The following is a 71,877-nucleotide window of genomic DNA, read 5'->3' as shown; positions in this document are numbered from 1 at the left end:
AGGGCTGTGCGACGTCACGTGACCACGTGACATGTCCGACTTAGATTTCGAGTCATACATGCTTCATACGGCAGGCAGGCATGTTTATGCGGTTTGGTTAAGCAGGGCTTTATACCTATGTCGGGTAATCCTTCACATAATGTGGTAGTTTACAATTTCATGCTAACGGATATATGTAAGATGATAGAAATGCAGATTAATGGATTCGTTACTAAGCTGGTTGCTAAGTGCATGTACGCCTACAAGGCTACGTAAATGGAGCCGCGGATGGAAGCCTTTAAAGCTTTCCCGTCATACCGTTGAAGGTCAAGCTTAAGTGTCCCATGTGTTCATTTTTCACATCAAATTTCAACACAAAAAATATGCCCTTTGCTTTCTTTGGTGTCATTGGCGGTTAGTGTATTCATATATGATGTTTTATTCACTTTTAACATGACCGTTGTTTTTATTGGTGGGGGGGGGGGGGGGGGGTAAATTTCTGCGGGAAGTCAAGTGGCTGGACGTATCATGACCCTGTCGACCAATTAGGAGTTTCTCGTGACGGCGCCGAGTGACGGCGGAAGAGCACCGGGGTTTCTGTAGAATGGAGTCTATCGAACAACGCCCCAGGTAATTGTGTTAAGCGCCGCGCCACTCCACAGCAATGGACCAAAATGGATAAAAAGGGCGACACAGAACCTAATCAAAACTTTTCCTGATTTTAGCATTCAGTCAGTTTCGCACCAGGCACACCGGCTTTCAGTGTACCAAACACTCAATTGAACATGTTTTCTTTGCTGTCATCATACTTCCCCCGCATATCAACCAGGGACTGGTTTACGCAGACAGGATGTCTTATCACTGCCCGGGCGTTTTTTATATTTTACATTCTAACATTTTTGTCCGTGAACGTCCATCCGTCCTTCGTGTACCTTTCGCGCTATTTTTCATCATGAACGTTCACCAACTCGCCGAACTTTCGGCATTATTTAACATTTAAAGGTCAGTTAATTAAATTTTAGCATACTAGAGCATTATACCAGAACATTTAATCCGCAGAGCAATTACTGCCTTTCACTTTGCCTAGCTACATTTCGGGGATAGATGTTATGTAATATACTTTAGCATAAACGGTCCAATAATAATTGCTCTTGACGTGATGCTTCCCAGAGCGAGGCCAGGCACGGCACGGCTTTTTAGAACGAAGCCCGCATGTGCTGCGTTCCAGATTCATTCGTTCGCAAATACTCATTTGTCTTCAAGTATGCGGGCGCGCTGGGTTCGTACAAATAACCTCGATTGAGCTTGTCCTCCAACCTGAGCCAGGATTCGTTCGTTTGAACCCATTTAAATACTCTTACAGGGGTGGAAGTGCTGCTCCAATTGCTCCCTTCTGCTCCAAACTGCTTTCCCTGCTCCATCATGCTCTAAAATTCAATATTGCTCCAAAACTGCTCCCAACTTCTTGTTTTGATGTTTGCCATCAAATTTTGCAGAACGCGGGAACAATGTCATTGCATCAGTGGCAGAGATATAACGCATCTTACTGGGCTTATTACAAATTATATTTTTGTAAGGGAAGGAAGCATTGAGTATAATAAATATTTGTTCGCTAGCAAATTTAGTACGAGCCTCCGGCGGTTGGAGTTAACTGCGAAAAAAAAAAAATGCGCTGTGCATGTGACGTAGCACCTCCTCTCAGCCTTTTGAATCGCCGGTGGAGAGAAGCGATATCAACAACCGAAGCAGGTAGCGCAAACTATTGTGAGCCATTAGGAAGAAAGCTTGTCTGACTGCAAAAACTGCATATGTTATTCTAATGGTTCTGCTGTAAAAACAAGCAGGTACTTCATCATCGAGCCTCTTTATCAGTGACAAGCTTGCCATGCCTGCGGCAGACAAAATCATACTTGAAGCATTTTGGGTTGGTACGTCAAAGCTGTCACTCACGAAGAAGCTTCTCAATAGGGTTGGAAAGGCATGCGGGGCCTACCACCAAAACATTAAAAATGAGCCCAAGCATTGTTCAAGCAAAGAATGATAAACTATCGGCAGGAGGCAGTGAAGTAAAAAAAGCTGTAGGATGGAAAGTTCACCCTTCAATGCCATCTATCTGTAGCCCAAATCTGCTCCAAAATGCCCCAGCCTGCTTCCACTCCTGTAGACCTCCATCAGATTTACAAACGGACGAGACGATCGAGCTCGTGCTGCTGTTGTCGGCGATCCCACGCTAGGCAAAAAGCACTGGAGCGACACTGGCGTCAAGCTTTTTCAAGGCACGTTGTTGTTGTCTGAGGCGCCTTTTTGGCAGACGAAATATCCATGTGGTCAGAAATGTATCAGCCCAGGCATAAGATCAAATGGGATCATGTAATACCCCATGTCTGGGGGCTTTGAGGTGTATTCTACACAAATACAATAGAATAGATATGCATAAGATAGGGAGCAGACATTTCATGCCCATTAATCTGAATTCCAAGTTAGTATCGCTGCTACAGCGCATCGAAGTGGTAGACTCGACATTTGGATCTATCAAGTCAAAATAGGTAAACACATTAGGTCAAACTAGATGTTCAGTTATGGCTCGACCAAAATGCTCGAGCCTGCTTCCACCCCTGACTTTAGGACATACAAAATTTGAAAATGACGGATTTAAGGCACGAGCGAATAATGCCATTTTTTACTAGTTTTGTAAGACACGACTAGCAGTCAAGAAAGACTAGGTCGACTGAGGAGAGTATATAATCAGCACACATCGTTCACTTCTAGGTGTAGTCTTTCATCGAGAAATTGGAGCGAACCATGTGTAATTACAAATCGTGTCACAAAAAAAACAAAAACAAAATTGAAAATAATGACATTATTTTTCAGTCGTTTATGGGTACAAGTTCTTAAACAATTACCTGGCGACAGTTTTTTCTCCCGCGACTCCAGTCTGGCGCTGGAATATCGACCAATAATTGAGTACAATCTGATGCGCTTTTTGCATTGTGTAAATCGGGGAGTTCTGGCTATGAGGATAATCTTTTAACGCCACATATTTCCTTGCTTTTTTGTTACCTTCGCATACAACACTGCAGTTCAATGCACGGCCTGCTACTCTTCGTTTTTCCTGGTCTTTGGTCGGTTCCCTACATTCATCCTGGAAGCATCCTTCTCTGCACCTGTTCTGACTGTCACATGCTCCTATGAACAATTCACTTCACGTATTGCCCGCTGTTGCGAACTTGCCAGACAACACAGAAGCCGCCCAGACTGCGCGGAAGAGCAGTTATGACTCCTCTCACTGTGTGGTGTCATTCAATTCCAGTGACGAAGTCTTACTCTGGACGCCTACAAGCACACCAGGCTTATCTGAAAAACTTCTCAGTCGCTTCATCGGTCCGTACATGGTGCTCGAAAAAACATCACCAGTAAACTATCGCGCAGCCCCAGCGTCTGCTGTCAAGGACCGTCGCTGTCGTAGAAATAAGATTGGGCACGTGTGTTAACTCACTCAAGCCTTTCGCCCGCCGTTCTTCTTTCCTTTATTCCCTTTTTATGAGCACTTTTTACGAACTTTTAACATCTGTGATTATCCCTCATCATCCTTCGTTTCACGTGAACTTCATCTTCATTTGAGAATGATCATTATCAACGTTCGTTGGACGTGATCGATCTTCCATGCCATTGTTGGTAGCGCTATATCGGACACATTCTGTTTATCACAAAACCAATTCAAATTAGCGGTAAAAAACAAGCAGTCTTGGTTAGAAGCTTCTTGAAGTAATAAAGCGCTTAGGGGGTCAAGGCCGCATTTTCTAGAAAATCCGGCGCCCCCGTCGGTGTCGTGAGCAAACAATCACGGGAGCGCTTCTGGTAGACAGTATTTGGTAGTTGCCAAATACGGGCACTGCCTGGTCGTCGGCTTTTGTGACGTCACGTAACAGTATGACGCGGCCGAGCTGCCGAATCGGAGAGCACGTTTCGAAGTGGGAAGGTGGCACCTGAATCAAGCCGTCCGGCACCCTTGGTCAACGGACACGCTACATTTAAGCCACCTCAGGCAAGTTAGTGCGGCGTGCTTAAACGGAGCTTTGCATCTGGTTTGACCTGACTTAATGTTCCAGAGTGACTCAAACCATAAAGAACTCTGCATTTGAGGGCTACGCACAATTTTTACCAGACTGGATTCTTTAACATCACTCACGTCGCACAGTACAAAAACGCGGTGTGTTTCGTCTCCATCAAAATGCGGTTTTTACATCAAAGTCGGGTGATCTTGCGAGTATATGTTAATAATAAAGTAGGAGTGCTTAAGCATGTCGAAAAGTGCAGTTAAGATGGAACGTCATACCCTTAAAGGCGGAGATGAAGTGGACAGCGAAATGATTTTTCTTGAATGAAAAAATGTCGCGTGTTCTAAAAAGAGAGCCGAAAAAGCTCTAAAGAGAACTTAAGCTACTCACGTGCAGTGAGAGCTAAAACAGTGAACATTTTCGATCCGCCCTATAATCCATCCTAATCTAAACATTCGAGCAAAACTATACCCTTAATCTGGCATAATCGAACAAAATCAGCTTTATTCCTTCACAATTTCTTCTAATCCCATTAAATTAACCTAATCGAACAGAACCCACCCTTACTCCACTGCAGTCCATATTAATCCACCATATGTTACCATAATCTACACTTAATTCAACCGTATCCTCAACACAGGCATCCTCATCTGCGGGAATCCGGCCTAAAATAATTTAATCAATGTATTTCGTTCTTATTCCACCGCAACCCACCACGCATGAAGTAACGTGGACCAAGAAACCCTTTCAAATCTGGCTCCTGTCGCTGATTGGGCTCCAGACTGACGGCGCGATGTCACAGTCTCGCTAGACCAATTGGAGTTCAGAATGATGACGTCGCAGTCTTGCTAAACCAGTCTGACATTTCAGAAACCACATTTTCTGCGACAACGCTGGATTTTGTGGTCGATGAGCCATGCAAGGCCTTCGCCTTAAAGAACGACCTGTTATAGACTAGGATTCAGGCGAAAATTGCTGCATACTGAGGAAAGCGAAAAAAGTTAAATGCACCCGCATTGAAAGTAAATACAGCCTTTTGCTCTTTACTCAAATTGCAGTCATGTACCACAATTTTGCTACCTTCTTCGACAAGAAGTCACATCTACCCTCGAAAGACAGGAAAGCGAGAAAAATATTTGCTTTCGCAAGCAGTCTATTTGTCCGTTTGTTTTCGCGCTCCTGCTCGCCTAATGTTGGCACGGGCTCGTCTATGTCCATTTTCTGCCGATCGACCCTCGGAGACTAGGAGGAATGCCTTGGAAATTGTTCTATCGGCACTCTTCCGCGGAAAGGAGCTGCCGATGAGAACGATTCATCTTCGCTGTCCGCCCTAGACTCCCAGCTGGCTAGTGAGTTTGGCGTACGCCCCGCAATCTCAGAAGGTGTATGTGAAGGAAAAAGGAAATATTATGCGAGTTGGAGAAGATGCCAGTGGAAGTTCTCGTTAGAGCGAAATTAGTTTTTCTCATATAGCACCCTTCCTTCCTTTCTTTCTTCCTTTTTTTTTTTTTGACAGCTTCGCTATGCTGGCACCCATGAACCTAAGGTTGCCATGCGATCGCAATAGAGTTGGTATATTGCTTTTTGTATTTCTGTTCATTTCCTTGAGAGCATGAAGAATTTCTGGCGCTTCCAGTTGTACCGGGCTCCTTAGTTCGCTGAAGACATATCTCCAAGCTCTCCGTTTCTATCTCAAACCTATTCAGTTTCTCAAAGCAATCCTTCACTGCATGCTCTTGTGCAGCGTTAAAATATTCATTGGGAGAAACAAGAAATCCCCTTGTAGAGCACCTTGAAAGCATTGCTGAATACTTTTGAGAAATTCTTTTTCATCTTTTTTATGAGCCTGCGCTGTGATTTGCTGAAGGTGTTGTTCAGAACTTTCTGCTAAGCCAATTGTGACATTAATTTGCTGGCTGTATTAGGTCTTTTTAAAATTTGTGATGAACGTTACAATGCTTGAAAGTAAACATCAGCATACAAATAGGCAGTTGCAGCCCAGCTTCCTGTTTAACATCATGCCCTACACCATTAATCTAGCTCCCTGCATAAGTGGTGCATGAGCAAACCCACGCGGATGACTTTGCATAATGTTCAACAGCTGCATTTACATGACAGTGATTGGTTCTCTCAGAAGGGAAGGGGGGGGGGGGGCTATTGCACGTTTATGCTTTTACCCTTCTGTGACAGGTGTTTGAACTTAGGTGCAGGAATTGAGATGGTCGCAGGAATTGTGTATAGGAATATTCTGCCCACTATGCATTCTCTCTAAATACGCAGCTTCAATAGTAAGAAGCTCGAGTTTTTCAGCGTGACCGAAACGAGGTTAGGCACGAAGTATAAGTGAACTTATTTGTAAAGTGCTTATGATATCAGAGTTGAGAGTGAGTGAGAAGTCAGACTGTCTGAAGCGAGAGAACAAGAATAATCAGATTGAGCGGTGACACCACAGGATATAAATGCCTTAACTAGAAGTCCCGTCTAAAACACTGCTAACCACGTTTTCGTTCAAGCTGTCTTTTAATCCGACAGGTATTTCAAGGAGACGTGTTCGGGCGCACATGCATTTCTGAGATTGCTTGGAGCGTGCGGTGGGCAGATCATGCAAAAGTGAGTGTTCTCTCGGTTTTTTTTTTTTTTTTTAAGCTTCCAAACGCATGATGAGGCTGCTTTCACACGCAGTGTGGTCGGACCTGTTGCTTCTACACTTACTTTGTCGAAGTTACCGTACTGCAGCGTTTCCCTCCGATACAAAGCCCCCCTCAGTCTAGTAAAATAAAAAAAATTACAGTTTCAGCAGTGACATACACCAAACTTTTTCGTCTACCGATTCTTGGGCGCCATCCGATATGTGATTTTGCATATATGGTAAGGCATTGATAAAAAGATTTCACTTTGAACGGGCGGAGGTCGTTGCCAGCAGCGAGAAGGCGATAGCCAGGTATGTTGGGCTGCGTGGCAGGCAATTTCTTGCTGTCGGGCACATATGCACGCCATTATGGAATAAAGAAGTGCGGCTCTATGCTGCTTTGGTAATCGCATTAATAAAGAGCGGTAAACCAAAGCGACGCATTTGTATTCATGGCGAGGGTGCAAAAGCGCAATAAACCTAAAGTCAAATACGTGAGTGTACAATCATGCACACAGACGCGCGAATTACCGCGCACGCTCTCTCTGTCTCTCTCGCTCCCATACACACAAACACACACGCAGGCTCACGCTCGCACGCACACACTAATCACAACGCTGCCTTAGCGAAGCGGAAATTGAGGCGAAGACTGCAAAGAAATCTGAACGAGGTGGGTGTAGAGGGCAATAAGGAAAGAAAAGGCGGAAGTGGAAGCCCTAAAGCTTCGATTCTCCCGGAAGTGTTTAGGGCCACGCCAGTCCCCGGAATTCTGAACGCCCCAGCGGGGTACGCATCAGGGATACTAGAGGGGAGCGGAGGGGAAAAAGAAAGGCGTAAAGACAGCGAAGGCGTGTCCCAGATGCCGAAATAAAGACGCGCGCTCGAGAATAAAAAGGGAGAAGAGTGAGGGAGGAAAGGTAGAAAGAGACGTTCCCTCTTTATCGCCCCTATTGTTCGCAAATAAGAGTCGAGGAGCCGCGGTTGTAACGGAGAACCCTGGGTGAGCGCATTCAGGGCCGTGAGAAGGCGCGGCTGAGTAGTGGAGGGACGACACCGAAGAGCAAAGTGAGAAAAACAATGAAAGAAGGGAGAAAACAAAAGAAATACAGAGTGAGAGGCGAGAAGGTCAGGGCTCGCTGGGCAAGATAAGGCGTCCATTGCGGAAGGGAAACGCGGTCTATAGAGCGGACGGCGCCATTCCTGCGAGATGAGATTCCTCAGCGAAGTCGAAGCCGCCTTGCACCATGGCGCTGGCTCGTTTCGTTCCCTCGCCACCACTGGAAGGTCGCCAAAAGCGAACTCGGAGCCAATTCCACAATAGGCGCTTGCTCATTTCAGAAAAAGAAGGAAAAAAAAAAGGCAAATATCAGGGAGGCGATGCGAAAGAAAGGCAGGCGAAGAGAGGTTTGTGCGGGCAAAGTGCCTGCAGGCGCTGCGCGAAGAACAATGGCGTAGCGGTATGGGTGCCTATTCCTATTCGATTGGAATCCTCGCACTCGACACCTCGCGCAGAGGGCCCACAGCGATAGAGCGAGCACCTTTCGTACGGGAGGAGCGAAGACCCGTAAAAGCCTCTGGAATTGCCGAACGGAAAATGGCACCAGGTGCGCAGAATTGTTCGCATGGGTCTCTAGACACGCACACACTGCCTTGCAGAAAGTCAGTTTGAAGAATGAGATGCTAAAGAAAAAGAAGAGGCATAAAAAGAGACCGTACACGTCGGTTGCACGATATTTCATTTCCTTCTGTTCAATCACCTGAGGCTGGCTTCGTGCCCTAAAAAGCATCACTAAACGTATCTTGCTGGCAACAGACTCCAGCCATAGCTGGCTGCGATATCTCAGTCGTAAACGCAATTTTGGCAGATGGTTAAAGTTGCGTTGTTAGCAATTTCGATGCGGGAGCTTTTTTATTCTGAGCTATTCGGGAAGTTCCATAAGTTTCCTTTGGGATCAATTCCTAACCTTCCTGTGCAGCTTCATGTGCACTGTTTGTCAGTCGCAAATTAATAAAATAAAATGGTACTGTAGGCTACCATTTTTTTTTATCTAGTAACACGTTCAAACGAACAAGCGCTTACAAGAAGAAAACAGCTCCGAAAGCAACTTAATGAGACAGCAGTCGCTGACTGCTCTCTAAGAGCTGAATTAGCACAGTTTGCATCACAAGGGCATATACAAAATTCAAATAACCAGCCAAGTTTCTGCATAGTACACGATCAACACCAAATATATCAGGTGGATTGGTTGCTATACTTGTCTGTTATAGAGACACGGAAGAGAAGAATGAATTTCGAGTATATCTAGAAACTATCAGTTCCTAATCGCAAAAACACCTCTTTAGTGCAACCAAAATACTAATGAAGTAAAAAAGAACAAGGACAGAAGTATAGGGATCGTCGCCGCAGCCCACTTTCGCAAGTGCAAGCGCCATGAGATGCAAACGATCAGGGAGGCTGAGGCTGACATATGTAGGTTGCTGCTACATACCTAGATTTTTAATTAGATCTTGATTCTAAACTGCTTCCGCACTTTTATAGCACAAAGAAGATCTAAAAGGCAGCCAAACTGCTGGGCGCTTAAGAAAACCTGAACACGCGGTACGTCGGGGAAGGTCTCCGCCGGTAGTCCTCCGTGTGCGGGTTCCTAGGGCTTGATAGACGTGAATCGTCAGCATATATCCATATTAGGCTGCTCAAATAGGCAGCAATGGGAAAAATGTTTTAACTACAAAGAACTGTCACAGCACGCCCAAATCAATTGAGTGAAAAACAACAGAAAGTCCACTTTATGGTGTTTATTTCATCGAAACACCTCACCAATAGTAATCGTTTTGGTCTTATTTCAGAAAAAAAAGACACACACAAAAAAAGATGTTTTTCTTCCAACTGTAAACGTTTCCTGGCGAGGCCGCACGTTCGAGTCTCTGGAAGAAATTGAAATGGGCATGCAGTCATGATCTAGAGCGCAAAAGATTCAGAGTTCAGTTCAGGAGTTCAGTCGTGTCCGACTCTTCGTGACCCTATGGACCATGTCACGCCACGCTTTCCGGTCTCTCACTATCTTCTTAACATCACATAACTTCATCTGCAGTGCCTCGAGGATGCCATCTAACCATCGCGTTCGCTGCCTACCCCTTCTCCGGCGACCCTCAACCTTTCCCAACATCAAATCTTTCTCCAGCGACTCCTCTCTTCTCATCAGATGACCAAAGTAGCTGAGCTTTAACTTTAGAATTTGACCCTCCAATGAGCAGTCAGGGTTTATGGTCGACAATATCGACTGATTTGATCTTCTGGCAGTCCAAGGAACTCTCAAGAGTCTTCGCCAGCACCACAATTCAAACGCGTCAATTCTTCGGCGGTCAGCCTTTTTCACAGTCCAACTCTCGCATCCATACATCACAACTGGAAAGACCATAGCACGAGTTATACGGATCTTGGTTGGCAGACTAATGTCTCTGCTCTTTACTAGGCGGTCAAGGCTAACCATTGCTCTCTTTCCCAGAAGCAGGCGTCTCCTAATTTCATGGCTGCAGTCTCCTTCCGAGGTAATCTTGGAGCCCAAGAACAGAAAATCTGTCACAGCTTCCACTTCTTGTCCATTGATGCTCCAGGACTTGATAGGGCAAGACGCCATGATCTTTGTCTTTTTAATGTTCAGTTTAAGCCCAAACTTCTCACTCTCTTCTTGTACGCGCATCAGAAGTCTCTTGAGTTCCACTTCACTTTCTGCCATTAAAGTGGTATCATCCGCATATCTAAGGTTGTTGATACGTTTTCCAGCAATCTTCACTCCAGCTGAAGACTCGTCCAGACCGGCCTTCCTCATGATGCACTCTGCATATAGGTTAAATAGACAGGGCGACAGTATGCAGCCTTGCCTCACCCCTTTCTCAATCGGAAACCAATCAGTAAGACCATGCCCAGTTCTGACTGTGGCCTCTTGCCCTTCATACAGGTTCCTGAGTAGACAGATGAGGTGAATTGGAACTCCCATCTCTTGGAGAGCTTGCCACAATCTGCTGTGATCTACGCAGTCAAACGCTTTCGCATAATCAATAAAGCAGAAGTAAATGGGTTTCTGGAACTCTCTTGCTCTTTCCATGATCCAGCGAAGGTTGGCAATTTGATCTCTAGTTCCTCTGCCCTTGCGAAACCCAGCTTGCACGTCCGGAAGCTCCCGATCCACATACTGCTGCAGCCTACCTTGGAGGATTTTCAACATTCTGTCTCATGTAGCCCTTAACGCTAACACGACGAGCCGAAAAGACGACAAACGGGATTTCGTGAGCACATTATGACAAGTGACACAAAAAGACGGTGCATTGAATTTCTATTGCTATAATTTTCCCAGTCGTACAAAACATTGAGGTCATTGAGCATTTCTTCCATGTTTGATCTATTTTCTTATTTTCTTTTAATAATACAGGAGGGGAAATGAACGTTACGTATTTTTCTAAGTCGCGCAACGTGTGTTCGCGGTGTAAGCGTCACTCCTTGAAGTAGTGAGAGGAAAGGCGTCTATTACAAAGCAAGGAGGCAGCGCATTGAGCGGCTAGAATTAAAAGCTGCATGGGAAGGACCAAGTTATATAAGAAATGTTCAGTGTTCTGAAAGTGCCTGCAGAATACATCAGGACAGGCAGGCCTTTAAGTTAGGGCAGTTTGACCTACTTTTGTCCTATATGCAATTCTTTAAAGAATTTATTGCTAATTGCCGAAACCTCAGAACCTCCTCAGCAGCTTAAATTGCGTCCTGAATGAACCATTACATGCCTCTAAAAATGATCGGTCAGGAACTTCTATTACTGTAATAACGTCTGTACAAAGGCCTTATTACAAAGCAAGGAGGCAGCGCATTGAGCGGCTAGAATTAAAAGCTGCATGGGAAGGACCAAGTTATATAAGAAATGTTCAGTGTTCTGAAAGTGCCTGCAGTGAGAGGAAAGGCGTCTATTACAAAGCAAGGAGGCAGCGCCTGAGTTGCTTTGGGACGTTAAACCCCACAAACCAACCAACCATCTTTTGTAGCGCAATTTTTCGAATCTTACTTGCAAATGTATACAATTTTAAGCTGTAATTATCAGGTTAATATTCTGGGTTTGCTTCCAGCTATACTCGCTAATCAGGGCTACGTTATGCTCATAACACAGCAGCAGTTTCTGTCTATTAATTTGTGTGCCCCTTTAGGCTCTGATACGCCGTGGTGTTTAATAAAACGTTATAAAATGTTATAAAGTGTTATAATACGTTTAAAATATTACAAACCACAGGGGCAGAATATAAGGCACACAATCTCAGTTTGTTTCTAATGCCGAACAAATGGTGCAAAAGGGATGCAGGTATTTGCAGATTTTTTCTTTCTCTTCTTTCTTCTCACATCTGCTTCTTACTTATTCACTAGCCTTATATCCCAGTCAGATGTTCCAAAACGATTCCCCTCAGTGCGAAATTTCTTTATTCAGCTGATTAAACTTCAGAACCTGGGCTTTTAGACCTGACTCATTCTGCAGCTTGTATGCCAGAACCTGCGGCCACCTCTCCCTTACCAACGGGCGATTGTGCAGAGGCCCTTGTTCTAAAGTTGTGTGGCGGGTGGCAGGGCTAGCCTGCACCATTACGGTGCGTGTAATTATCTTAGACAAAAACCAGGCTCGGACAGAAATTGCCGCGCCCATAGCGCAAGCCCGGCTTGTTTACGCCACGCAGGTCATTTGTCAGCACGTCAAGAACGACCTCCCACTATAAGGGTCCCTTCTACGTCTGCTCGTGGCTTCATCTCGAGCTTATATATATAATCGCGGACGTCGGGATTTCTGGCTAGGCGGTAACTTTTGCCCAGAAAACCTTACCCCCGAGAAAAGTTCATTCATCCCGGGCGAATGGAACGAAGCATGTTGCTCTAGGGCGCGTTAAAAAAACCCGGGGCCAAGTTTCATTTCTTGAGGTCAACGTTCTTTTCTAAATGGTGGGCGAATGCCAAGACTTTAGAAATATTTAGCCTGCAGATTGGGACCGCGGCGTAAAGAAAAAACAAAAAAACCGCGCACAATTGTTGTTAGGAAAAAGAAAAAAAGCTGTCACAATATGTCTTTAACACCGAAGAGGCCATACGATGGAGCAACACCCTGCTTTTGACAGATGTTGCGCTAGCTGATCTGCAAGGGTGCCCGGAGGGTTGTTATCTCACGTTGCATGCAGTGGGTCCTGCAACATTGCGCGTTCTGGCTAAGAATTTCTCGCTTCTTTCGTGTCAGTATCTGAGTTAAAATCGCGCCGCAGTTTTCGGGGAAACACTATAACAATCATGTTTAACAGCTCTGGAACTTCAGAGGAGGCAAGCATAGCATTGGGCGGGAGAGCGGCAACAGGTGTGGAAAAGTCGTTAAGGAATTTCGCGCGGTAAAAACGGCTGCAACTGGTCCAAGGCACTTTGAACTGGAGACCAAGGGGAGGGGCAGTTGGCCTGCCGCAGACGTATTAGGGATTATGATGATAATGATGATGGTGAAGATTACCTTAAAGTTCCCCAACGTTGCGCGAAATCATCGAGGACGCAGAAGTAAAGCTAAAAAAAAAAAAGATTGTTTATGCTACTTTTAATGACTGTTGTTTCATTTTGCAGGCGTGCTGCAGAGCTGTTGCGCCCTATGAAGTGCGAAGAGCTCGTAAAAAGGCTCACGAGAGCCGTACAATAGCGTACAATAGCGCTGCAGTAATTAGACGTCTCGGCTGAAAGTCGTTTGTTATGGTTAATTCTGTAGAACTACGCCGAATAGGTGAGATACCTAGCCAGGGTTCTCGCACTTTTCTGCCTTACGGAACGTTCCCAAACAGCCACCAGGAACACCTCCCTCCTCCTTCCAACACCACACCCCACCGCCACAATTAGGCCATGTTGCCTGTGCATGAGCTGTTCCTGTTTTAATGTCGTTGTCAGCCGTTAATAGTTAGGGGGTATTATTAACGATGCGCCCTTAACGGTGCGCACACTCCCAGACACCCTTTGAGTGAGTGGGGGTAGCTGTTCCGGTCGCAAAGGAGATGCCCTCGACTTGCGTGGCAAGCTCAGCCGGAATTCAACTACCTTGTAGTGACAGAAGGGGGTGGTCGTTTGGTGCCCAGCGGTCGCCGGTTCAAACCAGAGAAAGGATCGGAGTCAGAAGTAACAAACAAAACACAATTTATGCACAGCAAGAGACGATACAAAGGAACACACAAGATCACTTGAAATGCATAGACGAGAGGTTCACAGAATAACAAACGCTAATCATGCAATTACACAGGTATTCAATAACATAGAGGCTTTACAACAAATGAAACACGAGAGACTTACATAAACAAACACCAAATTGTTCACCGGGCACTGTTGCAGTCCGACGCCTCAAGAGTCACGATGTGGCCGCCATACGAGACGAGCGCCGCTCCCTTGTAGGTCCGTGGGCTTGTCAGCAGCGGGTGATCCCCGGGAGTCCAGCCGAAGCACAGGCGAACACGTCGCAAACACTGACGAACTGTCTGACTGACTCAACAAGCGGCGCGGTCGCTTTAAATAGGGCGCGCCGCGTCTGTTTGTTAGCACGCGTCAAAGCTAGCGTGCACACACACTTAGCTTCGCTGGTTATAGCTCTCTCTTCTCCTCCCGTCGAGCCGCGCGTCGTCATTGGCTAGGTCCCATAGAAGATTCTGGAATTTTCTGGCGTATTCCAGTCCGATGAACCACCGTCCTCCCCGGGCAATGGGAAAGAGGGTGACGGCAACGCGTACAAAGCTACGCGCTCTCCCGCGCGGGGAAGGAGGCTTTTCTCTCCATGCTTTCCACACGACGCCGCGCGGGCCTCGCGCCGTACCGGCTTGATGAAAATGTGCGCCGATTTCGTGACACTGCCCCTCCCTTAAAGAATATTGTCCCACAATATTCACAACAACCACGAACATCGCGCGCACATGCATGCGCTCACAAGTATATGGGGCAAATGTCCACGTCGCACACATTGCACAAATTTCACAAACTGTAATAACACATTACAAAATTCACACATCAATGCCATGATGTTCACAAACATAGCACCACACTGTCGTCAGATACACATAAGAATCAACAACACACAGCTTTTCAAATGCGAAGCGCACAAACCTAAATTTCCGAGCGTAATTACAACCCGTGATCAGCGCGTGACACGCTTCTGTCCGCCAGGGATAATGCCTTCGCTCTAGGCTCTCGCATTTGAGACGCTTCTATGTTCCCCGATCGGACTACTGAAAATTCCTTGAGGCATGACTTATAGTCCCCTTGCAAATCACACAACCAATGTGTGCCGATAATTGCCCCTACAACCAGTAGCGCCGACGGATACACGGGAACCTGTGCCAACGCGCACAGACCAACAAAAAGAATCACTGTAGTAGTGCTCTTTCCTAGGCACCGGTATTCCTTCCGCTGAAGGCGAAATATTTTAAGTAATGCCCCAATAAGTAGGAGAAACACTGGGGCTACCTGCATCAGCGACGGCCTAGGCATTTCTGGCTTAATGTCCTGAGTCGTCTCTTTCTTTTCGGTTTCCTCCTGAGGGGCTTCCTTTTGTTTATTCTTGTCTCGAGGCTTTTCTTCCGGCTTCTCATGGCCTTGCTTTCCTCGCCTTGCCTTTTTCTTTTTAGATTCCTTGCAGCGCACAGGCGCGAGACCTTGATCAGGATCCTCGGGAAATGTTGCGCCCTTGATATTTCCCAACACAAAATTGTAGATAGGACGTTCCATGCAAAGGGCTGTCAATTTTCCAGAATAGTATGGCGTCAGCACTTCCAATTTTGCCTTAGGTAGCAGCTGAATTGAGCCGTCAATCAGCCTCACAGGGCATTTCTCACCAGTCAGATCATTCTCTTGAATCAAACTGCGTCTAACGATTACGGCACTACTACCTGTATCTCGTAGCACAGAAACTGATTTTCCTTTTAGCTTTTCCCTCGAAACCGGCATCCGATTCACCGCATATCCAGGTTGTGCTGTACTACGGCGTTCACCACTCGGATTTTCTTGTCCTTCCGATTAACCCCTCTCTCTGCTTCCTCCTCCTCTTGGCCGTGCACCACGCGGACTTTCTTGCCGTTCTTAAGCTCAACAAAGCCATCGGCATCTTCTTCCTCCAGGCGATATTCCGACTCTGGCGGAGTCCCCGCGCATGCCGCCTGCGGTGCTGCCTTGTCAGCGTCGGGACACGACATCGCTTTGTGGCCCTTCTGTCCGCATTTCCAACACGAGGATGGATTGTTGGTTGCGAGTTTGCGGCAATTAGGTGCGATGTGGCCTAGTTGCCCGCAGAGATAGCACCTCGGGGTTGACTTCACGCTAGGCTGTGTCTGCCGGAATTCGGGCTTTCGAGGGGTTTCAGAATTTACAATCCTGCTCAAATTTTCGCCTCCCTGGGCTTCCAAATATTGGTCTGCCAGATCCATCATTTCGTCCAATGTATGCGCTTTACTTTCTTTTAAATAAAGTGACAGACCAGGGTGACAGCTGCCCAGGAATTGTTCCTTAATGAGGAGCTCGCGAAGTGCGCCATACTCTAGTTTAATTTTTGAGAGTTCAGTCCAGCGGTCAAAATAATGACTTAATCGCGCAACATATTGTGTTGCCGTTTCACCGTCCATAAGTTTTCCAGTCCTGAACTTCTCACGAAACCCATCCGTCGTAAATCTAAACCTTTTACGTAATGCAGCTTTCACCTTGTTATAGCTGCCTGCATCCTCAAGAGGAAGTCTTCCAAACACACTTAATGATTCACCGCTAAGGCAAGTGCTCAAGATGGTAGCACATTCACTGTCTGTCCAATTTGCATTTATGGCGATCCTTTCGAAACGCAAGAGGAACGCGTCGAGATCTTCTCTTCTCTCGTCGTATTTCGGAATCAATTTACTTGCGTCTATCCGCAAGCTGCTATGTCCTTCACTGGAGCTATGCACTTCAGCTAAACCGTTGTTGTTCCCTGAGTTTTGGAGCTGAAGTTTCATAGTAAGTAATTCCTTTTCTCGCTGAAATTCCTCTTCCCGCTCCTTTCGAGCCTTCTCTCTTTCTTCCTCGGCTTCTTTTCGAGCCCTCTCTCGTTCCTCCTCGGCTTCCTTTCGAGCCCTCTCTCGTTCCTCCTCGGCTTCTTTTCGAGCCCTCTCTCGTTCTTTTTCTGCTCTCTCTCTTTCTTCCTCGGCTTCCTTTCGAGCCCTCTCTCGTTCCTTTTCCTCTCTCTCTCTTTCTTCCTTTTCTCTCTGGCTAACCCATTTGCGCAGTTCGGCACCGGGCAACCCCAGCTGGGTGCCAGCCTCAATCAACTCTTTCAGATTCATCTCTGAAGCGCGAACTGTTTGGGTGCAGCCTTAAGTCTGCTTAGCGAACCTCGCCTAAACGATTCCGCGCGGCACAACCTCTCGCTATCGCTCTGCTGCTACACAGTTTACGACCTGTTCGTAAACTCGTCTAACTCGTTCTCCGTCCTCTGAGCTTGAATGCACCAAACGTCCTGTCGTGGACGCCAGAATAATTGTCACCCGTTATTAGTTAGGGGGTATTATAAACGATGCGCCCTTAACGGTGCGCACACTCCCAGACACCCTTTGAGTGAGTGGGGGTAGCTGTTCCGGTCGCAAAGGAGATGCCCTCGACTTGCGTGGCAAGCTCAGCCGTAATTCAACTACCTTGTAGTGACAGAAGGGGGTGGTCGTTTGGTGCCCAGTGGTCGCCGGTTCAAACCAGAGAAAGGATCGGAGTCAGAAGTAACAAACAAAACACAATTTATGCACAGCAAGAGACGATACAAAGGAACACACAAGATCACTTGAAATGCACAGACGAGAGGTTCACAGAATAACAAACGCTAAGCATGCAATTACGCAGGTATTCAATAACATAGAGGCTTTACAACAGATGAAATACGAGAGAGTTACATAAACAAACACCAAATTGTTCACCGGGCACTGTTGCAGTCCGACGCCTCAAGAGTCACGATGTGGCCTCCATACGAGACGAGCGCCGCTCCCTTGTAGGTCCGTGGGCTTGCCAGCAGCGGGTGATCCCCGGGAGTCCTGCCGAAGCACAGGCGAACACGTCGCAAACACTGACGAACTGTCTGACTGACTCAACAAGCGGCGCGGTCGCTTTAAATAGGGCGCGCCGCGTCTGTTTGTTAGCACGCGTCAAAGCTAGCGTGCACACACACTTAGCTTCGCTGGTTATAGCTCTCTCTTCTCCTCCCGTCGAGCCGCGCGTCGTCATTGGCTAGGTCCCATAGAAGATTCTGGAATTTTCTGGCGTATTCCAGTCCGATGAACCACCGTCCTCCCCGGGCAATGGGAAAGAGGGTGACAGCAACGCGTACAAAGCTACGCGCTCTCCCGCGCGGGGAAGGAGGCTTTTCTCTCCATGCTTTTCACGCGACGCCGCGCGGGCCTCGCGCCGTACCGGCTTGATGAAAATGTGCGCCGATTTCGTGACAGTCGTTCAATGCACTTTTGTAATTATTTGTTTATTTTATTGGTTTGGCAATAAGGTTTTATTAAACAGACATCTTTAACTTATGTTCAGACCTCTAAATCCAAAAACAAAAACGCAGAAAACAACCGGAGGATCAGTGCGGCTTGATCGGCTGTGCTGCTCATAAGACCACGTGACAGCTCGCCCGGTTTTCATTGGTTATTGACGGCTCCCTGCCCTGACGACAGCACAACATGTGCGTAATTTTATACTTCGACAGGTACTAGTTTTTCGGCTCTAACGGGCTCACCGCCGGAGGAACTTCGTCCTGGTGCCGCCGTCGCCATATAAATTCCCGGAAAAACGACCAATGAGAGGCACGCGTTTTTATTTCTTGAATTGACTCGCCGCACGCCTTCCGTCCCCAGGCGCAGTAATACACGAACCCCAACACGAGCAACTTTGTGTTCTATGTCCCTTTACATCTTTTCGTCAGCGTTCTCGACATGCATGCAATGATAAAAACCCTAAGGTTCTGGGGAAACCAGTTTCCTTAACTTTGTGTAATATATCTACATCTCTCAAGCGGTTAAGTAAATCGTCATCAGTAAGACAATTCCACGAGGCAGAGTTATAAAAAGGGATAACTCCTACAATTATTTTTATTGGACGTCATTATCACAACGTTGTTGGGGCGAACGGTTTTGTTTCTCACGGGCCATGACAAGTGTGCTTTCTGGGGTACGAGTTATACAGTTGGCGATATATCAGTTGAGGTAACAAGGGAGCAACTTCTGTAATCCAGTTTATCTGGGGAAAAGGTAAGAAATCAGCTAATTTTGAGTGTTTCATAATGAGCTATTCTGTCTTGTCCTTGCTGACGAAGAATTTGCAAGGAATAACTGTCTTCAGGCCTCATGTGTTCTAGAAAAGCATGCTAACTGCGGCTGCACGCTGGTTTTTGAAGCATTCCTGTCAAACAAAGGGCAGCGAGCGGCTGAGAAGAGGGGTAATCCAAGCCATCTACATAAGAAAGAGAGGCTGACCTTAATCCGGTGCTTACGCTAACCTTCGAATGTGCTATGTGACATTATTTTGTACCTGAAAAAACCATTCGTATAGTCAAGCTTTTCTTCTTTTCTGCACGTAATATTGTTGTATTTTTTTATAGTAAGTGTTTATATTCTTTGCATCCACGGGACATTAACAAATTTCCAGAGTCCTCAACTACGGTGTCTCTCATAGCCTGAGTCGCTTTGGGACGTTACACCCATTACATTAAGAAATTTCCGGAGTCCTTCACTACGGCGTCTGTCATAGCCTGAGTCGCTTTGGGACGTTAAATCCCACAAACCAACCAAACCAACTTTAACAACAGCTATGTCTCGATTCAGCCTAGTATATAAGAGCAGCGCGTCAATGCTGTCTTGTGTGTGGTAGCCCTGCGGGTAAAATAGTAGAGTAAGGTTGTTGTTCAGGGCCCACTTTGCGTCTGGAAATATAGATTTAAATAAAGTTTTAAGACGAAGCATTATATTGCATGCTGATCGGCAGCAAAACTCGAAGTCGTCTAGAAACCTGAAAGAATCTCATGAAATCGCGCGATAATTTCAAGCATTCCACAACGCTCACATTTAGCGAGACAGCATACATATTCTCAGGATGCGGACATTTTCAGCGAATGAGTTTATGCACCTGAATTTTTCTCATATTCCATAACTTCACGACAGCAATCAATTTATACGCAGTTCTTTGCTCGACAGGCTGTTAGCCGTTTTTGTATTTTTTGCTGCCAATTAAAGAAAAATTATTCCTTTGGTTTTGTGTGGTAGGCTGACAACCTTTTTTGTGAACGCAGGGCAAACTTCAGAAGCACATTTTCGAAGCGTCAGACTCGTAAGTCATACCTTAAGCATGCGCATAGCGGTATTTTAAAATATTAATACAAATGCATTTCTTGGGTCACGAGTGACGTCATAAGTGCGTGTCACCAAAGCGTGTACTCATGACTTTACAAGGAACAATGTCGGGCCCACGCCATCAATCGAACTACCATCGTTCTGTGTACCACTCAATCACGGTAACAGCCACCTAAGCCGACTTCCTGCAGGTGTCCATAATTCTCCTTCTTTAGTGGAAGGGTGTTGGAGGGCTGTGAGAGAAATAAACAAATAAAACATTTAAACGGTGGATGAAAATGTTAAAAAATGCAAATTGAGAAATTGAAAAGAAAATTAAAAACTAATGACGCGTTTGGTATCGGAAAAGCAGCATCAACGCTCATGCTTTCGCATTTCTCCACTGCAGGTTCCGCCATGCTCTTAAATTTTGAAGCGAAAGCCTTTCTTTGCTTATGGTTATGCTCGTGTCTGTTCGCCGGGGGTGTCCGCCGCATGAAAGTATAAAGAAAAAATGATAAGACTGCGCTTAAATCTGCTTAAGATCGGAAACGGCGAATGCCATTTTAAAGGGCTGTTTCCACTAAGTGCATCGTCATTCATCCCTACTGTCATCATCATCATCATTACTAATGCTAATATCATCATTGTCATAATGACTAATTACATCGTCATTGTCATCGCTGCTATCATCCTCACGCTAGATAAGGCGAATTACGATCGGTTTCTCACGAGCCCTGCGTGGAGTAAAGGTTAGCACGCTCGGCTGAGAATCGGATGGCTTTACACATCGGATGGCTTTAAATCTGCCTTCCCGGTGAAGGCAGATTTTCGTATTTATAATTTCATGTTGCGGACACTCCCGGCAGACACTTTTGGGACGAACGGAGACGAGTGTCACCATGAGCCTATAAAGGCATTCCACTAAAAAAACTTGTCACCACCGAGAATCACACTATTTTTCCTCCGATTTCCAGCCGAACGCGCTAACCACTACTCGGGAGAAACCCGTCGTAATTCTTCTTGTCTAGCGATGAGAATAACTCTTCAGTTAGTGATAATGATAATGAGACATTAGCTGTAGTAATGGGGCTGCATTTAGTGATAATGTAATGATGGTAGTAGCGATAACAATGACGGGGTATTTAGTTGATAATGATAATATTTGCGCTAGTGATATTTATTTATTTATTTGTACGTACTGCAGCCTCGATGAGGCTATGACAGGAGTGGGCAAACAAAGAAAAGTGATATTGATAATCATGGTAGGAATGAAAATGACGATGTAGTTAGTGGCAGTCCCATAATGTAGCTTTCGTCATTTCCGCTTTTAAGCAGGCTTAAGCGCAGTTTTATAACTTTTTACATATTTGATTCACAATTATAACCCGTCCCATAATATTGGACCTGAATGAAACTAATCAAATGATGAAATAGAAAGACTGCTGCTTTTTTTGTGGGATTCGAGTCTGCGGACCCTGACTTTCTAGCCAGAAACGCTACCCACTGGGAGATGCAAAGCATTCTATGTCTTGGGAACAAAGAAATTTAGATGTATGCTCAAGAACATGTGCTCTATGAACAGAACTCACCATGAGACATTAATGCTTTCGTATTCAGCGCACGTAAGTAACCTTAAGCGTCTTCCGTAAATTTTTTGTTTGCTTAGCGTCCACAAAAACTTAGATATTAAGACGCAGAACAGTTCTTGATTCATGTACGTGATTGGGATCTATAATATGCTAAGACTCTAGCTCCTGCAGCGTAAACTTGTTTTAATATTTCGCAAGCGTACATAGCGCTTCAGGCAACGTGCTGTTTCCAATCCAACAGAGTTTGCAGGAGAATATGACCAACACTTGTATCTCGTTTACTGAGAAGGCACGCAGATTACATCGTGCCTATGACACATTGTGGTATGTATGAAAATGATAGGAAAAGGATAGAAATGAAAACGTAAGAAAGCTACCGTTTCCTGTGCGAACTTAGAAATAGCAACTTATCACGTATATAGGCCGCCATTTATTCCCGTTCATTTGTATGTTCTCATAAATTGAATGCCGATATTTAATCTTCAAGTAGTGGGCAGTAATGCAAGGGTAGCCGGGCGCAATAGATTAATTTTAACAGGACGCAGTTCTGTAAACAGCCCCAGACACGTCCCAAGATGCATGGAAGCCGCAGCTGATTCGGGAGGAGGCGAAACCGTGAACTTGCCCGACGCCATATTCACTGCCATACCGCGCCGCCGTGTTGCTTCCAATAAACGATGCCGCCTGCAAAACACTGAAAAGCCGGCCGGCACATGTTGCTACTCTGGGCGTTGCGTCGGTACAGTGCATGTAGAACATAAGAAGAGCAGATTTTGGACGTGCTTCTCTGCCTTCCATTGCCGAGGAAGGTTTTCATCGCAGCTTCTAGTGCACCTCCCTGAGCGCCATAGCACCGCTCTTCCGGAAAGATACGTCATTCACGTCCTCTGTCAGCTAGAGTCAGAAATTTCCCCGGAGGTTTCTCGAACACAGGACGCTACGGCGAACGCGACTGAGGGCTCCGAAGAAAGTAGAGACGACGAAGCCACACTTCATAGTTGCCTTGCTTTCATAGGGGACTCAAACACTCGCCTGTCCTTCGCAGGCCTTTTTCCATTTAAAGACTACGAAAAAGGACGCAAAGAAAAAGAAAAATACTTTCAATCTTCCGCGCTGTCACACTTTTTTCCGTTAAGAGCGAATCCGAGACTTTTCCCACTTATTAGGGCATTTCTTTTTTCTTTTTTTTTTTGTTCGATGCGTACTTTTTTGTTTATTTCGCCTTTTAACCTTCTTTGCTGAACCCGTTATAGAGAAAGTTTAAGAGTGGACTTGAAGAGATGGTAGTATGTACTAGGGCGCAGTCTCCCAGCATGCAGAGGAAACTAATTGAAGCAATAACAGGCCGCAAAGCCTAGTTATCAAAAATTACTTCTTGTACATTTGAAAAGAAGTTGTGTAAATTCTTCCCTTTTGTTTCCTTTTTTTTCAAGCACACCCGAAGCAGTTCTCATAGACGCGAATGATTCGCTGGGTATATCACGGTGTTTTTGATCGAAATGACCATTTAACTCTCTTGGCTGCTTTCTAATCACTGGTGTCACCACCCTAAAACAGTTACAAATATGCAGCTAAGGGTGGAAGGATGAATAGAAGAGGTTCAAACTATGTAACTGATTGCTTCTGTCAAGAAGAAGAATAAGAAAAGAAGAAGAAAAATTCTTTAAGAATTTCTTTGCTGCTTGGCTTGAAAGCTCCATCCCAAAATTAATGACTATCTGGCTGTGAAGCTTAGTAACATGGCAGAACCATTTACACATTGATTTTTTCATATGGTGGCACAGTCCTTGTCTGCAAACACTGACGTCGTGGACACGACATACAGTTAGTACAGTAATTCTATGCAGCTCTATAAACACAACGACTGCGCGCCACTCAGGTTGCATGCAGAACCTGTCATTAACTAGAAAGCACATATTTTGTTGAAGCTATAATTTCGTTCCTCAAAATAGGTTGAAACAGGATGAAATAAATAAACTAAAGAAACCCGGTGCTATCGACCGTGGATACCAACAACCGTTTTGCCTAGCAGTGCGGCTGATGGAAACGCCGCTACAAGTGTAACGCCGTCCTTGGTTTGTGTGATTTTCTGTTTCGAACTCAGTTTAAAAGCGAACCGAACAAGAGTAAAAACAATAAAACTAGCTATAACTTACTGAAAAAGAAACATAGTTTGTCTTTAGTTCATATGTATACAAATACCCGTGTCTATGATGCTGTGACATAGTGCTGAAGTGTAGTATATTCACTTCAGACGCTCCAAATGAATTACACGTTAATAGCAACGAAAGGACACAGTATGGTGCCACTGTCTGCCAAAACCGAACTTTCCTGATCAATTTAAAATAAAATTATTAGTTAAACCGCGAACTTTTCCTTCGATACTACCGCCAAGTTGTAAGAGTTCCTTGAATATGCCAATATGTTTTTACTCGTGTACGACAGTAGAATGTACCTTTAACATCCGTAGTGCCTATTGTTTCATTTCAAAGTATACCTATTTAAAACCACAGCGGCAGGCACGAGTTTGTTTATTTTGTTTGTCATGCAGCCCACGTTAGCCACCAGTAACGTTGTTAGCCTCCGCATCTCTGTTTGTGATGGCCTGTGGTACAGGTACGCTAAACCACGTTCCTTTTCGTCTGAAATCCCACAGCACAAATGCGGACGGCTTGACAACCAATCCAGGTGGAAGCATATTTTGCAAATATTGTGAGCACTGTATGGCGCCTCAACTTACACACGAGTGAACGCGCTGCTTCATCTTCATCCGGCTCTCTCTTGTAGATACCCATCGTCATCGCTGAGTGCGGTTGGCTACAGTATGCGACCAGGGCTTCAGATCTTTAATAAGTCGCATACTGTAGCGAACCACACTCATCGATGACAATGGGTATCTACAAGAGAGAGAGCCAGATGAAGATAAAGCAGCGCGTTCACCCGTGTGTAAGATGAAGCACCATACAGTGCTCACAATATATGTACTTTAAGAATTTCATTCTGCTGTGACGTTCTCAATCTCATCGTCACCATCTCTGATTGTGAAATCTTTTCTAGGCGCTCTACGGCCTATTAGGATGCATAAGATTGCATTTTACTGCAGTTGCAGTGACAGTCGCATTTTTACAAGTCGTGAATTTGTTGCTTAAAAGCAAAAGCGAAGGTACTACCAACACCTACCTACTTCCAACCTCTACGGAGCGCATCACCCACCAGACAGCCCTCTATTACTGCGTTCCTTCTATCCTTGTGTGATGGTTTATTGCGTGCACCGTCGACCAACCTTTAATGTATAGCTGGGATAGTATTGGCTACCAATTCAGAGGCTGAAAGTCTCACCGTTGACAAGCGTACAGCGCCGCTCTTGGCTCAAGTAGTAATCTTTGTTTATCTTAGTATTTAATGTATAGCTGGGATAGTATTGGCTACCAATTCAGAGGCTGAAAGTCTCACCGTTGACAAGCGTACAGCGCCGCTCTTGGCTCAAGTAGTAATCTTTGTTTATCTTAGTATTAAAGAAAAATCGGACCCGGCGCAAGATTGAACTTTCCCCTTCTTTAAGCCCCAGCAAGCAGTAGCCTCTGGGCTTATACACGCTAGCCTAAGGCGATGCCCACCCCATATCAGAGATTTTCCCAGTATTCCACGCTCGTGATGACCAGGCATCGTCTCTTCGCTTCAGGTCTTCGTGTGTTCTCTAGAGTGAAAGAAGTATCAATCTGGATTAAGGAAGGCACCATCTACAACACTGGGCACAACTGTGGGAATGGCTGGCCGGAGCTGCAGATCCATTTCCATCCCCACCATATACAGTAATACAGAAAAAAAAAAGAAAGAAAATGAGCCCCAAGGTAACGTCCCGAGCGGGGCTCTAATCCTGATGGTCCAGAGTTTTGAACTTATCTAGAATGACGCACACTGGTCTCCGGGCGTCCCGGTCATTTCTGGCTTGGCTTCGTGTAGAGGATCATGGCTCTTTGGCGGCTCACTGAGTGAACCATCCGGGCCACAGCGCTCTTGCGTCTGTGTAAAATATTTAAAGTGTTCACCGGTTGTTTGGTTTTTATTTGCGGTACACACATCCGCACCTGATAGTCAACCGTGACCCGACTCGAGCCATCTCAAAACTGTATGCTCCGCATTCATATTCTTTTTTCAGTAGCGTCCTTTTCTCTCGATGTCCGAACAATTGTAAGCCAGAAACTCCAAGTGCGAAGCGACCCCATCTGCAATTTTCGGGTACTTGAGGCCAGTTATGTGCCGTGCATCTAAAAAATCGGTCCTGCTGCGATAGGCATACGGGAGTTCGAGGACGCATTTTACTGCAAAATCAGGGCATCGGCGGATTTAGTCTATAAGTGTTTTCACTCTGAAGTGAGCTTGTCAATAGAGGGGATGCAGAGGGGGTAAAAGAAACTTGAAGTACCCGGAAATTCATTGCGCCACGTCGATTGCACAGCGAGCGTACGCGGTTTGAAACATGCGACTGCATGTTTCAAACCGACAGCATGGACCAAACCTTCTTCCTCTTGCCTCTGTGCATATGGCATATATACCCATCGGGGGGCGGGGGTTAGTTAACCTGGAACCGACAGCGTACACGCCGGAGTTGTTTTTATTTATTTTTTTAGAGGGAGAGGGGGGGGGTGGCAATTCGTAAAAAAATGCGTGATGTTTCGAGGCAGAAGTGGCGGTGTAAATATATGATTTGGAAAGCTAGTTCTAGGAACCTCCAGCTTTTATAATCTCTTTTCTTTTATCTAAATGCATAGGAAAGGTCTGTTTTGATACAAAGGCAGTTCCTTTGATGTGCTATCAGAATTCTGTGTGTGTATTAATTGCATTTATGTGCTTCACAAGGGCTGGAATTGCCTAGGGAAAAGGACTGATATTGGTGGCGCAGCACACCGTGCACGTTTTGTTCCAGGGGTGGCAAAGATCAGCTTGACAGTGATTCATTGGCAGAACTATTTACCAGACTCAGTGGCGGAGAATATTAATAAGTAAAGGCCAGCGATGATCCGGACACCCAAACCCGACCAGTGACGTGGGTCTGTCTCACAAGGAATCTTTATGGCCTCGGACGCACCTGCTGACCATTTTTCCTACATTGATATTTTTTTTTATTTTTGATTATGAAGTTTTACTTGTTGTTGACCAAATAACAGTTATATTTGACTTATCAGCATTAGGGCCCGGTCTCGCGTCTTATTTCTTTTTTAGGCATTTTTACTCCCCAAAAAATGTGAACCGGCTTTTATTATGCGATTTATGCCCCTATTGAGCTGCTGTAAGGTTTACAGCTTAAAGTCGCTTGTTTTGTGCTTTCTCGCAGTGAAGTCTTGAGATGTAGTGGCTATTTTCTATGAAACAGTAATACAGTATACGCTTTCTTGTCGTTCTCACTTCAGCGGGAGGGAGAAAGGGAGGGAGGGAAAAGAAGTAATGAAGGAAGAAAGGAAGAAAGAAAGGAGGGAAGGAAGGAGGGAGGGAGGGATCTAAATAAGGAAGTAAGTAATTAAGTAAGTCTTAACTTTATTATGAAAAAAAAAGGTGGGGGTTGGGAAAGTGGTCAGTGCGTGCTTCCGAGACCATGAAGACCCCGGGCGACACGGGCCCATGCCATGGCTCGGGACTGAATGTTCGGATCGTCGTTAGCCTTTTCTTCATTCCACTGTGAACGGAGGGATCAGGCATAAGATCTTTGGGAGTTAGATGGGCCCAATAATCCCAAATTATATAGTGCAATGATGCTATTTCACCGCAAAAGCTAAAGGTAGGACTATTGTTCTCAAATAATGAATTTGGAAACAATGTAATGGTTAGGGCAGCGGGAAACTTGAAAAAGACGAAGAAGACAAGGATCAAATTTGAGTGCTTGCACTTAAGGAGAGAGTGTTAGTATTTATTATTTTTATTTAATCCAAGGAAGCCAGCTTGTACTGTTTTATAAATGCAGTGATTGTCTTTCGCATTCATTGCTGCCACCGATCATTACAAGCCAGGGGCAAACACCCCGACATAACATCGCGGTCGATGAAGACGAAAACAGGTGCGCGGATCGCTGCGCGTCATACGCTGTGTCCAGCTCGAGACGCCGCTTCTAGCAAGCCTTTTCATCGCTACCAAGATGGAGCCGTACTGCAGAAAAGTCAAGTGGGTGCGAGTTCCTTAGACGGGGCACAGCGCCGCGCCAGAGCCGCGCAGTGCTCGCGCGGCGATCCATGTGCTTTCCGGCGGGGCGCCCACCTCAACGCCGCACCGACAAGCGGCCACGCTGAGCGCACCGCCGCCGCAGCTCCCCTTCAAAAGACGTCATGAGTTCAGAGCAGCAGAAGGAAACGTGGCAGCAGAGGCCACCGCAGATGCTTGTGCCGCTCGACGAGAAGAGTCAGAGCGTCGAGCCGCCTCCGATGTCGCTCGGGTCGGGTAGTGCACTGAGCAGCCAGACTGATCAGAAAAGCCGCGAACCGCCCGAGCAGCCACTGGTAGAATATGGCGACATCCGAAGACCATCCATTAGCGTCAATGAAGGTAGTAGTCAGCCTCCGGCCAATGAACCACCGCGCAAGAGCATCGGCAGTGTCGATGGCGACCCGGGGCCCGAAAAGTTGGAAGACGTCATCTCACCGATGCCTATTGCAGGAGACAGTGTGGACATCGCCAAGGAATTTCTCGAAGGAATTTGGAGCTCTGAAGAGGCGCCAAAGTCTCCAACCAGCGCTGCCCCCATGTCGACGGCACTGGTGCCTCTGGACGAGCGAGATGAAGAACAGCAACGCAAGATTCAAGAAGTTCCACTGTCGGAACAAATTCCACTGTCAGAACCAGTTCCGCCTGCAGCGGTCGAAGTGAAGCCACCTCAAGCGGAAGTCAGCAAGAGCCAGAAAGAGAGTCGCTCTGGTACTGCGTCGGGCACCGCTAGCGGTTCTTCTACGGAGGGCTCTGAAAGCGAAACGTCGACTAGTGCCACAAGCAGCACGGGTTCTGGCAGTACGTCTGGTAGCGGTAGTTCGAGCACCAGCGGTAGCAGTACGACCGGCAGCGGAAGCACGACTGGAACCACGACAGCGTCAACAACGCGGACTGAAAAGACGGAAGAGGCAGGCAAAGCGAAGGCGGCAGTGGAACCAGCAGTAGAGCCGAAGTCAGCGGCAGCACAGGCAGCGGCTCCGGCGGAGCCTTCCAAGAAGCCACCAGGAGAAGCGTCAGCGTCTTCATCTTCCGAATCCACGACAAGTTCTAGCTCTGGCAGTGAATCTGAAAGCAGTGAGTCTGGAGGCTCATCCGCCGAAACTGCCCCTCCCAAAGATGACGAGAAGCAACCACTTCTGCCAAAGCCGCCTGCGCAGCCAGCAGACATGAAAGTCGACTCCATGAAGCCTAGCGCGATTCCACCTGCTGGTTTCAAGCCTGAAATTTTGGGACCGCCATCACCGAAGAAGCCGGCCCCACTACCTCCGAAACACCCACCAGTTCCACCAGGTGGGCTGAGGCCCAACCGACCGCCTCCGAAGCCACCGCAGCCCAAGGCATCGCCTCCGCCGCCGCCTTCGAAAGGCAGCGGAAAGCTCGGTAATGATCCTTCAATGTACGGCATGTTGAACAACGAAATTCATCGAGATGCCGAGTCAAAGAATCGACGCATTCCTTGCTTTCTTCTTGTTGCGAACATTGTAGCTGCGCTGGTACTCGTCATCATTTCCCACGCACTTATTGTCTACGAGCTTGAGCGGCGAGCTGAGATGCAGCCTACTACGCCACTTTCTGAAGGGGGAGGGGACGATCATGTGTGTCGTGATGTGCAGTGTAGCGCCGCTGGTACGCACCTTTTCTATGTGCTGAACACAAGCGTTCGGCCCTGCGACAGCATCTACAACTACGTGTGCAGAAGCTGGATCCACGAGGGACCACAAAACTACAGAAAAATTGTGCTTGGCGCCGAGCGAATCTTTGTTGACAGCATGTACACTGAAATGAAGACAACTATGCTTGGATATCAAGGCGAAGCTAGCCAAGCAGACGCCGTGAGAAAAGCAACAGACCTCTTCCGGCTTTGTCTCGAGGAGCCTAAAAAACAGCCCAGAAACACTGAATTAATAGACAAAGTACTGCAGGATTACGGTCTACCTTCTTGGCCTTATTCAGAAGACACTCCCGTGAGTACTTTTACTCGCCCTTACATTAGCTTAGGCAAATTCATCCGCGATTCTGGAGTCGGTGCCATCGTAACTATCAAGATGTTGCCCGACCCTGAGAGAATTGAGTCCAGAATTTTCGGTATTGACTGCTCCACGTTTGTCGTGCCAATGGGTACGCTACTTTCATTCGCTGAACACAAAAGTGAAACTTTGCTTGGTTATAAGATGTATATCGCTGATGTCATAAAGCAGCTGCGCCCAGGAAGGCAAGACACCGAAAAGCTGGCAAACGCTATTATGGCATTTGAAGTGAATATGGCACATCGCTGCAACGAAGCCTGCCGTAAAAAGAGGTTTAAAAAAACAACTTTGGGGGACTTGAAAAATGAAGTAAAGAGTAACAGCGTGAGCTGGATTGAGTTCTTAGACACCGTGTCCCAGTACAAACAAGGGGGCGCCACGGAAACTACGGCGGTTCTTGTACGTTCTGTACGATATCTGAAGACAGTGGCCTCGGCGTTTGACACGTCACAGAAGTTGCAGCGTATGATGAACTACATTGGTTGGAGAGCTGTTCATCATTTCATGCGCCACGCCGGCGTCGACTTTCGAAGCCTGACTGAATCTTTCATGGCGACAAGACTCAAGGAAGAGCGATTTCCTTATGACAGAAGCTGCCTACGGGACGTCAATGAAGTGATGCCCTTTGCTGTCGGACATCTCTTCGCTAGCACCGTGCTCTCTCGAGACCACTTTGAGCATGCCGTGCGGACTGTCTCTGCTTTAACTGAGGGATTTCAGGTAGTGCTCAAGGAGTTCCAGTGGGCCCCTCTGGATGTGCAGTCAAAGTTCTCGAAGATGGACTACCTGGTAAGCTACCCTTCCTGGATTAAGAACTTCACGAAGCTCAACAGCTATTATGCGGATGTTCCAAACGGGGGATCTTATTTCGACCGTTACTTGAGTGCCTCTCGAAATCGCTACCAGCGCTATCTGTCTCCGCCGCATTTGATGCCGTACCAGCACCGCAGGTTTGCTGAGTTCATTTTCCCGTCTCGCATCGTGGACCTGGAGCGCCGAGTGGGACCTCCACGTGAGACATCCTTCTACGACGTCCGGGACAATACACTCATAGTCCCAGCGGGCGCTATGCAGCCACCATACTATGACACCCGACGACCGTGGGGCCTAACCTTCGGCGGTCTTGGAACCATGGTTGCCCGGGACTTCGTCAATGAGATGTTCCACACGCCCGAGGGTATCCTAAAGGACGACAAGCAGAGGACCGTCTTCAAAGAAAGAGTCCAGTGTCTGCTGGATAACCTCAAGAAGGGTCTCAACTCCAACACAAACCCAGACTGCACGAGCATCATCACGGATATCTTCTCCCTGCGTGTTGCCTATGAGGCGTACCAGATCTTTCTCGATGGCAATGACGACGAGACGCTACAGGGTGTCGCACAAATGACACCGGAGCAGCTGTTCTTTATTTCGGCTGTGCGGACTCTCTGCACCAGCATTAGGGAGCAGCATTTCGCCCAGGTAGTGCTTTTGGGCAAGTCTGTCATGGAGATTGACCTTATCGACCCGGCTGTGATGAGCATGCGAGAGTTCGAAGACGCATTCCACTGCCAGCGAAGCAACATCACGTCGTCGCAGAATATATTCAACAAGTGCTTCTACCCAGCTCAAAGCTCTTGACTTCAGAGGACGCACGAAAAGAAAATGAAACAAAGTGAAAATGGGGTCTCGCGAAAGAAAGGTTCTGTACCCTCAGCCGACGTCTGGAACGTTTTCTGCGTCGGTATGTTGGCTGGATAGCCAAAGTTAGTCCTAATCGTGAACAGAAAACGTTTGCCAGCTTGTTTCTTGACTTTCGGTAGAGTATAGGAGGGAAAAAGTAGCTCTGTAAATATGTGAATAGAAAAGCTTGCACGAGGCCCTCATCATGTTTTTTTTTTTCTGCTTTGCATTTTAGCGGACTTGCTTTCAGTGAAGTTTTTTTTTTTTTTGTCCTTGGTCATGCATTTCATGAGACTGGCAAAACTTTTTTATGTATGTTGTTTTCTGGAATTTTCTGAGGAGAACTATTCACACATCATTAAAGTGACTTTACTGTTGTGCTTGAAACCCAGCATTTCGTGCTACATACTGTGCACCGTCTCCGGACACTCCACACGGCTTCCCTGAAGGAAAGATAACTAATCGGTCATACTTTAAGCGCTTCTCTTTCTCCCCAGGTGATGGAGGGATGCCAACTAAGAGCGAGCAAGACTTCAGCAGCACTTAAGTTGCTCAAGACATGAGCGTTTTCTGGCATCTACTAGGGGCATAGGTGAATCTATCTGTGCTTTGCAAGTTGCATATTTTGGAGGGGACTTCACACCTTAGCACAGAGTACCCTTGGAGCTCGCTTTGTATTTTATTCGCTCTTATAATGAGGGAAATGTGCTGTGGGTTACAGTCACGTTCTTGAGAACTTGTCGATTTGCTCTTGGTAGGTCTTTTTTTCATTGGTTTTAGCTTCTGGAAGACCCTTTTTCAAACTGAGTTCTTTGTAAACGGCAAGAAAAAAGTGTTAACATTGTTCCGATATGGACTGAGTTTTATGTTCGTCGCGTGGCAGTACATTACACCAAAATTGCAAATAAATGCATTCTCTTCTTGATTTTAGTGTGAACTTGATGGCGAACGTTTCGCAAAGAGCTACAAGAAGTTGTGCGCAACAGTTTGGCATCCTTCATTAGGGAGGAGAATTGTAATGGCTTCAAATCAGCTTCCGCTTTCCAACACTGAATTATGCGCGCTAAATGAACTACTCTGTCGGATTATAAATGGTGTATGCGACCTTGTGATTTGTTGGATTTGTTTCATACTGTTAAAGCTCAATCTAGTGCCGTGTCTTTGATATCTATCTCGGCGTTGAAAGAGCTCAATATGCAAGTGCTTTCCAAAACTATCAAGAGTTCAGGAAAGCATGAGCTGAGCTTATAGCCAAGAGTACAGCAGCACTATAGTTACACGCGCTCGTCTACGCCGCAAAAGTATTTTGTGCTGATGCACGCGACAGGTCTTCCTGTTTGCAATGGTGTTTATCGCTTAGTTCGAGTTCCTCAATTACAAGGTATCGGCTAGAATAAGCGGTAGCAGATAACCTGTCGTTGCTTTAAATTTCCACGATTAATTCCAAAGGTCAGATCTTTCACTGGAATTTTGGAAAGAGTGACAGATGATATGATTTGCGTCACTTACCTGTTGCAAACGGCGTTAACGAGACATCTATGGTGACTGTGCCATAATATGGCCTATAAAAGAGCCGCGTTTTCTTTGATGATTTTTTCCTTCTAAACAAATGACGCCTGCAGTTTATTATTATTATTATTATTCTAAATTATAGAGTGTAATTGTTGAACCTATTCGCGCATCCGTTTGAAGCAAGCTATTCGTGGATCTTAAGAAGGTGAAAACCAGTACATTAAGTAATCCGTAACGGAAAACAAAAAAGCGCTCACCGGTGGAAAGTTCCCTGCCAACGGTTAGTTGGTACTGTTCCTGAAATGACGGCACTTATACCTGTTCCGCTTTGCCTTAGATGCTTATAGAATCAATTGCAGCTGTTTACAAAGATGCACGAGGATAGGTTGGTAACCCAATTTGGCCAGCGGCGATATGTAGCAATGGCACTCATGTTAAGATGTCTCGTATCAATATCATAGACAAACTACCTGCACTGAGCGCCGCATGGGAACTTTCACACGCTTCTCGGAGTGTGTATTTTTCTTCGAGCACAGTGAGATGGCCTGCACTACAGCCCGCGACCGTCGTCGACGACGTCATCTACTCGAAGTGTCGCTGTAAGTCTCGGGCACTCGGCGCGCGTCGTCGTGAATGCGGCCTCTTCGTAAATCAGCTGCGCGTCGGCAGCAGCAGCCAACTGGAAATAGAGACCACCTGCGCAGCACCTGGGTCTCGCGACGACCGGGCCGACGCGTGCGTTCCAAGCAGCGAACGTGGCCGGGAAGGAGCCCGTCGAGCAGTCGGCATTGCCTGCGGGTCGCGGATTGTTTTCCCGTGTGCCGCCTTCCGCCGTGCTCACAGCGAGGTGAGTGCGCGCTTCTGTCTCCTCCCTTACAGAATTAATGGGGTCGCGCGAATTTGCATACGTGGAAGACGCTGTGTAGCAGAGAGTCATGGCGCGCCTTCTCCGTGATCGAAGTTTTCCTGGCTTTTGCAGTCACTCCTAGTAGCGGGAAAGTGATAGGTTTCGCAGGCCGCCAGACTGCCCATGAGGAACGCTGAAGAGCATGCTTTTACCATGACCTGTCAGGCGACCTATCAACAGGTACAGATTCACATACGGATATGATTTTATCAAGTACTGCCCGCTTTTGACTTGCCCTGTGAGGTGTTTTGGCAGCCATGACAACGGCAATTACTCTATCCTATCATTAAGTTCTGCGCAGTGTGTTTAGTAGTAACCTTCGTGATGAAAATACGGAAGCTTTCATGCTGTAACGACTTGTATCGTGCATTAGTGATGGGTAATGTCGGACCGACCTAATCGACTATTCAAGCCAATTGGCAAATGAAAACAAAAACAAAAAATAGAGCCTGAAGTTTTATGTTTTTCAGCCGTATTTGAGTTTTTGTTTTATCCTTGTTTTCTATTTTATTCGAACTAAGCTACCTGTCTTTGTCACAGATGTAGAGCGATCAACTGAGCTTTTGCAGCAGTTTTAGCTTATAAAAAAAAGTAACTTTTAACTGGAGTAAATATTTCTACCACCGGCTGGTAATATACGTTCGTCAATTACCATGACAACAGCATTTCCTCTTCATAGCGTTAGCTCATAATAGCTCAGCGCGGCAGAGTAATGTTCTAGAAAAAACACTTGAAGTATCATCTGAGATTCTAACATGACGCATTTTAGCTTTGTCAGAAACGAGAGCGATGATGCAGGTTTCTCGCATGCGCGAGCTTATCGACCGCCGTAGCTAGCATAACTATTTAGCCTAAGTCGTAAGTACTGCCGGTTTTTGCCGAGATTTTTAAAGATAACAATGCTACAAATTGGGCCGTCTCAATTAATACTTTAGAGGGCTTTCGGCTTAGCGTTTATCGTTCTTTAGCTGGAACCCGGAAATAGTTACCATCTGATGCGATTTGAAACCGAGTGCGTTTGTATTCATGTTAGTCTTAGCTATCGTCAAGGTATGTGTTGCCGGTTACCAATAAAACGTATTTATAAACGTAAAAGGGTACCCATAAAACATACTAAACTTTTACTTTTCGGTCGCTATTGGCTTGAAAGCTGTATTAGCCGCAGTAAACATAAACCTCTGACCAAAAGTTGGCGCGCTCATTTTCTAGTGCATATGAACAAGAATTTATTTGCAAATGAATTAATTGAGAACATCTGGCATGTATTGATTCGCTGCTAGGAAACAACAGGAAGTTTTTATTTCTATTGTTAAGTAGAGTGCAATCTCTGCAAGGAGTTGCTAAGCGTCATTAGCCTGCCCACCATCGATTTGCAGCCTGTACTGAAAGGACTAGGTTAATTGATAGAGAACTAATTGCAATATTAAAAAAGAAGGAAAGAAAGAAACGCTTATATACAAGATTTTCTTTCTTCAAAATTCACACCGTCGCAAGGCAGAGTGAGATCGCAGGGCGAGAATTGCTTTTATTTCCTTCGTCCGTGTGCTGAATGCATTGTGAGATCCCTGAGGTATGACAGAATGAGAGAAAGAGAGAGTGGCCATTACACAATTAAATTGCTTAGCATCGATGACTCATGCTGTAAAATATACCGCATTCGCTCGCTTTTAACGCGCCCGATATTGCAACGCACGCTCGTTTTTGAAGATCACAAAATAGTGTGCAGCCTTCAATGGTAACGTACGTCACACTTTCATGTTTTGATAAGCAAATAACTCTTCTTCTCACTTGGAACAACCAACATCTATAACGACCGCTTTTATGTTACAATGAAGCGAACCCCGTCGCCGTCTCAGTCGCCTACCTGGCTGATGCCTTTTTGCCTTCGAAGCGACAATCTGACACGTTTTCACAAAATTTCATAATCAAGCACCTGCTGGCTTTGAACTCTTTCCACGCTTGGGCTTTCTGCATTGTCATCTGCATCCTCAAATCACGTACATACTTACAGAAACACCAAAAGCACGTGAGGCCGCCCGATTACCACTTTTCCCTCGCTTAAAAGATCCCCTCACTTCATAGGGTTGGCGAAGCTGGCTGCTCAGTTTGGTGTTTGCACCCACAGCCCAGAGTTTTCCGCGCCAAGGTGCTAGGCTCCGATTACATAATGGCGTGTTCGTACTTTGGTTGTGAGTTCTACTGGATGGGGATGATTCCCTCGGCGAACTTGGCAATGCGCTAAGACGCTGATGCTGTGCACTCTGGACGGAGTCGTTACTCAGTGTAAGCTGAATCTCTGAAGGTTTAATGGAGGTCTCCTGGGATAACTATAGTGAAGCACTGAGGCAAGAAGCAGTGAAGTAATGATGGGCTGAAATTACTCCAAATCGGGAACAAAAGAGTGCCAGCACTTAGGCACATAGATATGCATCCTTTTTAGACGCAGGAGGAAAGAAGGAGAGGGGGCGGGGGGCAGTTGCAAAGAGACCCTTCGCCGACCGAAAGTCTCAGACACGTTTGAGATCTGCGAACCAAGTATGCTGATTCCTCTCCGCAAGTGGTTCACCCCCTAAGGTGGGGCTGCTGCAGTTCGTTCTATATAATCAAACGCGTGTGTCACTTTCTTGAGGGAAGAAAAGGTGGTGTTTTATAATTAAGTATGGAAGTCTGACCCGCGTAATTTAAATGCATAGTAAAATTTCAGGAAAAATTCAGGCGATGCAATTTAACTACCACTCGTAATATTAAGCAAAATTCGAGACCACTGAAAATTGCCAGTAATTGACATATGAAGTCATATCATTAGGTTTGCGCAGAGTTATTGACATTAATATCTTAAATGAACACCGGGCGCACGGTGAAACCGAAGGGAAATTGGGCTCCTTTACGATGGAACAGAACGCAAGTAAATGTGCGCCAGGTGTGTATCGTCTACTGCGCTTCGTTCTGTGTGTCACCACTTCGACGTGAGCCCCCTTCCTTTTTAAGTGTGGGTATAATGAGGACATAAAATGGCACTGTGAGATATGCCCACTTTTTCCTAATACACATACAAAGGCATTATTCGAAGAAAAATGTTTTGGAACAGCCGTTAAAAACAAGCCTGCATTTAACGCCTTATGACATGCCTAATATAAATTATTATTTAGTGGAGAATTTGCATTATTTAGCTATAAATGTCTAACCATGATGGACATGAGCGCGATCCTCTAAATATGGCAGCGGGCTATTGCCTGTCTCTAGCCGTCTTCAGTGAAACTATAGACATGAGCTAATTCTATAGGTGATCGTTACAATTAGGAGTTATCTACAATTCCAAAATATTTGTACGGTATGTACAGCGCATGCGAAGTATGAATAAAAAAAGCAAAATTCAAGAACGGCACCTAATGTATTATATATTTTGAGATTAATTTAAAGGGGGCAAGTGGTCACAGAGTCGAGCACTGTTCTCAAACTATTGTAAAGCTACTTTATTCTAAAGCAACGAATTCTGACAATTCAATTGGTTTCGCGCTAGGCTGAGGGAAACAAGTAGGGTAGGAGTTTCTTCGCTTGCGTTGTAGTCTACCTAGGCAACAGTTGCACCGTCGACTAGCTCTCTTTCTACGAACCCTGTGCGTTGCGAAACTTCAGTGCCGAGCCGAAATCGATGAGCGCTCAAGCCATGCCCATCTCGGCACAATGCGGTGAGCACAATAGAGTATACTGTCTTGAGATTCCGAAAGTAACATTGACACTTCGTCCACAGCTTTTCTCTTTAAGTAGGTCTATAGGGTCTCTGTGTGATGAAGAACAGGGTAGTACCAGTCTCTGAAGGAAACGAAGTTTAGCTAATCGTTAAGGCAAGTAAAGACATTGCAATCTGTTTATGAATTAATGAAATCACTAGTTTACCAGCTAACTGTAGGAAATGCAAGCGGTAAAATGTACTGTTGGTTAGGAAATTAAAGTGCTAAAAAGATACAGCTTCAAAAGAAATAGTTTTGACTAGGGTTTTTAAAGTGTGTCCATAGATTGCGAAAATTTTCTGGCGCGCTGTGGAAGAAACACAGCGATGTTCAAATGTCTGAAAACAAGAGTGTCATTGCTAGTTCGCAAATGCAATGCAAGATGGATCACATGCGTGATCTGCACCAATCTGACATATTTTGTTATACAAAAATTTCAAACATTTCTGAAAAAGAGAAATTACGATTCCGACCGTTTTGCCAATTCGATGACTTTAGGTCACAAACCGCATATCTCCGCAGCAGTTGCGTCCAAAAGTTGTGAAAACGTTTTCAATCTTTTTTCTCCCTCTCACACCAATCCCACCTCTCTTGCTTTCTCGGCGTAAAAATAACGTTCATGGAGTACAAAATGATGGCACAGTAGCAATAAGTAAATATTGAAACAAGTGTGGACCTAGTCACACGGAAATGCAATTTATTGGAAAACGCTGTTCTTGCCTTGGTCCATGCCTTCGGGACTGGTGCCTTACTCAAGGCATGCTTTTATGCTCCTTTTTCCCCCGCATTCATGCACGAAAAGGCAGTGGCACCAAGACCCATGCTACGAGCGGTGCTGCTTTCGAAAAGACTCTCTTGTCGATCACCACTTTGAAGCATTAACTTTTCTTCATTTAAAATAATGTGCAAAACGCACACATGAAAAATAAATATTTTAAAGAAGAAAGGAGCTGTGTGTATTTATATAACCTGGTGACAAACTGGGTGAACACTCAATCGCCGCCTTCAAGGGTATGGCGCGTTATGCTAATGGATCCCATTTTCCAACTCTTCCTTTGCAGATCCTTGTTCCGGTATATCGCCTTTGCTACTCGCGTAATTAATACGTATTCACTTAATGTGGGCTCCGGTTGTCTGGCACGGATCCATTTGCGCGCTATCGTCAGCTGCCCAACTATGTAAAAGGCCATCCGACGTAGATAACTAAAAAGCCCCGCCTTATCAGATGGCACGGATGTGCCTGCGTGGTCTAATACTCATCGCCCAACACACCTGGAAGGCTCGATTCCCATCCTAATCATGCATACAAAAGCAGAAGCTCGAGTTAGCAACTCCTTTTATGTCAGCCCGCCCACCATAAATACACGACCGCGTAACCTATCGACTACTAGCTGGTCAGAGCAATGCCTATGGTTATCTGCTCACAAACGTCGACGCCGATAACTGCAGGTTTTCAGTTTAATTAATTTATTTATTCATACATACTTGTGTATATACATACATACATACATACATACATACATACATACATACATACATACATACATACATACATACATACATACATACATACATACATACATACATACATACATACATACATACATACATACATACATACATACATACATACATTTCGCCCGCCGGGGTGGCGCAGTGGTTACGCGCTCGACTACTGCTCCCAAGGATGCGGGATCGAATCCAAGCTTCGGCGGCCGCTTTTCGGTGGAGGCGAAAAGCAAGGCGCCCGTGTGCTGTGCGATGTCAGTGCACGTTAAAGAACCCCCGGTGGTCGAAAGTCTCGGATTCCTCCACTACGGCGTCTCTCATAGCCGAAGTCGCTTTGAAACGTTAAACCCCCCAAACCAACCCACAAACCATACATACATACATACATACATACATACATACATACATACATACATACGTACGTACGTACGTACGTACGTACGTACGTACGTACGTACGTACGTACATACATACATACATACATACATACATACATACATACATACATACATACATACATACATACATACATACATACATACATACATACATACATACATACATACATCATACATACATACATACATACATACATACATACATACATACATACATACATACATACATACATACATACATACATACATACATACATACATACATACATACATACATACATACATACATACATACATACATACATACATACATACATACATACATACATACATACATACATCATACATACATCATACATACATACATACATACATACATACATACATACATCATACATACATACATACATACATACATACATACATACATACATACATACATACATACATACATACATACATACATACATACATACATACATACATACATACATACATACATACATACATACATACTGCAGCGCTGTCTAGCTCCTTAGCAGGAGTGGGTGATTCTGGCGCCTTTAACGCTGTCACGGTAAAATATTCACCAGTGTACAACTGCATAATTACTATATATGCTATATACAGCCTGTGGAGCAGCGTAATAGTTCCCTATGCCTGAATTTTCAAGCTACCTTGCAGCATCTGCACCATGCGTGTTGACTGGCTGCCTGGGTCGCATTCATTCAAACATTCGAAAGCTCAGGCGGCTCGTGATTGTATGTATGACTAACGAATAAAGAAGCAATAACTTTGACCTGACTTATGAGCCCCTTCATTGGAACCCTTGAAAGCACTCTTCCTGGCAGCGACCCTACGTGATAGACAACCATCGCTTAGCGTCCTGCGTCAGGTTTGTCATTCATATTGCCGCGAAACCTTCAAGACATTATTTTTTTTAGCAGCCGCCGGCATACAGGCTTATCACTCTGATTCTGGACCGCGTATCAGTTCCGTAATCTTTGTTTCTTAATGCTCGATGTCGTGAGTCACACCTTTATCAGTTTTGTTGTAGCGCAAGATGTACCGAGATCTGTCTCGAAGGTTCCGGCCACTTGGGTGTCTTTCCACAATGTTCCAGCCCGTGCTGGTAGCTGTTTGCGGCGTTATCTAGATTGTTCTGTGCAGCCTCTAAATTGAGCGTTGCCGAGTGTGACGGGCATTCTTTGTTCGACGATCGACGAGCACGGTTGTTTCTATCGCCGCCGCCGAGTTGCTTAGTACTTTTGCGGGCGCAAGTCAGCCCAAATAAAGAGTTTCTTTAGTGAAAGCATCGACCCCTTCATTTGTGTCGTCGACCTCGTCAGCACTACGTGACATCTGGTGGAGGTGCCGCCTTTGATCCTTCAAGCGAAGACCCAAGCCGTGTTCCTGTCGCCCTGGAAGACCAGCCTACAGGTCACCGAGCCAGCCGCCGACTTCAAGGACAACCCGAACACGGTCTGCTGCCTGACCCCATTCGATCTCGGAAGGCATCGACGCTGACAATGGCCCAGCCTACAGCACCGGTTGTTTTCGTCCAGCCCCGTGAGCCCCACTGCTTCTATGGACGACCGGATGAAGATGCGGGAGACTGGATGGACCTTTTCGATCGTGTGGTAGAATTCAACGGCTGGAACGACACCGCGAAACTTAGGCAGGTCTACTTCGTTCTTCAAGGACATGCCCGATTTTGGTTCGAAAATCATGAGGCAACCATAAAAGATTGGGAGACTTTCAAGGAATCGTTTCTGACTGCCTTTTCAAGCGTCGTCCGAAAGGAAACAGCCCAGGCCCTCCTTCAGTCAAGACTTCAACTCCCTAACGAGCCTGTCCTGGCGTACGTTGAGGAGATGAAGCGCCTCTTTCGCCGCGCTGACCCTAATATGATCGAAGGTGAGCGAGTCAAACATTTATTGCGAGGCCGTTAAAGAGTCGCTTTTTGCGGGTCTTGTGCGAAATCCGCCAAGAACTGTGGCGGAATTTGAAACAGAAGCGTCTACTATCGAGGAGACGTTGGCCACCCGGATGCGCCACTACGAGCGACCACTTCAGCCGGACTGCTCAACCCACTACCCCAACGCATCTGCAAGCGCAGAGAACCTTCGGGACCTCATCCGGGAGATCGTGCGAGAGGAGCTCCGCCGAATGCTGCCATCATCGCAACAACCCCAGGTGGCGACGCTCGCGGACGTCGTCCGTGAAGAAGTTCAGCAGGCGCTGGGCGTTCCTAAAGCGACGACTCCGACGGCTCCAGTGCATGAATCAGCAGCGATGGACTATGCAGCTGCATTATGTCGTCCTGCACCCCGACGCGACCTCCCAAGCCCTTGTCGCTACCATCCTGCTTCCGAAAGCCGCCCCTTGGTCCCCGCCCGCCAAGCCTACCAACGACCCCCAAGCCCCAGAAAGTGCGACGCCTGGAGGACAGCAAACAACCGACCGCTCTGCTTCCATTGTGGTAAGGCAGGACACATCATCCGTCACTGCCCGTACAGGCGGATCGGCCTCCGTGGTTTCGCTGTCGACGCCCCACGACCCCGTCCTGGCGAGCGACCACAGGAAATCAACGACTTCCTGCGCAGCGGAGAGCACTCGTCGCCAAAGCGTCTGTCACGCTCCCCATCACCGTACAATGCCCGATTTGCGTCGCCGGGCCGCGGTTACGTGCAAGGACGGCCTCCTAGCCCCCGTAGGGGAAACTAAAGGCAGCAACCTTTGGAGGTGAGGTTGCTCAACGGCGAAAAGACGAAGATCCTCCGCCGCGGACGACCACTAACGACGACGCAGCCGTTTCACCGCCACTCCACACGACGTCATCGACGACAACACGATCAGAGTGCAAGCAGACAACGCCGCCCAGCGAAGTAAAAACGGTATGCCCCGGCCATGACCTGAAGAAACGACGGAGCCGAGATCGGACACTAAGGCCCACGTGCAATGCGAGGACGCGAACAAGTGACCTTGAAGTTGATATCGACGGTCGCAGAGTCACTGCCCTGTAGACACCGGAGCTGACTATTCAGTCATTAGTGGACCGTTAGCCTCTCAGCTCAAAAAAGTTACCACCGCTTGGGATGGCCCGCTGATTCGCACCGCAGGTGGCAACCTGATTACTCCATCGAGACGATGTACTGCAAGAATAACCGTAAATGGGCGTATTTACCTCACCAGCTTTGTGGTCTTGCAGCCGTGTTCCCGCGACGTGATTTTAGGCATGGACTTCCTAAATGAAAATAGGGCTATCATCGACCTCCGATCCAAGCTCATCAAGCTCTCTGCAGACAAAGCCATACCTGCTACGACGACTTCGACGCAACATGTCGCTCTAAACGTTCTCGACGCAGAATTGACCATGCCGCCCCGATCAAGCGTCGCCGTCAGCGTAGGTAGCACAGACATCAAAACCGCTGAAGGCATCGTCGAAGGAAATATCCAATTGCTCTTGGAACGAGGTATCGGCATCGCAAGAGGCATCGCGAAATTCCGGAGAGGACAAGCTCAGGTGCTGGTAACAAACTTCACTGAAGAATACCGACATCTCAACAAGGGCACGACCATCGCTTTTCTCGACGAATTAGCGGACCTCAAAGACGCACTCGCCCTCCACGACCAACCACTGGAAGGCGCACCGGACCAATTCCGTCAGCCCACATTTGACATCAACCCAGTATTGATCCACAGCAGGTAAAACCAGATTCGCAGTCTTCTTCGAAACTACAGGGAGTGCTTCTCGTCATCATCGAAGGTACAACAAACACCACTGGCCAAGCACCGTATTATAACGGACGAACACGACCGACCTCTGCGCCAAAGCCCTTATCGTGTATCGCCGCGAGAACGGCAGGCCATTCGCAATCAAGTTGAGGAAATGCTGCGTGATGACGTAATCCAGCCATCGAACAGCCCCTGGGCGGCACCAGTCGTTTTGGTCAAGAAGAAAGACAGCACACTTCGCTTCTGCGTTGATTAACGCCGTTTGAATAGCATAACGAAGAAGGATGTCTACCCGCTACCCCGCATCGACGACAATCTCGACCGGCTCTGCAATGCAAGGTACTTATCATCGATGGACCTGAAGAGCGGATATTGGCAAATTGAGGTCGACGAAAGAGATCGCGAGAAGACCGCATTCATCACACCGGACGGCCTTTATGAGTTCAAGGTGATGCCATTTGGCCTCTGCTCCGCACCAGCCACGTTTCAACGAGTAATGGACACAGTTCTGGCAGGCTTGAAGTGGCAAATTTGTTTGGTATATTTGGACGATGTTGTCTTCTCGTCAAACTTTGAAGACCACCTAAAACGACTACAGACAGTGCTGGAAGCCATCAAGTCATCGGGACTAACGCTAAAAGCAGAGAAGTGTCACTTCGCCTACGAAGAACTCCGGTTCCTAGGTCACATCGTTAGCAAGGACGGTATTCGCCCAGAACCGGAGAAAACAGCTGCAATCGCACAATTCCCACCGCCTGCCGACAAGAAAGCAGTGCGCCGATTCCTTGGGCTGTGCGCTTATTATCGACGATTTTTCAGAAACTTTTCGCGGATCGCCGAACCATTGACGCAGCTTACAAAGGCTGACGTACCTTTTAAATGGGAAGCGCCGCAAGGAGAAGCGTTCGACGAAATTAAGCGCCGCCTGCAATGCCCTCCTGTACTTGGCCACTTTGATGAAAACGCCGAGACCGAAATTCACACCGACGCGAGCAGTGTGGGCTTAGGAGCCGTTCTCGTCCAGAACAGTGCCGGACAAGAGAAAGTAATCGCCTGCGCTAGCAGGTCCCTCACAAAAGCCGAAGTCAATTACTCGACGACCGAGATGGAGTGCCTTGAAATCATCTGGGCCACTTCTAAGTTTCGTCCATACCTATACGGCCTATAGAAGCAGATAACCTCTCCAGGCATAGTCGACAGGGGCGCCTCGACCTTACATGGGCGCAAGCAAGAATTACCACGTTTTACACACCCGTCTCGTTTGTCCAGCTAGCCGTGATGTACGCCAGACATGCGTTTATATCAGAGGCGCCACTTCTCTCTGTCATAGCAGAGCTCATATCCGTTGGTGGCTTTTTTTCTACTGTAGCAGACCCGCCTCTGTATTGCCTCGCCGACCCGTCCTTCCTACGTACAGATTCCACACAGACTCCAGACTCGTAGCCTTTTTCTTCAACATCATTTGCGATGTGTGTGAAATAGTGCAATCATTTTTCTCACTCCTTCTACATTATGCTTGACGCGCAGCGCATCATCTCAGGGAAGCTGACAACGTATCCCGTCCACTGAAAGGAACGTACCTGCTTCCTATGTGGAATCCATATGCAGGAGTCGTAGTACTCGAGCCTTTGGGAAAAAAATTCTAGGGGCACTTCGGACCACTAAAGTGCCATCTTTTTTTTTGGAACGCCGCTAATTTCTACTTCACTTCTGCTTCTGTAGGCTGTGTGCTGCTGCATTCGAGGAAGGGCTAAATGAAAGGTGCAGCACGACAGCCCGGCATGATCAGCTTGGTAAAGTCATCGGTCACTACTGGATGTGACGTCATGATGACGTCAGTTCAGGTTATTAGACATGACCGGATATGACGTCACATCCGGTAATGGCCGATGATTCGCCAGGTGATGACTTCATTGGACCCCGTCGAACCTCGGGGTACCCGCGGAATCTCACCAAAAAGTGTGACGCTTCTCGCGGACGCATGCACGCACGGATGCACACTCATGAGCCTACAAAGGCGCTCGCTTTCGCCCTAATAATTTCTCCGGCGCTCCATGCGTGCCTAAATGCCAGCGCATGGATGCAACCTTCCTGGTGGTCAAACTCGCCGTGTGAAGGTTGTGTTGCAGAAAACCTGGGTAGTTGCTGCGCTGAGTAGTGAAGTCAGAGACACCCGATGTCGCCCGTTAATAGTTAAAATTAATTAATGATGCGGGACTATTGGTGCGTACACACCTCGACACCCTATGAGTGTGTGTGTGTGTGTGTGTGTGTGTGTGTGTGTGTGTGTGTGTGTGTGTGTGTGTGTGTGTGTGTGTGTGTGTGTGTGTGTGTGTGTGTGTGTGTGTGTGTGTGTGTGTGTGTGTGTGTGTGTGTGTGTGTGTGTGTGTGTGTGTGTGTGTGTGCGTGCGTGCGTGCGTGCGTGGAGGGGGAGGGGTAGCTATTCCGGTCTTAAAGGAGGTGTCCTCGACGCGTGGCGAGCTCAGCAGGGAGTCAGCGACCTGTAGTGACAGATTTGGGTGGCTGTTTGGTGCCCAGCTTTCACCGGTTCAAGCCAGAGAAAGGGCCGGAGTCAGAGCTAACAAAGAAAACAAGCTCTATACACAGCAAGAGAAGATACAGAGGAACTCATACTAACACTTCAAACACACAGCACGAGGCTCGCAAAGAGCAATGCAGAGAATTCAACCAGAGAGGCTTCAAAGTAATAGCAACGCACGAGAGGGTCAGAACAAATAAACACCAAAATCTTCACCGGGCACTGTCGCAGACCGACGTCTGGAGAGTCACGTTGTGACCATCCCGTAGACGAGCGGCGCTTCCTCGCAGATTAGTGGGCCTACGGAACAGCGGGTTGACCACGGGATCCGAGCAGTAGCACTTGACTCGCTGCACCACTCGGTGCAACACTGGCTGCAACACTGGCTAGCTTGGCGAAGTGACGCGCCCTCAATTTATAAGGCGCGCCGCGTCTGTCTGTTAATGCTAATGCAGGCGCGCACATATACGTAACATTTACTGCATAAGCATCCTCTCCTCCTCCCACCGAGATGCTCGTCGTCATTTGCCAACTTCGGTGGAACGCTCTGGAGGCAACCAGCTGCTTCTCTGCCGGGTGAGTCATCATCGCCGCCGAGTGATGAGCAGGGGGTGCCGCCGATGCGCTCATGGCTACGAGCTGTCCTCGCGCTGAAAAGGAGACATTTCTTCGATGCTTTGGAACATTCTACGCTGAAGCCGCGCGCGCACCGCGCTGGCTTAACGAACATGTGCGCCGATTTCGTGACATCCGGACATCACCGTCTCCCCTTCTGAAATACTCACTCTACCCTGCTCCGGCTATAGATGCAACGGCGGATCATTTCTTGACAGTGTCCTCCGGACTTCTGACAGTAGGCAAACTACACCTCCTCAGCCAGGATTACTGCCTTAGCTGACCACCAGACGTTATAGATCCTGCACACATGTACCCCGTCACCAAGGCCTAGTTGGCATTTATAGCCGCCACATATCAGCATGTGTACATCTAATTCGCTTATTCCTAAAGGCCCATCTGAATAATAAAGAAATACTCGTGTATGCATAACACATTAAGTTACGTCGAGGGCGCGCAGAAAACGCCACCGACGATAAGCCGAAACTTGAAAAAGGCGCACATTTCTTAATGGCAGCCGTGTCAGTCCTAACACAAATTAAGAAAAATACTTCTCCCACAGCAAGCTATGCAACGCCCGAATATGTGTGCTTTGCTTGGCAAGATTATAGATTGGTCTGGTTCGACATATATGGTTTATCGTCCCAAAGCGGCTCTGGCTATGGAGGGAGGCCGTAGTTCAGGGCTCGGAAAATTTTGACCGCCTGGTGTTCTTTAACGAGCACTGACATTGCAGCGTAGATGTGTCTATTGCTTTTTGCCTCCGTCAAAATACGTCTGCTGCCTCCTCGGGGTCAGTTAGTCACGAATGCGGGATAGAATCAAAATCGAATGTGGGTATTTTATTGCGTGTACGAAATTGCAAATTTATAATTTCGTCTTGAAATCTTCGCAGCACATTGTCACACTGCTTGATTACAGAAATTGTTCTTAATGAGCTTTATCAATTTTGTAAATTATATTTATTATTATTAATTCAGTATCATTTAGGTATAGCTGTCAGTACGGTGCTTTATGTTATGAATAAAAGTCAGTTATGGTAAAAATATATCAACTCTTGCCTAAAAGAACATCTATCCTTCTAAGATAAAAAAAAAAAAAGGTCACACGGAAGATATTAGAGGTTTTTTCAGCGGCTTTGATCGCGGGTGAAGCTGGTTATGTGAGTGCTCCTTCGGTTGCGTCTACCGGAAATGAAAAGGTGTTTTTATATTCATAGAAAGGCAGGGAAGTGTCACGCCTGGCATATGCTTGCTGTCCTGTTTTTCGCTTTTGTTCTTTTAGTGTTTTAGACACCCAAATTCCATTTGTTGAAAATGGACTGAAGTTTATTTGAAAGTTTGCGCTTCTCGTCTTTTGTCATCATTTCCGCATTCTGTTAGCGCGCCTCCATGTTACGACACACGACCAACTAGCCAAAGTGTAAAGTTGTACTGAAAAAAATAAAATGCGTCTTCATTATCAATGTATACGTTTACAACACGAACAGTCGTGAGAATAAGTGGTATACAATACTCAGCCGCTGACAGTGTTGGGAAAACTGCACCGAAATACCATCTAGCGACAGCGTCAGGTACAGTGACACATGCATGTGGATAAAATGGTGCACCGCCACTATTGCCTCAATCTCAGATAGCTGTTGCTAGATAAAGTTGGGGTGTAGTTTTCTGGAACTCCGCCTCCGGCTGAGTGTCGTACACTACTTTTGCTCACGACTGTACCTATCACCACTTTTCATGAGATCTATAGTTTTCAATAAATGCCAATTTGTCGCCTAGGAATTGACAAGGTTCTCTGATTTTCAAATGGGGATATCAAAACCAACAATAATGCTGCTTGGAGTACTGTGTGTAGCCTGTATCCTTTCTCAGTGAATACCTAATACAATTGGGGGTACGTATGTCGTCGATAGGAATCTTTATCGCAACTCCAACTTGACTAGCAGATGGATGCTAAACGGGAAGCGAAATAGTATGACGTCACACTAAACGCCTCACAAAGAACAGTTACATCACAAGTTTTGTATGCATTCATTATATACTTTTGTTGCTACTTCCTGTCCGCACTTCCTGCCCTCACCGTCCACACTTCCTGCTCTGGACACTCGTTATAAGGATTTCGCCTGCAAAAAAGAAGGCCGCTTTGTGAGTTGCGCGCATTCTGGGTGCATGTGCCTAGCGGGCCTCAGTCATTGGGCTCTGCGCCTCCACATCAGCACTGGCAGATACGTGTTTTACGCTAGTACAGGTGCATGGTGCAAGCGCGCATACAATGCACACATGAATGCATGCTAGTACGTCGTCGCTTCATTGACTCTGAGGCGCTTTTTCGAAAGGTTTTGTAAAGATAAAACGTTTCTTGTTTGGTTCACTAAAGCAACAGCCTATTTTCCCCAGCAAAGAGTCAAGGGGGCGCCGCGAATGGCATTTCGTCGCATCTCTTGCGGCGCATGGGCCGTCTGCTACTATGATGAGCAAAGAGCAACAAGTGCCGTCAGCAACGAAAGAAAAACACACACGGAAAAGGGCAGTTTCCGCTCACGCGTTCTCTCCCCTATTCTTCCGCACGCGCATTCTCTGCCGTCTATACGTCACCAACGCCTAGACGCCGAGCATGCCAGACTGGCTAGACTCCACGGGGACAAGCACTGCCTTTACAGCTGATCCGCGACAGACCGACTGTTAACGGACGTAGTACCTTCGTTTCAAATTGGCCGTGAATCCCTCGCTTCTGTGCGATCTTGTGAGTTGTGCTTTGCTGGTGCGTCTATAGTCGGCGGCGGTGTGCCGCGAAAGTGGCTGTACCGCCATTTCCTTCTGGGGATACTCTCGCGCCCGTGCTCCTGCGAGTCTCGGAAGCTATACGCCCACTTAGCGCCATTTCTCCAACCTCTCCGCAGATAGAAGGCGCGCATTTCCTCGTTTGTGTTTTCTTTTGTCGTTGTGAATGCCCTAGAATGTCTCAGTGAGATGAAAGAAGTCAATGTATCCTTTTATATGTTTTCCTTTCCGCTCTTCCTGTAGGTGATCACGCGCGCTTCACTATGCCTGACACAAAACATGCTTATTTCGCGCGATGTAAGCACAATTTGCAGCAAGTGTAAGTGCATTGCTGCGTTCGAGCTTGAGATCATTAACAATGTGCAACCAGAATTTGTTCTTTGGAATTTTTGATGTCATAATATTGAGGAGTGAGCGTCCCTCTGAAAACCGTCAGCGTGCAGCTGGCTGTAATATAGGCGACATGCAGCTTCATTATTTTTATGAACACAAGGTGGCTTTTGATAAGTTGGAACCTAGTTAAGTGGGTTGTCAGCATCGTTAATCATCCATTGCCGACTGACGTCTCATGCTCCTGTCTTCTGCTTTTCTCACAGGTGAAATGATTCCTAATAAGAGAACGGCAACTAATTTGAGATCATCCCTGAAGCGCACGAATTTTAGTTTTCAGCATCGTTTTCGCTTATCTTTCAGCGCAACCCGCAAGTGCCACGATGACGCTTGGCGCGTCGTGAGCGAATGACTGTGAGCCTTCGACAAGTGCCAGCCACGTAGTCGTCGCAGAGGGTCTGTGCGAGCTGGGCTGTTGGCTGCCTGCCGGGTCGTGTCTCGTTCCTTCGTATTGGAGCTGCGGTCTACGCACGACGCGCTCTCCACATGACAGCCGACAGGCCGTGATTATTTGCGCTGTCTGCTTGTAAGCACCAGCTTGAACTGTGCGAACTGCACTGATTGCTGTGAAGCGTGGCTGTTCGGCTGTTGTGCGACGTCATGGGTCAGGTGCTTGACAAGTTACACGGCTGCAAGGAGCCCAAGGTATCTCCTTTTCGGCGCAAGAAGCTCCTTTGCGAGTTCAACACTTTCTACGGTAAGGAGCAATGGTTGATTGTTTGCCCTTCATTCTATTTTTTTTTTATTTTGCATAGGTATCACTGGGCCGCCGACTGAATTATGTTTGGGTTAGGGTTATCGTGCTTTTCTTCTAATAGGGTCGTTGCTCTTGACATGCGCTATTCTTTTTTTTTCTTTTTTTTTGTATTCCCGACTATATTTTGTGCTTGCCATGCCGGAAGAGAAACTTGACTGTATTCGAACTCCAGTGTCTCAAGAAACGCGTCAGCAATATTCAGGGCGTGACATATGCTTGACTTATGACGTACCTTAGCTTTCAGCCGCTTCCTGTGACATTAAATTATCTTCATAACCTAAGAACAATATGCTAGTCGCCGACTTCCCGTTTGCTTTTCGAAGATATTTTAAAACAAACTAGGACGAACATTTAAGTGGCACCACCAACGTCGTGGTCATTTGTGTTACGTGTTCTTTCTTGTCTCTTTTAGTAATTAGGTCATATCTTTACAGAGGTCATGGCTATGTTTAGCGTCCACTGCTCTTTCCACGGTGTCTTAGTTTAAATGGTCACACTTGACGCAGGGATCTGTTGTTAACTGTAATCTACGGATGACGTGTTCTTTCCTACTCTCTTTTCCACCCGAAACAATTGACGCGCTCTTTTGCTACTACAGTTTGCTACTAGCAACCTGCTTTATTAACGTTGCCGTAAACGAGTATATTCTTTCAGTCTGGGACTGTAGTATAGTTTCGTAACAAAAGTACAAAATTGTGTGACTTTTCATCTCTGAAAAAGCCTTGCGTGACTAAATTTGTTTTATTTTTTTGTGCTTAGTTTATCCGCTAAATGCCGAAGTTTTCATCACTTGGACTCACTCATCTCCGGATAGCATGTTTAGCTATAATTTAAATATTTTCTTGACGCTTGTATTGGACATATATTGGGTGGAGACAGAGATGTTTGTGGCAGACGTTTTCTCCTTCATTTTATTTCGGAGGTATAAAAGGATACACGAGAAACGATAAACGATTCTTAATAGGCCCCGATTGGTCTACAAAGAGACCGATCGGAGGTGCGGGGTAGGTGGGAGCAGCGGCTTAAGTGACGGAGATTGCCCGCCTTATAATGTAACATCTCTCTTGTACGCTACGAAGATAGCCTCAGAAAATACTTATATGCTTTCCTCCGCCCCTAGCAGCATGTATTTTATACTCTGAAATGCGAGGCGTGCCGCTCGTGCTTAGCTGGAGCGACCTTGTGTGGTATGCTGAGAGACCTACGTGTTCATGCTACAAGAGAAACAAAAGTATTTCGGGACACATCACCTCGATTAGCTTGTTGCAGCAACCCGTCCTCGTTTTTGGCTTCACGGCATTTTATTGCTGCACTGTCATATAGTGTTGCTAGTTGAGTATAATTGGCGATACTGAATATAGCAACATATGTCGACAAAAATTACTTTTTAAAGATAAAAACTAGAGGTAGCCGAAATTTCTTAATATATTTTCTCCTTGGATTAAAGCTTATTTATGATATTCATTAGTGGGGAAATTGTCTGTGAGGTGTTACAAGCGCCAACATTGTGTACTAACAGCACTACGCATTTAACGCATAAAATCTATAAATGTTTAGCACCGCAAGCAGGTAGCCTTTTATTTCACAGCTGCAAAATGTTTTCACAGCACACTGCACACTGTCGCTGCTACTGGTTTTTGCTCGGGTGCATTTTGGGGACTTACTTATTGGCAAACGTAGCACGGTGTTTCATACTGAAAACGCTCAACCCGCTCGAAAATTAATCTACACTTCTTCGGTTCATTTTATTTTTCAGACCTTAATAAGGACGGTGTTATAACCATAGAAGATTTCAACAAGGCCAGACTGGTAAGGCATATTTTAGTAATTATGTCACAACAAAATACTGCGGAGCATAACAACCGGAAAAGAAACATTCTTCAGAGTACCTTGCAGCTGCTCATTTTTGAGAGTTCTTGAATGACTTTGTTCACACAATATCTATTTTCCTGCTTGTCTCACAAGTCTGTCTTGATGACCGTTTTGCTTAACTGAGCCTAACTATTTGTTCGAAGTCATATGAAAGTTGCAAGCTCGCTGTCAACATAACTATAGCCTCTGAAGGAGCACAGTGCACAGCGTGCGAAGCTCGACGCACTTGGTTTGGCGTGGGGTTCGCAGCACCATCTCTTGGCAGCGGACTCAATTCAGCTTTTGCGCGCGCAAATGGAATTCGAAGCACTGCGTGGAGCTGGGACGATGCGACTCAATCAGCAGGGCACCACGAACTGGCTGAGATGCAATGAGCTGGTTTTCTTAGACGCAGCTAAAATGCTCGCCGCATCAGTTTCCATTTCATTTTCTACAACCTCACAAGGAGAACTCTATCATTACTACCCTCTTCCTGTGTTCAAATCTTCAAACGCAATCAAAGCAAGATGGTAACTATAAAATTTAGAACGTAAGCTAGAGGAGAATACAGTACCGTATAACCTCGAAGTAGTCCTGATCTGTTCACTGAACTTACATAGGTTTAAAGAGAGTTCATCAGCCTTGATATTTTGTTCCAGTCATTGTGCTTATAGTACAACATCGAACCGATGATGTGTATTGCTGTGCACTATTGTACACTGCTGTGCTTACTAGCCCGCTGGACTGCGGCGCACGCAGAATACCTGCTCCGAGCAGTGCTTGGCCGAATTTGATGCATCCGAAGTTTTAGGAAAGTGATGCAATCTGAACAACACAGAAAGTGACAACATTCTGGAGAGCAATAACAACTACTGCAGCCCTATCTTATAACGAATGGCCATAGAACGAACAACAAGTTGATGGCAAATAAAGTGCGGTTAGGAAGATGAATTTGTATGTTTGGATCATTTAGATTTCTCCACGCAAGTTTAATTCTCCAGATTAAATTAAGATATTTTGTTTTTTAGAAGAATAGCGTATTTCTTTAAATTCCTCTTGAGGGTGTCGGTAGGGTTGACGATGGAGTAGCTGCTGCGTTGTTCTTTTCAACCTGCTTTCTTGCTATATTTGTTTCTTTCCGCTCATTTCTTTCTCATTCATTTTTCCTTCCATTTGAATTTCTTGAAACAGGAACGAACTAATTTCAGCACTCTTTGCTTAAGAAAATTAGTGCTCGAAATTCGGTGTGTCTTACACGACCGAGTCTCGAGTGTGGGATATATACCTGTGCTGTGTCAAATGCAGGCAGTTTCAGGCCGCGTACTAAGCCGAATATTGTTACTGTTTCTAGCTCGAAGCGATGCTCTGAAAAGGTGCGGTTGTTGATTTTAGACACATAGTATAAAAAACAAAATAATACTAATGCAGCGCTCCATTTGTTATGTTCGCACAGAGTGAAGGGTGCCCAATGACGTCTTCTTATTCTGCAGTGTACCTATCTGGAGTAAGCTTTAGTTTGGTTTGTGGGGCTTAACGTCTCAAAACAACTTAGGCTATGAGAGGCCTCGTAGTGGAGGGCTCGGGAAATTTAGACTTTCTTGAACTCTTTACATGCACTGACTTAGCTCAGCCCACGGGCGTCTTCCTTTTCGCCTTCATCAAAAAGTGGCCGCCGCGGCGAGAATTCGATCCCGCATCCTTGGAAACAGCAGTCGAGCGCCTTAGCCACTGCAGCATTGTGGTGGGGCCTATATAGGACAAGAAGCAAGTAGAGAAATCATCGTGATATTTATAATCTAGTAATTTAATTTAGATACGCAGGATGCCCTTAAAAGCTTGCCGTACGACTTCACTCGTCGCTCTTTTGAGCACTTTGGTTTGTCTAGTGGAGGTTTGGATGCGATTTTGCAGATTCGAGTGTAAACTAAAGCTCTTCAAACTCCAGCTGCCCCTAATAGTCCCAGACGATAAGGGTAAAAGGCAGATTGAGGACGAGGAAACAGTTCAACCGGAGCTGACCTTACTCACAGCAACAAGAGCAAAAAAAAGCACGAGACACGCGCAAAACATCACTCCTGAGTGACAGCAGCAGCTGCTTCGACGGTCTGCGGCGTGATAATACACCTAGCGGGACTCTTCTTGACAGCAATTAAGGGCTGGCTGGAAGTAGGTTGACAAGCAATACAATGTTCCTCCACTTTAACTTTGCACGGCAGTTCTGTTCATCATTGATATCTCACTTTTATCTACCCGACACCGCAAGTTGCTGAGTCTTCCATCTCTTTACTGTCAGTTCTTTAAAAGAGCTCACTGATCAGGACATTTCTTTTCCGTTTCATTTTACGCTGAACCTATCATTTATCTAAGGTAACCCAAGGCACATCCGGTTTTATTATTCAATGCTTCGTTTTTCTTGATTTTGATCTATATAGTTCGCTGAAGTCACACGATGTCATGCTTATTAACAAAAAATGATAGATAGTTGAGGTATTCGTGACGACACGAATACGGAGAAAGCACACAGCCATTACAGCGCTTTAACTGTGCTTCAGTACAAGGTTTATTATGTCTCTACAGGGGCTTACTTATGCGCTAGCTCACAAGCAATACATCATCCTTAATTAAAAAAAAAAAACAAAGAAAAAAACATGCAAAGTACATTTCCAAGCTGCCCTTTAAAAATTACCATTTCGTTTCTAACTATGCAAGAACAACGCACCGCCATTGGGTGACTTCCGTGAAGGATATGTATAAAGAGAAAGCGTTTCCAAGAGTATTGTGTCAAAAAGAGACAAAAGAAGAAGCGTGACGTCGTAAGACTGGTGAACCGTAGCGCGCATTGCACATGTCGCAACAACGCCGTTGTCCGTGCTGCCCTCAGCGGGCCTTCAAAGCTCCTGCTCGTTCGCAATCCTAGACGACAGAGAAAAGATAACAAACGAACAAATGCGCCAGGATGTTTTTCAACAGGCGATTAAAAGCTGTTTTCGCTTATGAATGCTCTGATACGGAGCGGGTGGAAATATATATATGTGCTGGTTCGCAGCAGTTACGTAAGTTCGAACATTAACGCAGTATCTTTGATGGAACAATGAAGAAAAATAGCCAGTCCTGCTATACCAAGGGGTCAAGGCGGAAGTTTGAGAAATTTGGTACATCATATTTGAGGCAAAACGGCTCAAAATATGGACGAACAAATGCATTCATGTTCTTTCTCGACCAAATTTCTGCCATCTTTTACTTTAACTAAAATGGCGTTTGAAGAATTATGTGTTTTTTAAGTGAAATAACACAGCACTAATTAGCTGTAAATTGCGTGATAGCGAAGTGCACGTGGCGACAGCGCTCTCATATTTCTGCAGCTGCTCTTGATGACGTGAACTCTTCACCAGCCGTGATTTGTTCATCGCCTTCTCATGCAGCGCTGTTTCGCCGTCAATAGGCAAATACCACCGAAATATCAAAGGAGCGGTGCGACAAACCTATCCAAGAATGTTAAGCGTATTGTTATAAACGCCGAAAACCAGACGGCTGACAGGAAGAGGGCATAAATACATGTGCTATTTCTCCTGTCTCTTTGTGTATGCACTCGCACAGTCGGACTGAATGCGTTTGTCGTACGTAGAAAGCTCAGAGCCGCAAGCACTCAAGGGCAATCACGTTTGGTAACTCCGCCTCCCACTGGCTGGAAAGCTGTGGTGTGCACACGTCACTGAAACAACCTAACTTCCCTAGGTTCAGGGTCTGTGAATGTAGGAGAATGTTGAGACTTCCATTTGTGATTTTCTCAGCAAAAGAGCGACCAACAGGAAAGAAAGGTAGCGCTTCATATAGGATTCTTGTATCTGCCTATAGCGTAGTATAGTCCTTAGGTATTTTATTTAGTTCTTCCTTTAGCTCTTCAGTTTGACATTCATGGGGCGTGGTTTAACCCCCGCCGCCGTGGCTCTAGGACTCTCGCGGCTACTGAGCCAGGAAACACGGCTTTGATCCTTGCAGCTGCGTTTCGATAGACGCGAAATGCAAGGCGCCCGTGTAGTGTGCGATGTCAATGCGTGTTGAAGAGCCCGAAGTAGTTTAAATTATCCAGAGCTCTCCAGTACGGTGCCCCTTACAGTTCGAGTCAATTTGAGATGTTAAAATGCATAAAATAAAGCCAAAAATCCTTTCCACATAATGCTTTACAAGTGTGAGCAATCAACAGCTTGGAAGGGCTTCACTGTCTGCCGACTTAAGAAAGATTAAATATACAATGGTATCGGTCGTATGTCAGTACAGCACTTAGCGAGGTTTATCATTCATGCAGGAAAATTATTATTTGACACAGTGAATTTCTGCTGCTCATTCTGTGGTGTTCTGCATGTAAAACATGTGATGTTCTTTTATTCTTAAGACTTATGACTTTCCGCCGTTGTGTGTCACGTGCCAGATGTTCGAAAAGGTTTAGGTATTTAGCACAAAAAAAAAAAGAGAACAGTGGTAAGCATACACTGCCCCTTGTTTCTTCGTTTAAGCACATCTGTAAGCTCAACGGATGGAAGGAGGGCACCTGCAAATTTGATAAGACTAAGGAGCTTTTCGACGAAATATGGACGCTCCTGAGGGCTGACGCTGATAGCGACTCCGACGAGAAGATCACTTCCGAGGAGTGGGTAAGTCGGTTAAGATGAAAATCCTACCACGCCAACATGAAAAATTATCGCGACGCTCAAGTCAACTTTAGAGTGAATATGACAGCATTAGAACCAATGCTGCTCTGCAGGTATCTGCCTTTTCTCTCTGACGTCCTCGTTATCATTTTTATTGTTTTTTGATGTTTGTTAGCACTTATAGGAGGTCGTGGAACCAGCCTGCAGAAACCTCTTACCACTATGTCACGTCACCAGAACATTTGTGAACTCGGCCATATCACATGCTCTTATGACATCACACAACCTGGGAACCCATCAGCGTTCGACCATATCACCTCCCAATTGCCATCTTTTAGAGCACCTGCGAACTCGTCCACGGCATGTGGGGTCGTGAGGTCACACAACTCTTACGCCAAACAGCGTTCGGTAGTGACACCTGTCAACCCACCTGCCATATAGCACATGCCAACTTGGCGATTTCAGGTGGTCTATTGACACCATACCTCCCGTCGACTAGTCATCGCTTGGCCATGTCACGTGATCCAGCGAAGTCATCAACCTCCAGACCAACCAAGAAATTTCGTGACATCATTCGAATATCAAATTTCTGTTCATGCAAACTTCAACGCTTTCGCCTTAAACATTTGCTGGTAAGCGCGTAGCAGCGCATCGGATGCCTGCTTGGATAGTGCGAAGCTTTATGGCTCGATCACACTTGAGCATTCGGCGGCGCGAGTGAGCGAAATCCGCGGCCGCCGGCACGCTCCTTCGTTCACACTTCTGAGCCAACACATCGCCGCCGTTGCTGCTTCGATTGCGAGCTCCCGTTAACCCTAACCTGACCGCTCGACTGCGGCTACGTACGCGTGCGAGTAGTTATTTAGTAGTCTCGTATCGTGCTTGGTAATTTTCTCTGTTCGCTGGCAGAGGCCACTGGAATAATGACTAGAATCTACAGCAATTTGTGCACATTTGGATAGAACCTGAATTCGCAATGAGAGAGAGAAAGAGACAGAGAGAGAGAGAGATAGAGAGAGAGAGCACATGTTCCTCTGCTGGGACGCTGGATTTCGGGATCGCCACTTTGTCCGCCATAGTCTAAGTTCTCCCAAAGCAGTCCTCGCATCCATGTCTTGGCAAAAATGGCCAGGAGCTAGATTTTTGCTCCTTACTCTCCATCATTTCTCATTGGTGGTTTTACGAACGGTAGTATTACAGAGAAGTCCATTAATATTGATTTGTACTTTTCGAACCGTTGATGCAGCTGTGCTAATACGGGGTCTATATATATGGAACGAACGCAGTTATGCGGAAATATTGGTCAACATTTTCTGATGCAACGCTCTCACGATCCTGCTGTCGGAGACCCGTTTCTTCGGCTGATGATTTCCACATACTGCATTTTTTTCCCCCAGTTCCTGTACTTGTGCGAATATTTTTGAGACTGAAGAAGGCACATAGCTGCGGTCATTTTCGATCCGCTGTGCCACATCTATGTCAAAAGTGGCGGTGCTCGTTTCGATGCTCCTGGTCTGCAGCTTTTTAGACAGAGGCAGAGACACACTAACTCTGGCTCTGCCACTTGCAGGCTCACAAGGAATGTCGGCGACAAAAGTGTCAACACTATAGACTATTTGCCTGAATTAGACTCCTTCCATGGTCGTTAAATTTTATCTCCTGCAGTGCCGTGATCCCCAGTTCAGCCAGATTCACAAATGAAAAAAAAAAAAAAAAAGGAATCGTAACTTTTCCACCCAGCACGTTTTACATAACACCGAAAGTAGCTGCCTTGCTTACTAAGGATACATTAAACTTATCATTTCTCTTAAAACGTATGAGTGGTTAGGAGATTTGCGGAAAAATATAGGCGTTGCATTTAGCGTTTGAAAACAGCTTCGGATATCAGTAATGGAGCATGCCGTACAGAGAACTAGGTTAAGATAGTGGCTGGCATAATGTGTGCATAGTGTAGCTAGATATTGTTAACCCCAGGTGGTCGAAATTTCCGGAACCCTCCACTATGGCGTCTCTCATAGTCTGAGCTGCCTTGGGACGTTAAACCCCACAAACCAAGCCAAACCTATTTCTGTCAGGCCAAAATCCACTCGGCCGTGAAAATATGAGCACGCCGAAGTATGCCGCGCAATGATAGGGGCAGCGCGATAACAACGCACGCGCTTGGCTGGCTCTGACCACCCGCGAGTAGCGAGAACAAGAAAATTGAAGACGCTCAATGTATCCTAGCGAACAGAAGTCAAAGTAGAAAAATAAATAAACTTATTACCTTTGCTGGCATTTGTGTCTCGGCGGGGATGTTCTTACGGTCGTAAAAAAAAATGTTGATATTTTTTTCTGTGACATGATGGCACCAATGAATCACAAATGAATCGCGCTTCTTTTCATCGCCCCTAGCTGCTTGTTTTGTCAACTTGTCTGATAGTGTGTTGATTTGACATGTCTCATTGTATGTGCGACTTGAGAAAAGTCAATATACCTCTGGCGTCAGGAGTTTATAAATACATTAAACCCATAAATTTCCGGAGTTGGAAATCTAGAGCACGCGACTTTGGAAATATCAGTGCATCTCACGGGTCAAAGGTTTATGAGAACAGTGCACCCATAAAGTTTCGGAATTGAAATCCGCAAGCTCCGTAGATTCCGCGGCCGCCGCGATATGCCGCGACGATACCGCTTTATTGTGACTCCAGCTGCATAGGGGTTTCCACGAAATCTAGCCCGAGTTTGCAAAATCCGCGCAGAAACCTCTTTTAGAGCATAAAATAGACATTGTGGAAAAAATTCAGAATGAATTCCTGAGCTGGTAGTTGTTTTAGTCGGCGGTGCCTGACAGTACGAAAGCATTTAGAAGGGGAGAGGGGTGGCGAAAGCCCTATAGCACCTCTCCCCCCCCCCCCTACCCTGCCCATGCTCCTATACAAGATTATTGAAAAAAAAAAACAGCAACAGCACAACGCAAGATGCAAGCGGTTGGTGTCTGTTGTTATATCTTCTTATATCTGCACTGTCTTGTACTTGTTCACGCTGCAAAAACGTTCTACAATTTCCACCTTACTAATGTAAGGAAGTTTCGGCGTCTTTGTAGCGACATGCAATATGCTTAGTAGAGTCTATCTCTGAACAGCCGGGCATTAGCATTAATCAATAATCATCTGCACTCTCACGCTCAAGCTAAAAATTCTAGGGGGAACATTGAACTAGTGAAGTGCGATCAGTCGAAAGCCTTTGTTTGAAACGCCGCTGATTCCTGCATTACAGCGTCTGCTTCTGTATGCCGTGTGTTGCGGCGTTCAAGAAAGCTTTAAATGAAAGACGCAGCACGGGCGCCTGGATCAGATGCCCGGCGGGTTCAGCTTCGTATTATACGGGAATCGCCTGGTGAATTCATTAGTCATGACCGGACTTGACGTCACGGCCTAACGTGACGTCATGATAACGTCAGTTCAGGTGATTAGACATGACCGAATGTGACATCATCATGACGTCACATCCAATCATGACTTCACGTTGGGTAGGGCTGATGACGTCAGCAGGTTATGACGTCACAATCTCACGGAACTTTGCGAAGTAGTGTGATATTTCTCGCGGACGCACGCACGCACGGACGGACACTGATGAGCCTGTTATAAAGGCTTTCACTTCACTATGCGTGCCATGACACCCAAGTACATAAATATGTCCATGTCGAGTAGCCATTTACTCTGATCCATGGCCTGTAGACAAGACAAGTGTCTTATTTATTTGTGCAATATTATGGCCTGTAACGATGCATATCTTTTGCCTCCAGTTGAAACTCTGGGAGCGGCGCTCTGACTTGGAAAGCCAGGATCAGGATGAGGGAGCACCGAAGTGGCTGGTGACATACCTCTGGTTCCGCTTCAACATGTACGACCGGACAGGTTAGCTGCCCCAATATGTCAACGGATCTCACTGATGTGTGTTTCTAACATGATAACATGATTACTCCTGTTTTGATTCCTTTTGAAAGTAGGGCTGGTTAACGCGTTAACTTCATTCCCGCTCACGCTGTTAAGTGCAGCTGCCTTGGCTGGTTCCTATACATGGCATTGGCCCCCTAGCGGAAAGATCGGCAAATAAACGCCAGTACATCAGCGGTTATGACAGCGGAAGGCAACTACTTAGGAAAATTAGGGATGTAGTGGCATGTAGAACTACTGAGAAAAGTTTTAACAAATTGGATAAGTTTGCATCCATAACCAAAAACTTACACGCGGTTCGGACAGACACACAACGTGACAAACGACGAAGGCTGAAAATACATGCCTGCTGTTCTGAAAAACAAAACAACGTAAGCAAAATCTGGCCGGTGTGACAAAATACGCGAAGTACACCCAACCATTTCAGCCCCACTTAAGCGTTAAGGCAGAGTGGAAAGAAAAACCTTCAGGCCAGAAAGGAAAGTAGTTTCGTCTGGTGACGTGTCTGTCACGTATCGCTGAGGTCTCACTGAATACGGTTTCTACCCCAACGACTGCGTTTCGATGGAGGCTGAAAGCAAGGCGCCCGTCTAGAGTGCGGTGTCACTGAATGTCAAAGAACGTGAGTTTGTCGACAGGATCTACAGTCCTCCACTGCGGCAACAACACAGGCTGAGTCGCTTTGAGACATTAAAACCCATAAAAATGAACCAAACGAACTCACTTTATAGTTGTCTTCTCTTCCTACTAATTGTTGTCGTTCCAATGAAGTGTGGGAGAACTTCACGTTATTTGCACTCTAATGGCTAATTTGAAGTTTTGGTGTTAGAAACAGAGGCCCCATGTTATTGAAGCCGCTCATATTAAGTGTATCCCAATTTAACTGGCACGAAAGCGGCAACAGTTTTCTATCGAAAGCACAATTCTGACTACCTATTTTGTTGTGTTTTTTTTTTCTTCCAAGTCGGTTACGTTTCTTGTAGTGAACTGTGGCGCCATAAAAGCTAGCTGTGGAAGAAGGTTCAAGATATTTGTCTCTTATGTCGCAGGAGTTATGTATAAAATCTCGTTTAGCTGCGCCTTTTTTTACCCCCATCTATTAAACTTTGTGTTCCAACTCCAACAGTGAGCTTGTTTTTCAGACTTTTGTATATATTTATTATATCAACGATTTTTCACACTAACTATCCTGTATACGCTCCTCCCCTCCGTAACGTTATATCTATACCCTATCTATATCCCCTAAATAAATAAAATGGCGTGGTGATTAAATGGCATGCTTCTAGGGTATGTGATACTCCCCTACTACACTAGGTTTATAAGTCTCTTTGCACTCTAACACTAAGATGGTTGGCATAGAGGGCAGCTAGTAACAGATTTAATTTAGACATTAGCTATTCATGGCGCTTATCCACCACTGTGGACACTATCATCGGTAACATTAAAGGTACGCAACTGTGAGGACAGAGATATCCTTCATACCATTTCTGTTCCTTACAAATATCTCAGTTATCGAACTAGAAGTTCTGTCGTGCAGCCATTCAAGCACACTTCCCACCCCTCTCCGTTTATTATGGTTATTTTTTGTCTGCCGTCTCCGACCCATTCCTGTATGCCCCACATGCCATGAAACATATGCTGACCTGAAACATTCCCTGTCCTCCTTCCCAGTTTTCAGTCTTTTCTCACCCATACCGCTCACCCCATCTAGTACGATCTGGATAACCTCGAAATTACTGATGAATCAGTTAACGTTATATACCCTGGCCAGGACATAATCGAGGCTCAAGATTACGTCGTCATAAAGGCTTCTTTCTAGCGCTTACTCGTGCGAGAGCATAGCGAGCTTCTCTATTCTGACAGTTACATCAAGCATCCTTTAGTCGCACTGCTAAATAAACATCTGTTCTTTCTTTCACCAGGGTATTCATTTTCTATCTTCGTCTTTCTTTCATATCTGTTACAAGGAACAGAAATGATTGTTTGTACCTTGTGAGTTCTGTCACACCTGTCAAAAATTGTCGATGCTTCTTCGTAGGACAATGGACTAGTACTTACTGACGCGACAGTTCTAAGAAAACCGCAGCTGAAAGGATGCGTCGATTTTATAATTTGCCTTTGTTTTTGTGATCGTGTATCTCCTTTCGAACCGCGCATATGTTGCCTGGCACAGTATACACTAAGTGACGTGACAGGTCATTATTCGCTTTGTGGCGAAAATTTTATGTTTAACATAAGTTGTGTGCTTTACGAGGCATGTTTGTAATCGAACCTGCGGCTGTATACTGGCACATCCATAGGCTTTCATAATTGCCCGCTTCGCATTTTGCCTCGCGCAAATTGGGATACGAGTACCTGTAAGGACGTCTTTGTGTGGTGCCTTTTCTAAGAGAGGGAAATTATTTAGTAGACAGCCATTACTTCTTCAACGGTTTATTTTTTTATTTTTTTATTTTTTTTAGTTTCTGATAGATGCTTTCATCTTTGAGCGTGCTCATACCATTTTTATTTACTTGTACCTCTGTGTATATTGCAGGCGACGGTGTCATAGACGGCGACGAATTTAGCTACGTTCTGGAAGACTTCGGTATACCCCAAAGGCAATCCAGGCAGTGTTACCTGATTATGACAGAGGTTTGTTGGGCTTCACAAGCGCTTACTTAACATTTGTTGCTGAACCAAGTTCACTAAAAGTGTATGTAATCTGTAAAATAACGCCTCGTTCTTTAGGAAGCTGCTAATGATTAGTTCCACTTTGAATATGATAAAGCTGTCACCGGCATCATTCGTCAATGCAAATATATTTGATATAATAGTGTGGTGTGCTTAATTACAGGAAGCATCATTTAACGCATGGTGATACCCCATGTTACTTCAATTTGCTCGCCCTTCTGCTTGGCATTTATACAGTGATCAGTGCCTCTAAACGAAATTTTCCGGGCCATGGGTAATTGAGGGACATTATTTTTCAGTATATCGATCATGTGCATGTATACAGGGATATTATATTTTGTAACTATCGTCCTTGAAAGCATGAACCGTGATGATTAACATCTATTTTCAAGGGCTGCTCAATACTTAAACACTAAACGCTGAGTACCGCCGGGACGGGATGTGTTACTTTCAGCGAGTTACTTTCTTGTTACTTGTTTCCATGGCCACCTAGATCGGGGCGCCCGGGAAATCTGAGGCTAATTATTAACCTCGGAAATATTCTTTTCAGAGAAATCCAAAAGATCTACAAGAAAACTTCCCTCCCACGCGTACAGGCTGGTAGTATTGCATGCACTTCAATAGCAGCTTATCGGTTTAAGCTTGATAGGCGCAAGGAGACACTAAATAAGAATAAATTTAATTCTGAAGCCTTTTTCGTCTAACTTACCATAGTCACTGATGTTCTCATCACCTCATTGTTTCTTTTCCTGGTGTTTAGAATGACACGAAGACGTTGGACTACAACTACTTTTGCGAGCTAGCCGAAGAATATCTGACTTCTGAAGACGAATGCGCGCTCGGTAACTTCATCACGGGGAGGCTGGATTTTCGGCATTGACTGCGATAAGTTTCTGTGTAAACATGTGTAGGCATCTCGACGTCGACGTCGGTAGCTTCAAGCGCGTTACCCAAGCTGCACTAGAAGGCAGCGTTGAGTATTTCTCCAGCTCGTTTTCCGCAATCATCGCATGCCTTCGAGGGGACCGCTGTATACGTAGCGATTGTCGTCTATTGCAGTGTAATTCATTGCAACGCTTTGTAACTCAGTGTAAGGCATTGCCTGTCAAGGAAATAAAAACGTTTGTTTCTGTACATACCTGAAACAACTTTGAAAGCGTCTTTTCTTGCGTAGATATAATGATACCGAAATGCAGATAAACAAAAATGTCAGGCTAACCTTCTCTGAAAATGAGTAGGCAGAGCTAGTGACAGTAGGGGCTCGATGTGACACGCTATGTTAAGGAAGCCAAAATTATTGAAAGGAGATGCGGATGGGGGGGGGGGGGATATCTACTTTTTGTTTCTTGAATTCTGATGCGATCAATGGAATATCGGTAGTGTAATAATTTTACGCCGGGAAATATTATTTTTAAATGCAGAAGATCAACCAATCGCATGCCGCCAGGGAGACCACGACTTCTGTATGTCGCGTACAGCGCTTTGCCAACAATGCCACGGTGGCGGCTGTCCAGTCGACTTTCGGCATTCTTGTGCCTGAACTAACTTTAAGGATATTCGCTCAAGTCGCCCTTGTTTACAGCACAGTCGTAGAATACTCTGTATTGCGTTGAGTTTCACTGGAAAAAATGACTTTTCTACAGATTTCACATTGGGCAGCCCCATAAATAAGAACAGAAGTAAAAACATTCTTTTATGTTTTTCTCGATTTTGTTGCCGGCTCACTTCTTTAATATAGATTCTGAAATTGTACCTTCGAAATAGAATGCATCCTACAATCTTTTAATGTGCGCATAGAAGAGGCATTCAGTTGTCAGGATGCTAGAAGGGAAATCTGTAAAGTGCTGCCAAATATTATAAAAACACTCAGAGGCTAATCATAATACCTACTAGTTTGTTGCGTTTGCTATGAGAGTAATATGTATAGGCATCTTCAAACATTTTTTTTATTATTACTTTTATCTTACAAATACAATGACATTCGAAGGGCAAACAGCAATGGCAAAATGTACAAAAAGCCATGTGTTGTTATGCTGGAGGATATAATAGTTATTACACGCAAAAAAATCACAGAGCCTACATTAGTATGTTTACAAAATAAAACAAATACAAATATCATGCTTAAGTGAAACCCGGTATATGCCGAATTGTAATGGGCACAGGCTGTGGAAGTAAGGCGAAAAGTGTAAGCTACCTGGATGGTTACCAGAGTGAGACAGGAGACTCTGCAACCAGCTTTAGAATTTTAGAAGTTGAGAGATGCAACAGTATTTACAGAACACAGTTTCTAATTTTCCGCACACAATCCTTCGGCTAGCTTCTCTCAGGGCGGCGCGTTTTCGCAGTAGCCTCAGCAGACGGATCGTGTTGTATTTATGCGCTCTCGACATACTCATTTTACAGTATCCCCTCTTAGCATGACCCCGTACCAGCCAGTCTCCGCTTGCAGATTCCTCTCTCTGATGGTACCCTCTTCTTTCCACGGCACCACCCTACAGTTACAGATTCTTACCCTCTTTTCCCACTCTACTTCTTCCAAGGCTACCCCTCTCTGCATGGGTATTCTCATGCTCTCGTTGCACCCTTCTCCTTCCACGGGTACTACCGGGAAGGTGTTTCCCTGCAGCGTCCATCCTCCTATTGCTCATTCCACACACTCGCTACAATCTCCTCCCGCAGAAACCGCCGTCTGGATGGTTCTTATGACAGCCGCCGTACGGTCAGGCATTAGTTCTACACCTCCCTGCATCCACGGTAACTTGTGGCACCGCCTTCTAATTAGGCACCCCTCAGCTCTCGATACAACCTACTTTTGCCAAAGTAACAACCCACCCTTATTAAGCCTGCTTCAGGACAACGACATCGCCCATATGTCTCCAATTTAGCCTGTCCTGTACCCAGCTTCAGCCACCTTATACTCTAATTTCTTCAGCCCACCAAAAGTTATGCCTTACCCTAACGTTTGCCTCCTCTACAAATCCAGTCAGCAGAATTTCACGAGAGTCGGTTATGTTGCTCGTGCTTTAAATGCCCTGCTCATGCCCTTCTCTTCTCCTTTGTTTTGGTTAGAATGCCATTAACTCGTGTTTGTTTCCGAACCACCTTACTCGCTTTCCGCGCTTTTTACAAAATACGTGTGATTCTTTTTTTCATAAATCGATGCGTTGTCCTCAATTTAAGTTGACCCCTTTTCGTTATCCTCCACGTTTCTGCCATGGAATGCTACTCCATTGCTCTGATGCTCACTACTATTACTACAATTACTCAACGTTAGAAACCCCGTTGGAAGAGAAGCTCTGTACCGACGTATGCCACACAGGTGGCAAAGTTGAGATAGGGAAATATTTCGCTCTATTTACGGGGAGATGAAACTGGTGCCGTAAGGCAGGTGCTGCAGTGGGCGGAGAACCTTCTTTAGTGAGCGGAATAATATAATCTGAGGGTGCTTGCCACGGCAACAACACGGCGGGTCGCTACTATGAAAGTTTGAGGGTCGATCAGCCAATGACAATCACCTTTCTCTGTATAATAGCCTAAGCCGGCAACCCATGGTTAAAAAAAAAAAAAAAACATTTTCGGCGTTGACACTGTTCCTGACTATGCGACTTTATCTTATCGCCGCGTTTGGTTTGAAAGCATACTGATGTTGCCTCGATAAAGGTGTCCGCCAAGCCGCAAAACTGCGGTGTCATTGGTAATAGGCGTGCGCAGGATTCTTCGTTAGGGGGAGCCAAGTTTCACCGCAGCGCCCCCTCCCCCCCCCCCCCTTCCTCCAGTGCCCCTACAGCCAGAGAACAGCGTGAAGATGAGATGAGAAATGGCAACGCACATGCGCTTAAGAAATAAAACAAGCTTCGCCATAGATGCAGAGTTGAAAATTCTTTGATGCGCTTCTCACAGCGGTTCCTTGAGTCCCCGGCTTTCCGGAGGAAAAAGTGGCTTGGAACGCAACAGCACGCCTCGGCCGCCAGTATACAGTGAAAAAATCTGCATGGCCATAAAGCTGCATATTTAAAAATGACGGCACAGGTTCAACAAAGTGAAGGTTTGTCGGCGAACTAGGCGCCTCCCTTAGAGGATTAAGCCCTCTGCGCACGCCTATGCCGCGCGCGCCTATGCCAGTGCTGTAGGTGTTGCGGGATCGCTCGGTGCCGCAAACTCTACATGGGCTGCTTAATTGCGGTCAACGCCCTCGCTCGGTTGCAAGGTTGCAACATCCTGCGTACTCCGGCGATTGCCCGGCGAGACAACCCCAGAGCAGCATGTTCTCATGGAGCTCGAAAAAGCGGCACTCGATCGATCTTGGAATTCCAGTAGCTCTATGCGCAGTTGTGCACTTATTGACCGTAATCGCATCCAGTCGGCACTAGATACGATTGGAATTCGCACCTGTGCCAAACACGTCATTACCATCAAGACGCATAGCCTCGATAACCGTCCATAGCCACCGCCCACACCATCAATAAATTTTGGGCAACGCTCGCCTCGAGTAGTACCAAACCACAACTAGTTGTTAGCAAAACATTTTTGTGCATGGTGCTCACCGCAGTGTTGAAGCCGAGAACCTAACCCCAATCGTATATTTCTAAGTACCCTCTTAGCACAAAACGCACATGAACACAGCTTGAAACGCTATCGAATAAAGACATCGCGCTCCGCGCCAGCTGCTGATACGCGTCTTGTACGTCATTACACCGTAGTGCTGCCATTCCGCCCCTGGCGGCATATACAATAAATCGCGAACATTACGTGTGTGCGCCTTCAGCTGTGGCGGCGATGGGCTAGAACCTCTATAGCTTTACACTGCGTGACAACCTTCGCTTTTCAAGCAATGAGAAGACGCCAATGATGCGAAACCCTGGGAACAAGCTTTAGATAGCTCTTGGTTAAAACATCTCTGGTTGATACAATGCTACAAAACTGCATTTGATGTGTTTTCATATCGACTGGGTTCAGCTAAGTTTGTAGAATACGCAGCTAATATATTGCCAACATTGTATAAAGTTCCATTTGCACATTTATTCAGACATAACAAAGTGAAACACTAATTTAAAGCTGTGGGTTATTTGGTGATTTCTGACCCAGAATTGCAGCACAACACAGAAAAGACTACAGATTGCAGGACTCTGTGGAGACTGTGTCTTGACTGCGCTATATGCAACAATTCATTGTAATGCAAAAGAGCAGCCTTTATCGCTGGTCTTATTCTTTTAAAAAAATTGTGCGCTATATGCACGCCAAGCGGTTTCGTGTCCAGTGCTATACGTACGCTACTTTAGCATGTCAACCTGTGTGTCTATAGCGTCTTCGCAGACACGTCTGCACTCGCGCAGTGTCCGAAACCGGTTTGCGTTTCCACCGCATCCTCCGTAGATGAACCTACGGCACCGACCGAACGGGACGTCGTAGAAGTAGAGGACGTAGTGGCCAAAGCAGTTTCCAGAGCTGGCGGGCAGTGAACAGAGCCTCCGTCTTCTTTGCGCACTGGCGGCTGCGAAAAAGAGGGAACGAACTCGTACTTATCGTGTTTTGAAATGCTGTCGTATTTTCCCACCCTCCCGGAATGAATTAGTGGAAGCGATAACAGTATCATTCCCCATTCAGCGCTTTCCTTATAGGTCACATCAGGTAGGACACTGCGCTTAAAGAAGCGAAGAGTCGTAAAGGTCTCTTTGCGCGGGCTGGCGGATGGCAGGCAATCAGAAAGAGACCAAAAAAAAAAAAAAAAGATTCCGCCATGTTTCTATGATTTCTTCAAGTCTCAATAGGCTATGTTGGGGAGGCCAAACGGGGACGCAAAATGCGAGGCCATGAGGCTTAGCGCGGGTCAGGTGTGAACAGAGAAAGTAAGACAAATGCTGCAACTTTCCTTTCCTGTAAGCCGATTAAAAAATACGTAAGCATTAGTACGCTATGTAGAAAAATATAAATATAATTATTGATGATGATAAATAATAATAAAAATATTATGGCAATAACTAATGACAATGATAAATGATGCACGTAGTAAATGAAAACAATAAAGTAAAAGTAAGAACAGAAATAACGATTAAAATTAAATAAAATAATGTAAAGACAAAACTAACAATAATTGCATAAAAGTAAAATAGTATAAAATTGAAATAAACCCATTACAAGGGGAAAAGAAAATTTGTTAAAACGCGGCAGCGCTACTGCTCTTGCCTTCTCCCAAAGCAGTTTCTACAGTGGCCTCAAATGATTTACTAAGTTCTTCATTGTGTTACCAGACGTTTGTGCCGTCATTGACCCTCGAAATTTGCAACTGAGCTCAGGTTACTACATTTACTATGGGCCACAATTTCAGTTACTCAGGCCACCGTTTTGGACACTGTGCTAAGTTTCGCGTCTGGTAAGATCAAAGAAGTTTGGCTGAATACAAGTGCGCACATTGTTGAAATCCATTATGGTCACACTAGCACACGGGTGGCATTGTTAAGAAAGATGTAGAGAGGAAAGTTTGTTAAAATGCTCGCCAGTTGAGATTTTAATTTGGTAAGCGCGCTTTGACTATGCGCATACTTTTTTTTTCCTTTACGTTATGTCTCATGTTATGTCCGTTATGCCTCTGAGATCCTACGTGGAAGGCTAAACGACCATCTGGTGTAAGCTCCCTTGATATTACTAAAAAGTAGGGGATATTTGCCTGTAGTCTTGCGCAATTTATGAATGATTTCTCCTCGATGAACTTTTCTATGCCTCGAAAGATAGGCTAATAATTCTCAACGGCCTACTAGACACTGCGCAGGCCACAAAGAAACAACTGAGTTGCCCTGGCCGCGTTGGTCTGGAAGTTTCTTTTATTCACAGTTATAGTAACTAGAAGACATTTTACTTGTTCTCAATGCAGTTTCTAAGCAAGGTTCGCTTGCGAAAACTACTATTTATTTTGCTTTTGTTCTCGTTATTGCACTGCGAGTTTCTTTTTCGCAAAGAAATGCGGGTCCTTCTTTTTTTATTGTTTACAGACTTGTATTTTACCAGACTAGTTTTACAGCAAGGTGGACATCATGTTAGCTTGATGATTAGACGGATAATTAATTGAAATTAACTAATCAAGACTTATTTTTGAACTTATAGTGCAAGAATATGTAGCAAACATTCAGACCGCAAGCATCGAAGGTGAGCCCCGCTTTAAAATTTCAACAGGCATTTGAAACCTTGTTGAGTAGACTTTGCAGCATTACTCTTTCAGAAAATGGCATCTATCGCATTTTTATGCGCCCAATACTGACGTTCTTTGCGTACTTAATAATTTAGAAGAGTTTAACATTGTTTTGGCGACATTACCGCTCTCAATGACATCGCTGCATAATTATGCAATGTGGGAAAGCCAACACAACGAGCTTTCTAATGCGCATATTTGACACGCAATATTTCGAACCAGAGCTCCAATTCAAAAAAAAAAAAAAAAAAAAACAGCAAAAAAAAAGAGAAATGAATGCTAGGCAGACCTCTCGCCACATAATGTGTTTACTTAAAATAAAACGTTGATTAGTTAACCCTGGATTGTTAATAGTCTAATTATCAAGGTCTATCACATACATATGCCAGCCTACAACAGAACCCACCAGCACACAACGCACAGACGTATTTCTCGTAGTTTTTAAAATAATAGATTCTAAACGCTGATAATAATTGTCAGGTATATTGTCAACAAGAAAATGCTCAGCTGCATCAAAGGAGCGCCATGATTTTGCATTTAGATGAAGTGGTTTAGGCCCCACTGATAAGCATGTTCTTTAGACCGTCGTATTTCACACAAATATTCCAGTACCAGCAGTAACTGGAATCAATTTAGCCACTGAGCAATTCCTCCACATATTCAAGTAAACTCTGGAAACTTCACTTACTTGCGATCTCATGTGAAAGCACAAGGCAGGTTAGTAAGCCAACCAAACGCGCCATCCTGTATCACGCATATGTGTTAAAGGTAGGTCTGCAGTCTGTCCAAGTGAAGGACGCCCAACATGAGTAAAATGCTCTTTTGGTAGCGCTCTACCAGGTGCAGCAGCCTGGCACGCACACGTTTCCGGGGCACCTGTGTAGCATAGCCATTGAAAGCGGCCTACCGCACCGCCAGTGTTTGCGTGCCGTGACCCATTACAGACGGCTATCGCGAGTCCCCTTCTACACAATGAGAGCCGGTCATAAAGCCTGCTCAAACTTTGTCACGGCCATCGACAAATACAAACTGGCCGCTTTCTCTTTTTTCTTACGAGAACATTATTTTGAACGCCTGACGGCTGACGGACCAGCGATAGAAAATTCATGTTTTGTTTAACATCTATTATATGGATACATGATGGGTTGCACTGTGAAGCTGTAGAATGAAGAGGAGGAAGTTGAAGAGCAGATACATAGGGGCTGAGTG

At 45.8% G+C, this 71,877-nt stretch overlaps 3 protein-coding genes across 8 annotated transcripts; 2 read left to right on the top strand and 1 right to left on the bottom strand.

Annotated features, from left to right (window-relative positions):
• Positions 1-27,931: 27,931 nt before the first annotated feature.
• Positions 27,932-31,456, top strand: LOC146185870 (neprilysin-1-like). Its single transcript, XM_084607938.1, has one exon. The coding sequence runs from the start codon at positions 27,932-27,934 to the stop codon at positions 31,454-31,456; it is 3,525 nt and encodes a 1,174-aa protein (XP_084464064.1).
• Positions 31,457-33,712: 2,256 nt separating this feature from the next.
• Positions 33,713-64,633, top strand: LOC146185869 (sarcoplasmic calcium-binding proteins I, III, and IV-like). 6 transcript variants are annotated; one of them, XM_084606796.1, is made up of 7 exons: positions 33,713-33,857; positions 49,921-50,314; positions 52,131-52,183; positions 56,740-56,877; positions 60,662-60,773; positions 63,349-63,446; positions 64,246-64,633. In XM_084606796.1, the coding sequence occupies exons 2-7, from the start codon at positions 50,218-50,220 to the stop codon at positions 64,363-64,365; spliced, it is 618 nt and encodes a 205-aa protein (XP_084462922.1). In that variant the 5' UTR covers positions 33,713-33,857; positions 49,921-50,217; the 3' UTR covers positions 64,366-64,633. The 6 variants fall into 6 exon arrangements, with proteins under 6 accessions (XP_084462922.1, XP_084462925.1, XP_084462926.1 ...); XM_084606799.1 differs by lacking the exon at positions 33,713-33,857 and adding an exon at positions 33,963-34,097; XM_084606800.1 differs by lacking the exons at positions 33,713-33,857; positions 64,246-64,633 and adding exons at positions 49,027-49,189; positions 64,036-64,177.
• Positions 64,634-68,234: 3,601 nt separating this feature from the next.
• LOC146185868 (kunitz-type serine protease inhibitor-like) lies at positions 68,235-71,411 on the bottom strand. Its single transcript, XM_084607937.1, has 2 exons — positions 71,357-71,411; positions 68,235-69,003 (listed from the first exon to the last, which is right to left on the bottom strand). The coding sequence occupies exons 1-2, from the start codon at positions 71,409-71,411 to the stop codon at positions 68,756-68,758; spliced, it is 303 nt and encodes a 100-aa protein (XP_084464063.1). The 3' UTR covers positions 68,235-68,755.
• Between the last annotated feature and the right edge of the window lie 466 nt (positions 71,412-71,877).

The sequence above is a fragment of the Amblyomma maculatum genome, chromosome 6 (assembly GCF_055883805.1).
Source record: "Amblyomma maculatum isolate TAMU_Amacu chromosome 6, ASM5588380v1, whole genome shotgun sequence".
Classification (NCBI taxonomy): Eukaryota; Metazoa; Arthropoda; class Arachnida; order Ixodida; family Ixodidae; genus Amblyomma; species Amblyomma maculatum.
The sequence above is the reverse complement of the archived record's forward strand: the minus strand, read 5'-3'. Positions and strand labels throughout refer to the sequence as shown.

What these genes read in the sequence shown, in the direction of transcription:
- LOC146185870 (XM_084607938.1), top strand. Translation starts at nt 27,932, where the DNA reads ATGAGTTCAGAGCAGCAGAAGGAAACGTGGCAGCAGAGGCCACCGCAG.
- LOC146185869 (XM_084606796.1), top strand. Translation starts at nt 50,218, where the DNA reads ATGGGTCAGGTGCTTGACAAGTTACACGGCTGCAAGGAGCCCAAGGTA. An exon ending in AGATCACTTCCGAGGAGTGG is followed by an intron (nt 56,878 to 60,661) that starts GTAAGTCGGTTA and finishes TTTTGCCTCCAG; the next exon opens with TTGAAACTCTGGGAGCGGCG. An exon ending in GTTACCTGATTATGACAGAG is followed by an intron (nt 63,447 to 64,245) that starts GTTTGTTGGGCT and finishes CCTGGTGTTTAG; the next exon opens with AATGACACGAAGACGTTGGA.
- LOC146185868 (XM_084607937.1), bottom strand. Translation starts at nt 71,411, where the DNA reads ATGGCGCGTTTGGTTGGCTTACTAACCTGCCTTGTGCTTTCACATGAG. An exon ending in GCTTTCACATGAGATCGCAA is followed by an intron (nt 69,004 to 71,356) that starts GTAAGTGAAGTT and finishes AAACACGATAAG; the next exon opens with TACGAGTTCGTTCCCTCTTT.